The sequence below is a fragment of the Panthera onca genome, chromosome B3, assembly GCF_046562875.1.
Source record: "Panthera onca isolate mPanOnc1 chromosome B3, mPanOnc1 haplotype 2, whole genome shotgun sequence".
Taxonomy (NCBI): Eukaryota; Metazoa; Chordata; class Mammalia; order Carnivora; family Felidae; genus Panthera; species Panthera onca.
Genome location: NC_138344.1, coordinates 83,286,882 through 83,346,384, shown reverse-complemented (window position 1 = coordinate 83,346,384; position 59,503 = coordinate 83,286,882). Strand labels below are relative to the sequence as shown.

The window sequence follows — 59,503 nt, the reverse complement described above, 5'->3', positions numbered from 1 at the left end:
CCACTGGGTAGAGGCCAGGGATGCTAATATCCTACAGTGCACAGGACAGCCCCACACACAAAGAATCATCTGGCCCCAAAATACCAATAGTACCCAGACTGAGAAATCCTGCTTTAAATTACTCTATTTCAATTAGGAAATATTCCCAAATTAACTATACCCAACTCTGATTATGCCTTTGCTCTGCATTACCTTGAGTGTATAGAGTATTCCAATGGTCAACTAATCTTTGACAAAGCAGGAAAGAATACCCAACAGAAAAAAGACAGTCTCTTCAACAAATGGTGTTGGGATAACTAGATGGCAACATGCAGAAGAATGAAACTGGACCACTTTCTTACACCATACATGAAAATAAATTAAAAATGGATGAAAGAGGGGCTCCTAGGTGGTTCAGTTGGTTAAGCCTCTGACTCTTGGTTTCAGCTCAGGTCATGAGCTCATGGTTCGTGAGTTCAAAGCCCTACTTTGGGCTCTGTGCTGACAGTGTGGAGTCTCTTGGAATTCTGTCTCTCTCCTTCTTTCTCTGCCCCTTCACCACCTCTTCGTTCTCTCTCTGTCTCTCTCTCTCTCTCTCTTTCTTTCCCTTTACCCGCCCCCCCCGACAGAATAAATAAACTTTTTAAAAATGGGTGAGGGGCGCCTGGGTGGCTCAGTCGGTTAAGCATCCGACTTCGGCTCGGGTCATGATCTCGCGGTCTGTGGGTTTGAGCCCCACATCGGGCTCTGTGCTGACAGCTCAGAGCCTGGAGCCTACTTCGGATTCTGTGTCTCCCTCTCTCTCTGACCCTCCCCCGTTCTGCTGTCTCTTCCTGTCTCAAAAATAAATAAATATTTAAAAATAAAAATAAAAATAAAAATGGGTGAAAGACCTAAATGGGAGACAGGAAACCATTAAAATCCTAGAAGAGGGGGCGCCTGGGTGGCTCAGTCGGTTGGGCGTCCGACTTCGGCTCAGGTCACGATCTCGCGGTCCGTGAGTTCGAGCCCCACGTCGGGCTATGTGCTGACAGCTCAGAGCCTGGAGCCTGTTTCAGATTCTATGTCTCCCTCTTCCTATGACCCTCCCCTGTTCATGCTCTCTCTCTCTGTCTGTCTCAAAAATAAATAAATGTTAAAAAAAAAAAAAAAAATTAAAAAAAAAATTCCTAGAAGAGAACCCAGGCAGCAACCTCTTTGACCTCAGTCACAGCAACATTTTTCTAGCTATGTCTCCTCAGGCAAGGGAAATAAAAGCAAAAATAAACTATTGGGACTACACCAAAATAAAAACTTTCTGCACAGCAAAGGAAATAATCAATGAAACTAAGACAACTTACTGAATGGGAGGAGATATTTGCAAATGACATATCTGATATCCAAAATATATAAAGAACTAATACAATTCAATACAAAAAAAAAAAAATAACCAATTAAAAATGGACAGTGTTGCCTGGGTGGCTCAGTTAGTTGAGCAGCTGACTCTTAGTTTTGGCTCAGGTCATGGTCTCGGGGTTCAAGCCCCACATCAGGCTCTGTGCTGGCAGTGTGGAGCCTGCTTAGGATTCTCTTCCTCTCTCTCTCTTTCTCTCCCTCTCTCAAAAATAAATAAATAAAAGAAAAAAACTAAAACTAGAACTACCCTACAACCCAGCAATTGCACTACTAGGTATTTATCCAAAAGATACAGGAGTGCTGACTTAAAGGAGCACATGCACCCAATATTTATAGCAGCACTATCAACAATAGCCAAAGTATGGAAAGAGCCCAAATTTCCATCAATTTATGAATGGATAAAGAAGATGTGGTATATTTATGTACAATGGAATATTACTCAGCCACCAAAAAGAATGAAATCTTGCCATTTGTAATGACGTGGGCAGAGCTAAGGTGTATTATGCTAAGCAAAATAAGTCAGAGAAAGACAAATACCATATGGTCTCACTCATATGTGGAAATTAAGAAACAAAACAAATGAACTTATGAGAAGGAGAAAAAAATAAAAAGAGAGGGAAACAAACCATAAGAGACTCTAAACAACAGAAAACAAACTGAGGGTTGATGGAGGGAGGTGGGTGGGGGATGGGCTAGATGGGTGATGGGTATTAAGGACGGCACTTGTGATGAGCATTGAGTGTTACATGTAAGTGATGAATCACTAAATTCTACTCCTGAAACCAATATTGCACTGTATGTTAACTAACTAGAATTTAAATAAAAATTTAAAAAGAAAAAAAAAAGAATGTATAGAGTGTTCTACATTAACTCGGATAGAGGATAAGAATCATAGAGTCTCAAGATCAGATAGGATCTTGATTAGATAGTCTAATCACTTCAACTTTGTTTCGCAAACATGTTATACGTGAAAAACTTGTCTTTCGTCAACTAGATTATAGGAAGTTCCATTAAATCCTTTTATGTTCATGCATTCTGCAACATTTATTGAGCACCTACTCTGTGCCAAGCACGATCCTAGGCACTGGGGATACAGTGATAAGTAGACATTATTTCTACCCCTGTGGATCTTAAGTTTAGTGTGATCAACACTTTTTTTTAGTGTTTTATTTTTGAGAGAAAGAGAGAGACAGAGACAGTGCATGAGCGGGGGAGGGGCAGAGAGAGAGTGAGATACAGAATCGGAAGCAGGCTCCAGGCTCTGAGCTGTTAGCACAGAGCCTGACGCAAGGCTCGAACTCACAAACCATGAGATCATGACCTGAGCCGAAGTCAGAGGCTTAACCAACTGAGCCACCCAGGCTCCCCTGAAATTTTTTAAAATCATGTAACTTCCACTGTAATAAGTGCTCTCACAGGAAAAACATAGTTTCCCTGGTAACAGAGGCACCTAACCTGATCTGGTGCATCCGACGAATCTCTGAGGATGAGTCTTTTAAGCATATATTAGGCATTCAGTTAGTATTTGTTACATAAATAAAGGGAAAGCCTGCAGGGTAAATAGAAAGTACCCAGCTAAAGTGTGCTGAGGCAGGAGGGAGACACCAGGGAAGCTGAGTAGCCATGATGGGTTTGAGATGCCTATGAGACCCCAAGGTAGAGAAGCCATATAGGCCATTAGATGCATGTATTGGAGCCCAGCGACCCAGGAAAGTCAAAAAGGGATGGAAGAACCAATAAGAAACGGACAAGGAAAGGCCAGAGACACAGGCAGAAAACCAAGAAAGGGTGTCATAGAATAAAACTTTTCAAGAAGACAGCCAACTTGCAAGACTGACCAGGAGGCCCATCCTCTCACTCATCACGTCTCCTCAGCACTAGCAAGTGAAGAGCCTAAACTGATTATACAGGCATCCTACAGGATGAACAAACTACTATTTTCACATTTTGAATTATCATAAAATCTTCCTTTCTGATGAATTTTCTACCTTACAGTTAACCACATTGATCTGAATATCAATCAGAGTAAGATTTTGTGGGTGTTTTCATTTATGACACTCAAATTTATAACACTCCTTTAAAAAGATAAAGTCTAGGGGTGTCTGGGTGGCTCAGTTGGTTGAGCAGCCAACTTGGGCTCAAGTCATAATCCCACGGTTCATGGGTCTGAGCCCTGCATTGGGCTCTATGCTAACAGTTCAGAGCCTGGAGCCTGCTAAGGATTCTTTGTCTCCCTCTCTCTCTGCCCTCCCCTGCTCATGCTCTGTCTCTCTCTGTCACAAAAATAAACACTAAATAAATGAATAAATAAATAAATAAATAAATAAATAAATAAAATAAAGTCTACCTAATTTTAGATTCCTTTTAGCTCTTACTGTCACAATGTTCTCCCAGTTTAGGGTATAAATGAGAAAGAGTCTGAGGCTAGCATCTCAGTGGCTTAATAAAAGATGCATGTGGTAACATGCAGTTAGCTCTTGATTATTTTTGCCAGTGAGGGGTAGAAATGCGCAAATAAAATTAATGGAATCTAAAACCCCAAGTTCAATCTTTTTTTTCCAATTAAATACTTCACATTTTAAAAATTGCTAAATAGGGGCGCCTGGGTGGCTTGGTCGGTTAAGTATCCAACTTCAGCTCAGGTCATGATCTCATGGTCCGTGAGTTCGAGCCCCGTGTTGGGCTCTGTGCTGACTGCTCAGAGCCTGGAGCCTATTTCAGATTCTGTGTCTCCCTCTCTCTCTGCCCCTCCCCTGTTCATGCTCTGTCTCTCTCTGTCTCAAAAATAAATAAACATTAAAAAAAAATTATAAATAGCCATAAACCTTATAGTAATCTCATTCTGTTTCTGTTCACCCTGATCTGGAAGGGATGAAGCTGCTGAAAAGCCATTTAGATGGGGAAAAAATAATAAGGTGTGCAGATAACCTAGAAATTGAGAAATCAACTCCTCAATAACGTTAACTATAGCAATCTCTTACTGTATAACATGAAATCCCAAAAAAGTGGTTCCGTCTCTAATTCTTTTAGAATTGAATTCATTGTGGGGCGCTTGGGTGGCTCAGGTGGTTAAGCGTCCAACTTTGGCTCAGGTCATGATCTCGCGGTCTGTGGGTTCAAGCCCCACGTCGGGCTCTGTGCTGACAGCTCAGAGCCTGGAGCCTGTTTCGGATTCTGTGTCTCCCTCTCTCTGACCCTCCCCTGTTCATGCTCTGTCTCTCTCTGTCTCAAATATAAATAAACATTTAAAAAAAAAAAAAAAGAATTGAATTCATTGAGTATTTACCCAATATAAGACATGCTAGAATTATTAGGTGAGTAGACAGTGTCTTACCCCAAAGGGTCTTAGACTCCACCAGTGAGACAACAAGCTAAAAGGCTGATGGCAATAGGTCTAACAGAACCACGAGCAAAATGGTAGAATCACAGAGGAGGAAGTAAGTCATGCCAACATGAATGGCAAACAGGAAAGTAGATCAGAGAAGACTTCATGGAAGATAATGGGAGGTAAGAGAAAAGCACTGGAGTAAAGGAAGAGCAGGAGCAGGACTCTGTGAGCATGAAGTAAAACTAGCAACTAATTTGGCTGAAACATGCAGATGCGTGAAGTAAACGGTGGAAGAGTGGTTAGGAAAATCTGTTAGTCAAAACATGGAAGGTCTTGAAAATCTTGAGTATGGACTGCAAGTTTCACAAAAATGGGGAAGCTTTCTGAGAACTGACATGCCAAGATTGGCTCGAGTTAGAAATAAAAGTGTGGCAACAATATAAATCATGCAATTAGGACAAGAGAGATGGAAACAGGAAAAGCCCCATTAGGAAGTTATATGAAATCTCGTGTTCCAAGAAATACTGGTGTTCTCAAAAGAAAGAGTGGGGGTCCTTCTTGGAGAGTTATCGTGCATGTCAGCATATTAGGTGCTCTTTGTTCAACCCAATGGGTCCCAAACTTAGTAGACCAAAGTATCTCTGTTGTTATGATGGTGGTTGTGATAGAACATCTATTAATACTGGGCAAAACACTAAGGTTACATGGGGTATAATCTGGACAATGCAATTCAGGTAGTAGACGGTGAGACTGTGAACTAGGATATTGCAATATAAGATATAGTGATCAGTCCTATATTTGCTATTTAAATCTTGAAATATCTCCAACATGATGATTTCCTTAGTTCAGTCACTTTTCTTTATATCCTGTACATAGGAAAATTCAAAACTGAGAATTTGGGGTCTCATCAGGAATTGGAAATATTGGGCTCTGTGAGAGAGGTGAGAATGAGATGAGAGGCTGGGGACAAGAGTATTGGTTGAAAGGCTGTATAAGGAGCTATTTGACATCAGGCCTCATCACCACCCTGGAAAGCCAAACGACCTTCCTTTTCCTGAAACCCTGCAGCACACAGTAATTTTACTCTCTGGAGACATTGAAGCAGAGAGGCTCTAGGCTTGTAATACTAGGTGCAGCACATAGTACGGGTACCAACTGAAAACAGAGGTATTCTACTTCTGATCTTAAATAGTAGACTTTTTCTTTTTAATTTTTTTAATGCTTATTTATTTTTTAGAGAGAGAAAGAGACAGAGACAGAGCATGAACTGGGGAGGGGCAGAGAGGGAGACACAGAATCCAAAGCAGGCTCCAGGCTCTGAGCTGTCAGCACAGAGCCCGACGTGAGGTTTGAACTCAGGAACCGCGAGATCATGGCCTGAGCTGAAGTTGGGCACTTGACTCACTGAGCCACCCAGGCGCCCCCTAAATAGTAGACTTTTAAGTCTCTCAAGTATAGTAAAATTCACCAGTCTGCACGGATCATCCAATTAGCTTAGCGCCTCATCCTTCAGTGTCATGGAAGAGTCATGGATCACTGGACCTTATGTGGGAAGCTTCCTACACAAAAGACAGACACCCAAACGAATCAACAAAAAGAAAGAACTCAAAGGATAAGAAAACTTCGAACTGTTATCTCCAGAGTCCTAAAAGATATAACATTCATAAATCAAGAAAAAGATGTTATAAAAATAACAATCAGGAAAAAAAAGGGATCTATGTAATAAATGAATAAATAAAGCCCAAAATAAAAAACAAGATGAGTATACTAGAAGATTAAGTTGAGAAAATCTCCCAGAAAAAACAAAATGACAAAGAGATAGACGATACCTGTCGTAGCTGGAATAAAGACAAACAGATGAACAAGTTTATATCCATTAGTTGTCTTTTTTTTTTAAGTTTATTTATTGTATTTATTTTGAGAGAGAGAGAGAGAGAGAGAGAGAGAGAGAAAACACAGTGGGGTAGGGGCAGAGAGAGAAGGAGAGAGAATTCCAAGCAGGTTCCATGCTGTCAGCACAGAGCCTGATGAGGGGTTCGAACTCACAAACCATGAGATCATGACCTGAGCCGATATGAAGAGTCAGACATTTAACCAAGTGAGCCACCAGGTGCCCTTATCCGTTCATTTTCTTAAGAAAACCTAAGAAAATAAGAATAAGTCCAAAAGGTCCTACATCTGACAAGAGATCTTAAAAGAGAACAGAGCCTAGTCTAAAGGAAATTACAAAGAAATAAAGAAAACACTTCTACAACTGAAGATCCAGATTGAATGGATCATCTGCGTGACATATACTATGAGGCAAACAAACAAACAAACAAAACTCAGCTAAGGACACATCACTGACATTTCAGAGCATCATGGAAAAAAGAGAAGAGAGGTGGAATGAAACATAGGCCCTGTCCTGGGTTAAGTATCCCCAGAAGCACATCTCCAATCTGAGTACAGTTTATTTGGAGGATGATCGCAAAGAAACCTTAGTAGAGAAGTAGTGAGACAGAAAGAGAAAAGGAGCTTTAATGTGGACAACTAGGGCTCAGTCCCACAAGACATCTTTTGGACACAGGGTAGAACACACTTCAGAGCTGTCCCACCCAAAGGGCAGTACCCCCCAGCTCCTTTAATTGTTGGTTGAAGGCACTAAAACTGCCCAGCACTTCATCATGCAGAGGGCATGGCCTTTGCAGGCTTCTTGGGGCTAGAGAAAGCCCCCGGGCAAAGCTTCCTGGGCATGTACAGTAAGAAGCATGTAGCACACAGGAAAAGAGGATCAGGAAGGGGTTACAAATGGGCAGAAACAGTACTTGCTTCTGTCATGTGCAAAGAAAAGAAATCAAAATGACATCTGAATTCTGATAGCAACCCCGGATGTTAGAATACAGACAACAATGTCTTTAAAATTCTTAGTGCAATTACTTCTCATCAAGGTTCTTAACTGGCCAAACTTTCAATTAAATTTGACAAAAGAATACAGTACGTTTTTACATATTAGGTCCCATATACCCTTTCTCAGGTATTGAAGGATATGCTCTGGCAAAAGATGAAGGATTAAGCCAACAATGAGTAAGACATAGAATCCCAGAAGCAAGATTCAACAAAGGTGAGAAATAAAGAGAATTCCCCATATTATGGCAAAAGGGAAGTCCCAGAATGGTAACTGTAAGGCAGAGCTACAGAGGATTGAGTAAGATCAAGGATTTCAGGAGGGTGGTTTCTAGGAAAACATGGAAGGGACAGATTAACTGACAGGTTTGACCACATGGAATGATTCATGGAAAAGCAGTTAAAGACGTGGGAAGACGTGCTTAAATGTTCAAGAAAATTAAGCAAATAAAGAAAGTAAAGGCAATTTTTAACTCCAGGAAAAAACAAAATGTAGAAAAAAGGAAGTGTAACCATCTTACACAGCTTAGTTCAGCCATAATAGTACAATCACTTAATACTGATTTTAAAAAGAAAGCCTGTGCAGGGGCGCCTGGGTGGCTCAGTCAGTTGAGCGTCCGACTTCGGCTCAGATCATGATCTCACAGCTTGTGGGTTCAAGGCCCGTGTCAGGCTCTGTGCTGACAGCTCAGAGCCTGGAGCCTGCTTTGGATTCTGTCTCTCCCTCTCTCTCTGACCCTCCCCCCACTCACACTCTGTCTCTGTCTCTCAAAAATAAATAAACATTAAACATTTTTTTAAAAAAACAACCCTGTGCTGGGGCGCCTGGATGGCGCAGTCGGTTAAGCGTCCGACTTCAGCCAGGTCACGATCTCGCGGTCCGTGAGTTCGAGCCCCGCATCAGGCTCTGGGCTGATGGCTCGGAGCCTGGAGCCTGTTTCCGATTCTGTGTCTCCCTCTCTCTCTGCCCCTCCCCCGTTCATGCTCTGTCTCTCTCTGTCCCAAAAATAAATAAAAAACGATGAAAAAATTTAAAAAAAAAAAAAAAACAACCCTGTGCTATATTCATACTGAGAGGAGACTCAGGGTATGAGAGAGCTCTAGGTCTTTGTTGACCAAATAGAAAGTAAACACTATCATCTAAAGTTGATGAATCAAGAATCCATAGTATAAGCATATTATTTAGATAGGAGAAGTAAATACCAGAAAAAACAACTAAATTGGAAGGAGATGCCTCTGGGTAGCAGCATTGTAGCTAGAGGTGGGAAACACTGGTTTGTGTGTATGTTAATACTATTCTTAAACCAGTTTATATATTAACTTGATAAAAATTTAAGTTCCAAAAATTCCAAAAAATTTTTTAAATTCTAAGATTTGCAATGATAAAGGGCAAAATTTTATATATTATCTAAGGACAAAGATCATTCTTTTACTCAAGACACATTGGCAAAGGACGCTTTTTGTGCAAGTCTAGATCATCTGTATAAATCTCTCTTGAGATCTCCAGGCAAAAGCTAATAAAGGCGCAAGGTATATTTTGACAGACTCTAATCCTCCCTATGAATTATTTATCATGTCGTTATGTAACAGAAAACTGCCTTGGCAATGGGTGTATTATGGTTATATTGTGGATGCACATGGTTAATAAGCAGAGACCACTACATTTGATTTGATAAAATATTTCTGAACCAAAAGCTTAACACTTAAAAGCTGAAGTTACTTTATAAAGCTGCTTACTACATTAAAAAGAGAAAGAAGATCACTCTGGTCCTAGTACCTAGAGTCCTGCAAAAGCTGGCATTTCTGCATGTGCATAAGAACCCTGCGTTAAGCACACCCTATCTGGCAATTTAAAAATCCAAGAAGAGGGCTCCTGGGTGCCTCAGTGGGTTAAATGTCTGACTCTTGGTTTCATCTCAGGTCGTGTTCTCATGGTTCCTGGGATCAAGCCCCACATCAGGCTCTATGCTGACAGCACAAAGCCTGCTTGGGATTCTCTCTCTCCCTCTCTCTCTGTCCCTCCCCCACTCATGTGATCTCACTCACTCTCTCTCAAAATAAAAAAATTCTATAGAAAAAAAAAAAGAGGGGCACCTGGTTGGCTCAGTCAGTTAAGCAACCAACCTCCACTCCACTCAGGTCAGGATCTCATGGTCCTAGAGTTCAAGCCCTATATCTGGCTTTCTGCTGTCAGTGCAGAGCCTGCTTCAAAACCTGTCTCCCTCTCTCTGTCTCTCTCAAAAATAAACAAACATTTAAAAAAAATTTTTTTAAAGAAAAACCCAAGAAGAAGTGATTCTGTTGAGGGCCTTTTAAGTGACTCATGTTAGGGGTGACTGGCTGACTCAATCAGAAGAGCATGTGGCGGTGCCTGGGTGGCTCAATCGGTTAAGCATCTGACTTCAGCTCAGGTCATGATCTCACCATTCATGAGTTTGAGCCCCACGGTGGGGCTCTGTGCTGACAGCTCAGAGCCTAGAGCCTGCTTTGTATTCTGTGTCTCCCTTTATCTCCATCCTTCCCCCACTCACATTCTGTCTCTCTCTCTCAAAATTAACATGAAAAAATTAAAAAAAAAAAAAAAAGCACATAAGTTTCAGGCCCATGTTGGGTGTAGGGATTACCGAAAAAAAATAAACTTAAAAAAAAGTGATTGGGGCACCTGGATGTCAATCAGTTAGGCGTGTAAGCAGCACACTCTTTGACTTCAGCTCAGGTCATGATCTCACGGTGGTGAGATGGAGCCCCGCATCAGGCTCCACACTGGGCAAGAAGCCTGCTTAAGGTTCTCTCTCCCTCTCCCTCTGTCCCTCCTGTACATGCGTTCTCTCTATCTCTCAAAAAAAAAAAAAAATTAAGAAAAAAAGTGATTCATGTTGACTACTCCTACAACACAGATTACACACCCAGTAAAGGTAGCTCAAGAAGCTAAGAATTCATCTGAATATGATACCGCTTCTTTTAAACTCTCTGAGTTGGAAACTCCATGACTATTGCTTACCCATTTGCATTTTATGTAAGGATGTTCCAGGAAAGCATCATTGCCCTTTCCCAGGGCAGCTTATGCTAGGAGGGAGGGTTGGTGTCTCACCTCCAACAATGTTTTTAAAGGCTGGGCCAGAGATTCCGCAAGAAGCTCAGAACATGACTTAAGGCTCTGCACGAAGACTCTGAATTACCTGATTTTGACACATATGCAAATGACACCCCCAACCCCCTCCTTCACTGATTAAGCAACACGGGGAGTTAAAAGCACTTGGGATTCTGGGGACACACTGCTCAGGAGAGAGGTAGCACCTGCTACCTCCACCCTGGAGATGTTAAAGAATAACAGATTGGTAAAAACTGGAGGTGAGCGATCCTGATGACTCTGTGAGTTCACTAGCCAGCCATTGAGCACCAGGAACTAGCAGCACCAAGGGAATCTTTGAAAGGCTCAGGGCTCAGGAAGCTCACAGCCCAGACACTTAACAGGTGATTAGATGCAATTCCTTACTACCTCGGAGGGAAGCAGCTCCATCAGCCACAGGCCTCACTAACACCTGCCTTCATTAGACCACCCCCCCCCCCCATCTCCTGTCCACAGATCCTGCTTTATTATGATGAGTGCATTGAAAAGGCCAAAATTCAGCAGGACTGTGAAAATGAAAAATCTGCCTTGCCATTGCCCAGGCTAGGATAACAGTTACAGATGAAGACGGCCACATAATAAAGAGAAAAGGATCTCTCCCAATGACACATGATAGCAGTAAAGTATCAAAACCCCCTTCTTTGCCTGACTTCTCCTTTCTACCTCACTGAAAGCTTTTGTTCTCTTCAGAGGTTAGATTATCAGAGTCATAGATTATCAGAAATTTTGCTATTTAAAATTATATCAGTAAGAAGGAAACATTCCATTCCTAGACACACAAAAGCAGTCGGTTTACAATCTAGGTGCAAAGCTTCAGAAAAGAGGTTGTAGGCACAGCATTCCACATCTAAACTCTATAGTTTCCAAGGAAACAAAACTCCACTTAACAGTTTAGACCTAACATGGATCTCTTCACATGAGCCTGTTTTGCACCAAGCCTGTCAAAATACTGCTTTATTTAAATTTCCTCCCTTCCCCCAAATCTTCTGTTAACTCTTATCTTTTGTTTGGTCCTTTGGTGTGTAACCTCCCCCATTGCAATGAGTTAATAAACCTGACTTTGTCAGATTATAGGTCTGTAGGTGGGCTAGGACAGCACCAAATCTATGAGAACCTTGTTGATCTCCAAAATGCCATCATAACACTCTAGACAGCATAGTTTTTGGGGTATGACTATACAGCTATGGCAAGGGGATAATTAGCAAATTTATACCTGAGGTTTAATTTCTCAATAAACACAGTCATTTGGTAGCTTGAAATGTAATCCTGTACTTGAATTACAATGATTGAAACCTGAAAACAATATTTTAAGAACCTTAAAAAAGTATTTAAAAAGTAAGATATGTGGAAAATTTGCATGCAGAGATAAAAATTTCCTAAAGAAGAGTTTGGTCAAAGAGTTAACGACCTCAGAGGGCTGAATTCCTGGCCAACTCATATAATCCCAGAAGATTCAGCTCAAATACATTCTCTGCAGAGTTGTCCCTAGTCCTTCCTTTTTTGTACTCTGGTGGCACCTGGTGTTACACTAGTGCCATGGCACCCACCACACAATACCGTCATTGTTGGATGACCTGCTTCCCCCACTCATCTCAATTGGTTGACAGCAGGCCCTTGTCACTGCTCTGCAAATTCCTAGCACCAGGCAGAATCCCTGGCACATAAGAGGAGCTCAATGTTGAATTGACAAACCAACCAAAGAAAGGGAGATTGGAAGAAAGAAAAACTGTTGAACTTCAAGTTCAGAAAAGGCAGTTGTAACGGTCCACGGGATTGAAAATGACCTGAATGCATTGTGACTAGAAGGAAAAGATAGATGAATATGGGCATTTTGAGGGTGAGAAGAAGAAAAGAATTGTTAACTAAGAGGAAGTGTGAAACAAAGAAAAGAAATGTTTAAGATTTTAAACCTATACAGCTAGGAGGTGGATACCACACCTGGCATAAAGGGATCCTAGGGTAGCCAATTTTTTCAGCCTTAGATAAGCAGATTTTGTGAGTCCTTGAAAATCCAACATGCTTTTGCACATGCAGAATTAGAGTCAAAGCTCAAAATAGACTTGGGAGTCACTGGCAGTGAGGCTGAAACTTTTTTAAAAAGTGGATGAATTCTCTAAGGAAGAGACTATGCATTGAGTGGCTGAAGGACTGAAACCTCGAGAACCCAAAGATCTCAAGGAAAGGAAGAAGAAAAAGGATAGCAAAGAAAAGTATGTTCATGGAGGAACAGGGCTGTGCACGTGGACACTAATGGAGATGAGAAGCGGAAAACCCAAGAGAATCACTTGAAAAACTATTAGAACTTAAAGTTCAGAAAGGCAGCAGGTTACAGAATATAGCAAGCATTTGCTTATAACAATCAATGGCTTTCCTCCAACTACAACCTGTTAGAAAATATAATGGACAAAAGATCCCATTTGCAGTAGCAAAAAAATATAACAGCTAGGGATAAACTTTGAAAATGTGTAGTACTTTTATGAACCTATAAAAACTGAAAGACAGATTTTAACAGTGAGAAAACTTAGGGGCACCTGGGTGGCTCAGTCAGTTAAGCCTCTGACTCTCGATTCCAGCTCAGGTCATGATCTCCCAGTTTATGAGATCAAGCCCTGCATGGGGCTCTGCGCTGACAGCACAGAGCCTGCCTGGGATTCTTTCTCTCCCTCTCTCTCTCTCTCTGCTCTCAAAATAAATAAATAAACTGCTCCCACAGTTGTTCTGTCTCTCTAAATAAATAAATAAACATTTAAAAAATAAAAAAATAAAATGTTCTGCCTCAGTCCTTGGATCTGTGATAAGGCCGTTGTAATTTTTCTCCCCCTTAGCTCAAAATATTTCCACCCCCTGTGCAGATGAATCACCTGTAAGTATTCATCAATGATCTCCATAATCTTGCTGTGACCAAATCCACACTGCAGATCCTCACTCCACAAGCTCTCTCAAAACCTTTGAATACAACAGACCCTTAACCCTGGCTAAGAAATGGGGTCAAGAGAGAAAAAACAACCAGGCCATGTTTGGCACTGATAAGCCAAAAGCCAGAATTCCACATGAGGCGTGTGTTTGGGGCTACGGTTGTTCTAGCTCTAGAAGTAGAAGCAACACATCCCACCTGACCAAAAGCAGAGGAAAGATAGTAGCAGATGTCTGCATGGGTGAATGCTTGAATGTTCTTGGGCTTCCTTTTTCCTTGACATGTTTTTAAATTTTATGTTTTTCATCATGATAAGTATACTCTTTAATTCCCACCACCTATTTCCATCATATCCACACCAACCTCCCCTCTGGTAACCATCAACTTTTTCTCTATAGTTAAGAGTCTGTTTCTCAGTTTGTCTCTTATTTTTATTCCTTTGCTCATTTGTTTTCTTAAACTCCATGTATGAGTGAGATCATATGGAATTTGACTTACTCTGACTTATTTCAATTAGCAGTATACTCTCTAGCTCCATCCATGTTGTTGCAATTGGCAAGGTTTCTTTCTTTTCTTTTTTATGGCTGAATAATATTCCATTGTGTCTATATATACCACCTCCTCTCTATCCATTCATCTATATATGGACCATTTGGGCCGCTTCCATAGTTTGGCTATTGTAAATTAATGCTGCCATAAACACAGGGGTGCACTTATCCCTTTGAATTAATGTTTTTGGGAGCACCTGGGTGGCTCAGTCAGTTGAGCATCCGATTCTTGTTTTTGGCTCGGGTCATGATCCCAGGGTCATGGGATCAAGCCCTGAGTTGGGCTCCACGCTGAGCATGGAGTCTGCTTAAGATTCTCCCTCTCTCTTTCTCTCTCTCTCTCCCTCTGCCCCTCTCCCCCTTGCATTCTCTCTCTATAAAAGAAAATAAAGTGAAAGAAAACTAAATGAAATGAAATGAAATGAAATGAAATGAAATGAAATGAAAGAAAATGAAACAAAATAAAATAGAATTAGTGATTAGCGTTTCTGTATTTGAGGAGCAAATACCCAGTAGTGTGATTGCTGGATCAAAGGCTAATTCTATTTTTAACTTTTTGAGGAAAACCCATACTGTTTTCCAGGGTGGCTGCACCAATTTAAATTCCCACAAACAGTGCCTGAGTGTTCCTGTTTCTCAACATCTTCACCAACACTTGTTGTTTTCTTGAGTTTTTTATTTTAGCCATTCTGACATGTAAAGTAATAACTCGTAGTTTTGATTTGAATTTCCCTGATGATGAATGATGTTGAGCATCTTCTCATGCATCTGTTGGCCATCTGTATGTCTTCTTCGGAGAAATATCAGTTCATGTCTTCTGCCCACTTTTAATTGGATTTTTTTTGGGGGGGAGGGGTATTGAGTTATACCAGTTCTTTATACTTGTTGGATACAAACCCTTTATTGGATATGCCATTTGCAAATATATTCTCCCATTCAATAAGTTGCCTTTTATTTTGTTGATTGTTTCTTTTGCTTTGCAGAAACTTTTTATTTTGATGTAGTCCCAAGAGTTTATTTTTGCTTCTATTTCTGTTGCCTTAGGAGACATATCCAGAAAAATGTTGCTATGGCCAATGTCAGAGAGATTACTGCCTGTGCCCTCTTCAAGGACTTTTATGGCTTCAGACTTCACCTTTAGGTCTTTAATCCATTTTGAATTTCGTATAGAGTGAAAGAAAGTGGACCAGTTTCATTCTTTTGTGGGTGGCTGTCCAGTTTTCCCAACACCATTTGTTGAAGAGACTTTTTCCTATTGCATGTTCATTCCTCCTTTGTCAAAGATGAATTGGGGCACCTGGGTGGTGCAGTCGGTTGAGCGTCCGACTTCAGCTCAGGTCACAATCTCGCGGTCCGTGAGTTCCAGCCCCGCGTCAGGCTCTGGGCTGATGGCTCAGAGCCTGGAGCCTGCTTCCGATTCTGTGTCTCCTTCTCTCTCTGCCCCTCCCCCCTTCATGCTCTGTCTCTCTCTGTCTCAAAAATAAATAAACGTCAAAAAAAAATTAAAAAAAAAAAAAGATGAATTGGCCATACAATTATGGGTTTATTTCTGGATTTTCTATTCTGTTACATTGATCTATGTGTCTATTTTTATGCCAGTATCACACTGTTTTAATTACCACCACTTTGTAATATAACTTGAAATCTGGAATTGCGACGCCTCCAGTTTTGTTTTTCTTTTTTAAATTTTTTCTTTTTTGAGATTGCTTTGGCTGCTCAAGGTCTTTTGTGGTTCCAAAGAAATTTTAGGATCAATTATTCTAGTTCTGTGAAAAATGCTCTTGCTATTTTGATAGGCATTGCATTAAATATGTACATTGTTTTGGGTAGTATAGACATTTTAACAATACCTGTTCTAACCCATGAGCACAGAATGTCTTTCCATTTCTTTATCTTGAATTTCTTTCATCAGAGTTTTATAATTTTTAGAGTACAGGTCTTTCACTTCTTTGGTTAAGTTTATTCCAGATATTTTATTGTTTTTGGCACAATTGTAAATGGGATTGTTTTCTTAGTTTCACTTTCTACTGCTTCATTTTTACATTAAAGGAGTAAAACAGATTTCTGTATACTGATTTTGTATCCTGTGACTTTACTCAATGCACTTATCAGTTCTAGTAGTTTTCTGGTGGCATCTTTAGGGTTTTCTATATATAGTATCATGTCATCTGCATATAGTGAGAGTCTTACTTCTTCATTACCAATTTTGTTATGGCAGTCCTAACCAATTAATACACTGATCTAAATGAAAAGTATTCTCTGCCTAGAGTTGCTTTCATATGAAGAAAAATTTTCCTGTGCTTCCCTAAGTCTCATTAACTAACACCTATTAAGTGACAGTAAAATCTGTCATCCTATTAACAATTATTGAAATTGCTTAATTTTCTCAGAATGGAATGTTTGTAAACTGCTGCCAAACTTGAATCCCCTTAATGATCCACAGGAAGAGCCAAACAAAACCAGTTTATGTCCTTGGCACTGCAGGCACAGCACCCAAAGCCTACATACAAGCTTTTCCAGAAAAGAAAATGCACAGGAAAATGTCTGAGTCCAGGCAGGGAAAGGGCAGGTACTGATTCTAAATAAAATAAAGCTATGAAATTAAGATGTGTAGTTAAATTCACATATAAACTTCATTAATCTTTTTAAAGTTTATTTTTGAGAAAGAGAGGCAGAGAGAGAATCGTAAGCAGGCTCCGTGCTGTCAGCAGAGAGCCCGATGTGAGGCTCCATCCCACAAACCATGAGATCAAGACCTGAGCAGAAATCAAGAGCCAGATGCTCAACCAACTGAGCCACCCAGGCACGCCATTAATTTTTAAATCCAAAACATACAGATTTCAATATGTTTTAAAGTAACTCATACATTAGATTTTTGCATTTCTTAGGAATTCCCATGTAGGGGCACCTGCGTAGTTCAGTCGGTTAAGCATCCGGGGCATCTGGGTGGCTTAGTCAGTTAAGCATCTGACTTCAGCTTAGGTCATGATCTCATGCTTCATGAGTTCGAGTCCCACATTGGGCTCTGTGCTGGCAATGTGGAGCCTGCTTGGGATTCTCTCTCTCTCCCTCTTTCTCTGCCCTTCCCCCACTTGTGCACACGCTCTATCTCTCAAATTTAAAAAATAAAGAATTCCCATGTATGTACAATAATTTTTAAAACTCATATCAAATCATGAGTCAATATAGTCCAATAATTTAAAAAAATAAATAATCCATTCAAAAGGTTTTACAAGAAAAATATTCAACATTGGTTATGAATGCATCTTACTACCAGATATAACACAGGGTATGGTCTCCCTCTTCTCCCTCCACTCCCTGCCTGTCTCCTTCAGGCTTTCTGAACTAAGCCTGAGGTGGTATTCCTGCAAAGAGGGCTGGGGGTTGAGAGGGCAAAGTTTCTAAGGATTAGGAGGTTGAGGAGCTAAGAAGCAAGCACAAACAGTCTGCATGGATGTCCATGGAAACAGACCAAACACAGACACATCCTTGACCCTTTGAAACATAAGTGACAGATTTAACAAGCAACAGATTTAATGTTCTGTGTATTTCCACATAGAGAAGCATGAAGACACATTTAGAAGTAGGTAGCTTCTGGGAGGTAAGAACAACTCCTAGCTTGTAACCAGCAAGAAAACAGCAACCTCAGTCCTGTAAGATGAGGTGAATTCTGCCAGTAACTTAAGGGAGATTTGAGGTAGAATGTTCCCCAGTCAAGTCTCCAGACAAGAATGCAACCTGGCCAACAATTTGATTACAACCTTCTGAGACTGAGTAATGGACACTGAACTGTACTTACATTCCTGACTCACAAATATTATGGGGTGATATATATGCCATTTTATGCCACTAAGCTTGTGGTCATTTGTTACACAACAATAAAAATTAATACAGTGAGGGGCACCTGGGTGGCTCAGTTCGTTAAGAGTCTGACTCCTGATTTCATTTGCCTCGGGGCATGGTCTCATGGTTCATGAGTTCGAACCCCGTGTGGGGTTCTGTGCTGTCAGCACAGGGACACCTTGGGATTCTCCCTCCCTCTCTCTCTGCCCCTCCCCACCTTCAAAGTAAATAAACATTAAAAAACAAAACAAAACAAAAAACCCTAATACAGTGAGCCAAGCTGATCAGGAAAAAGAACAATTAGTTTCAGTGGGATCCCCAAACCAGAGCTCCAGGCCCATATATTTATTTATGCCTCATTTAAATATTAATTTATGCTTCATTTAAAAAGGGAATTGGGTTTGGGGGGCGAGTGCCTGGGTGGCTCAGTTGGTTAAGTGCCGACTTCGGCTCAGGTCATGATCTCCTCGTTCACAGGTTCAAGTCCCAGGTCCAGCTCTGTGCTGACAGCTCAGAGCCTGGAGCCTGCTTCAGATTCTGTTTCCCTCTCTCTCTGCCCCTGCCCCATTACCGCTGTCTCTCTCAAAAATGAATACACATTTAAAAAATTTTTCAAAAAGGGAATCGGTGGGGCTCAATGGGTTAAGCCTCTGATGTCAGCTGAGGTCGTGATCTCACACTTCGTGGGTTGGAACCCTGTATCGGTCTCTGTGCTGACAGCTTGGAGCCTGCTTCGGATTCTGTGTCTCCCTCTCTCTCTCTCTCTCTCTGCCCCTCCCCTACTTGTGCTCTCTCCCTCAAAAATAAATAAGCATTAGATAGATAGATAGATAAGGGAATTGGGGCAGATTAAGGCTACAAGTGGTTCTTTAAAGGCTCATGTCTAGTTCTTTAATTTTTTTTGTAATGTTTATTTATTTTTGAGAGAGAGCCCAAGCAGGGTAGGGACAGAGAGAGCCAGAGAATCCAAAGCAGGCTCTGCGCTATTAGCTCACAAACCCCAATGTGGGGCTCAAACCCAGGAACTAGGAGATCATGACCTGTGCCGAATTCAGATGTTCAACTGACTGAGCCACCCAGGCATACCTAAAGGCTCACATGTAGCTCTTTAACAGAGATAAGAGAAAAACATTTACAATTACAAAATGTGAAAAGGCTATGCTGAAACACATGTTGAATAATCTGAACGCAATCACACGGTAGATACCATCCTAAGAAAACAAAAGAACAGAGAGTATACTCAAAGCTGTGCGTTAAGAGTACCTGGGTGGTTCAGTCAGTTAAGCAACCAACTTCGGCTCAGGTCATGATCTCGCAGTTGGTGGGATCAAACCCTGTGTTGGGCTCACTGCTGTCAGCACAGAGCCCACTTCAGATTCTCTGTCTCCCTCTCTCTCTGCACCTCCCTCACTTGTGCTCTCTCTCACAAAAATAAATAAAGCATTAAAATAAAATTTAAAAGCTACACATTAAAAACTGAAGCACAAAAATTGTCACAGCCCTCTCTGCTTCAAGCCAGAACAGTGCTCACCACCAATTTCCTTAAGTGATACTTCAAGGTATCTTTTTTAAATAAAGAGACATAGAGAATAGCTGTACAGTTTTATAATTTTATAACATAATATTCAAATATATTATACTCTATTCTTAGATCACTTTAAGTATTCTTGTTGCAACATATTCATGGTTACCCTGGGCATTACAATTGCCATCTTAAATTTCTAACAAACTAGCTCAAACTTAGCTTCAATAATACACAAAAGTCTGCTTTACACAGTTCTGTCTCTCCCCTTTGTTGTTGCCAAAAACTGCATCTTTATATATTGTGATTTCCTGCCTCATTTTTTGTCACTGAGTCGCATTCTGGGTAGCACCTTTTAAATATCTGCCCCAGGTGATCTTTATGTATAAGACCACTGAGAACCTTGCAGTGGAGATGAAGGTACAATGGAACAGTAGTTGTGGGATGTGGGAAGAAAGCAGGGTCTGCAATGACAGCAAGTAGGAAAAAGATCTTGCAAAGCTATAATATGGCAAAAACAAGGTTAAATTAGACTAGTAGTATTATTCTGTAACAGATCATCTGGCAATATGCTTAAACATTTAAAAGTATGTATACATCATATATATATATATATATCATACATATATGTATACATACATATGTATACATCATATATATATATATATCATACATATATGTATACATACATATGTATACATCATATATGTATGATATATATATCTCCAATCAGATATCCAGCCAGATAGACATCGGCATATTATAAAAATTATAAAATATGCTATTTAGACATTGGAAATCCCTAGGAACAAATTCTTTATCATTTTTCTGCCTCCACCCAATTCATATGAACATCATACGGTCACTGGTTCCAGTTCTCCTGTGCTCCTTAGAAAGCACAGAAGGCAAGGCAGTGGGAAGGACATGTTCTCCCTTCTGGAGATGTGTCATTCTGAGGGAATATGTAGAGGTCCCCCTCAAGCTCTGCTGAGCCCTGACCTCTGTGGGGAATCACTGCTCTAATGCAATCTTTTCATCTTACAGATGAGAAAACTGGAACTCAGAGGAAAATACTTGCCCAAGATTAGTGTGACAGCCTGAATTAAAATGTATTTCCTAAAGTACCTGGCTGACTCAGTCAGTACAGTAAGTAATCCCTGATCTGAGGGTTGTGAGTTCAAGCCCCATGTTGGGTGTGGAGATTACTTAAAAATAAAATCTTTTACATACATACATACATACATACATACATACATACATACAATGTATTTCCTGGGGCCCCTGGCTGGCTCACAATCAGTAGAGCATGAGACTTTTGATCTTGGGGTAGTGGGTTCAAGCCCCACTAGGGCAGAGATTATTTTTAAAAAAATTTTTTTAAATACCTATTTTCTGACTTCATTCCACTCTACCATATCTCTACTAGAATAACAGGAGGATCCTGAGTTTCCTAATGTTTTTGGAACAAGTCCAATCGTTCTTTTCAAAAGCACAGATGCCTACAATGCAATTTCCTCCAACCTGTCACTAATGATTTTTATATTAATAGCAAAAAAGAAAAAACAGTATCTTGGCTGCTGGCCACAGAAATTCCAGAACAAATAGTGGGCATAAGAGGCAGCAACTGTATTTTTAAGTCCAAGGGTGGAGGGTGAGCTTGCTCTTCCTCATCATAATTTTTTTTTATTTTTTTTAAATGTTTATTTTCGAGACAGAGAGAGAGAGAGACAGAGCACGAATGGGGGAGGAGCAGAAACAGAGAGGGAGACACGGAATCTGAAACAGACTCCAGGCTCTGAGCTGTCAGCACAGAGCTCGAACTCAGGAACGATGAAATCATGACCAGAGCCGAAGTCAGATGCTTAACTGACTGAGCCACCCAGGCGACCCATCACCATAAATTTCTACTTACTATGTTAATTCACTAAGGTTAGATTACTGTTAACTATACAATCCTTTTAGGAAAAGACCTATATTAATTACTGAAAGCACCTGGCAATATTACCCCATGTAACAGTTGCTAAATAATGTCACTTCATACTATGATAGAAGGTAAATATACTTTTTAGCAAAAACAATACAGACAGAAGTGGGGGTGGGGGGAATAGTGTCTAGTTTAATCACACCAAGGGTACATCCAAAATAAAAAATAACACTCTGAAACATTACTTATAACTCCAGAGCATTTTAATTCTAAAGAGTTTTAATATGTAAAAAAAGTCCCCATGGTTTCCAAATGCCCATCAAAAAGGAAATGAATAATTAGTCCCATCAAAACTGGGGGAAAATTTTTTTTAAAGGAGGTGGAAGGATGCAGGTTGACAATCATTCTCTTTCAAAAAGACAAACACTGCTTCCTCAAATAACCGCTCAGAATGTCAATGGAGAGGAATTAGCAGGGAAAGTAAGTGTCCATATTTGCGTTGTATATTGTATTGGGCAATTAAATGCCAACTTAGCTATTTAAGAATGACTCGCTAAAACGTTGAAAAAATGAAAGACTTCATCCTTGTCATAGACTGCCACTTCAGTGGAACATTCGGTGCACATGACGGGGTGATAGATTTCTTCCACTTCTGCCTCTACCTGCTCTGGAGCATCTTCACGATTAGACCTCATCTTCTTATGGCCTCGCCTTTTCTTCCTGTTCTCTGGGGTTTTGTATCTTAGAACCTCCTCTTTGTTGACAGAACAATTCATCACAAACATTGCTCTATACTGAGTTTTGTATGATTCATGCCTAAGAGGAAAAACAAACGGAGAATTGCGATTTATGTCCTATTTTAATAGGTTATCTATTTAGATAAAAAAAAAAGTTTTTAACTCAAGTATAGTTGATACAGTGTATATTAGTTTCAGATGTACTACACAGTGATTCAACAGGTTTACACCCTATGTATGCTCACCATGAGTGTAGCTACCATGTCACCATACAATGCTATTACAATATCATTTTTATTCCCTATGCTGTACCTTTTTATCCCCATGACTTACTCACTCCGTACCTGGAAGCCTGTATCTCCCACTCTCCTTCACTCATTTTGGCCATCCCCCACCACCCTCTCCTCTGGCAACCATCAGTTTGTTCTCTGTAATTATGGGTCAGTTTCTGCTTTTTGTCTGTTAATTCATTTATTGTTTTTTAGATTTTACATATAGGTGAAATCATACAGTATCTGTCTTTCTTTGACTTATTTCTCTTAGCATAATACCCTTTAGATCCATCCATGTTGTTACAAATGGCAAGATCTCATTCTTCTTATGGCTGAATATTCCACTGTGTATATTAGCATATTGTCTTTATCTATCAATCAAGGGACACTTGGGTTGTTTCATATCTTGGCTAATATAAATAATACTACAATACACACAAGAGTACATGTACCTTTTCAAATTAGTTTTCATTTTCTTTGGATAAAAACCAAGAAGTGGAATTAGTGGATCATAAGTTATTGCTATTTTTAATTTTTTGAGGAATCTCTATACTGTTTTCCACAGCAGCTGCACCAATTACATTCCCACCAACAGTGCACAAGAGTTCTTTTTCTCCACATCCTCACGAACACTTGTTATATCTTGTCTTTTTGATTCTAGCCATTCTGACAAGTGTATGAATACCTCATTGTGGTTCTGATTTGCATTTCCATGATGATTAATGATGTCGAGCATCTTTTCATGTGTCTGTTTGACATCTATAGGTCTACTTTGGAAAAATGTCTAGTCAGATACTCTGCCCATTTTTTAATTGGATTATTGGTTTTTTTGGTATTAAGTTGTATTAGTTCTTTATATATTTTGGATATTAATCCCTTATCAAATGGATCGTTTGCAAATATCCTCTCCCATTCAGTGGGTTTATTTTGTTGATGGATTCCTTCACTGCACAAAAGATTTTTATTTTGGTGTAGTTTACTCTTGCTTTTATCTTCCTTGCCTTAGAAGACCATCTAGAAAAATGTTGTTATAGCCGATGTCACACTACTGCCTATGTTTTCTTCTAGCCGTTTTATGCTTTCAGGTCTCACATTTAGGTCCTTCATCCATTCTGAGTTGATTTTTGTGTATGATGTAAGAAAGTGGTTCAGTTTCATTCTCGCATGTAGCTATCCAGTTTTCCTAGCACCATTTATTGAAGAGACTATCTTTTCCCCCAGTGTATATTCTTGCATCTCCAATTAGTTAAACTTTGAGAAGACCAAAAACTTACTGAAATACAACCAAAGTACAAACAGAACAAAATGGGAAATTTAAAGAAATGTTAAGGGTTATTTAAGAATAGGAAAAAACTGGGGCGCCTGGGTGGCTCAGTCAGTTAAGCATCTGACTCTTGATTTCAGCTCAGGTCATGACCTCACAGTTCGTGGGAGTAAGCCCCACATCGGACTCTGCACTGAAAGCACGGAACCTGCTTGGGATTCTCTCTCTCCCCCTCTCTTTGCCCCTCCCTCACTCATACTCTCTCTCTTCCTGAAAATAAACATTAAAAAAAAAAAAAAAAAAAGAGTAGGAAAAATGTGTTAATAGATAATAAAGAATGAATATATCCTCTCTTCTATTGCTTTAAAAGTAACTTTTATCTCCAAAAATAATTTCATTTGCTCTTCAAACTTAGAAAGACAAGAAAAGTTATTGGAAACTTGAGAGCTAATGTTTTGACTGTCTTTTCACATTGTGGCCTGAGACTGCCCTCCTCTCATGACAACTGATGCCATTCTTGTCACCATTTTAGTAAAAGCTACAGTTTTAAAAGCTTAAAGAGCTTCTAGGGGCGCCTGGATGGCTCAGTCAGTTAAGCGTCCAACTTCAGCTCAAGGCACGATCCTGAGGTTCATGGGTTTGAGCCCCATGTCAGGCTCTGTGCTGACAGCTCAGATGCTATGTCTCCCTCTCTCTCTGTCCCTCCCCTGCTCATTCTCTTCCTCCTCTCTCAAAAATAGATAATAAACATTTAAAAAATGAGAAATAAAAATAAAGAATTTGACGAAATTCAACACCAATTCATGGTAAAAATACCCAATAAACTAAAAATAGAAGGAACTTCAATACAATAAAGGTCATATATGAAAATTCCACAGCTAACATCATATTCAAAAATGAAAATTTTTCCTCTAAGATCAAGAACAAGACTAAAAATATCTGCTTTCACCATTTCTATCCAACATAGTACTTGAAGTTCTAATCAGAGCAATTAGCTAAGAAAAAGAAATAAAAGGCATCCACACTGGAAACAAATAATTCACAGATGACATGATCTTGTATGTAGAAAATTCTGAGCATTACACAAAAAAACTATTAGAGCTAATAAACTACTTCAGCAAAGTTTCAGGGTACAAAATCAACACACAAAAATCTGTTCATTTCTATACATGAGCGATGAACAATCCAGAAAGGAAAACAGAATAGAGGTTACCACAGGCTGGGGTAGGAAGGGGTAGAGAATGGGGAATTTTGTCTAATGGGTACAAGGTTTCTGTTTGCAATGACAAAAAAGTTTCTAAAATGGACTGTGGTGATAGCTGCACAATATTGTGAATGTAGTTCATGTCACTGAATTGTACACTTAAAATGGTTAAAATGGGGTACAAGAGTACCCACTCTCACCAGTCCTAGTCGACATAGTACTACAAGTCCTAGCCAGAGCAATCAGGCAACAAAAATGAAATAAAAGGAATCCAAATAGGGAAGAAGTAAAACTGTCTCAGTTTGTAGATGATATAATCTTATACGCATAAAATTTTAAAGACTCCACCAAAAAAAATATTAAAATATTGTTAAAATAAATATAAAATTCAATGAAGTTTCAGGACACAAAACCAATTACAGGGGCGCCAGGGTGGCTAAGCGTCTGAATCTTGATTCTGGCTCAGGTCATGATCTCATGGGTTCAGGAGATAGAGCCCTGCATCGGGCTTTGCACTGACAGCACAACGCCTGCTTGGGATTCTCTGTCTCCCTCTCTCTCTGCCCCTCCCCCACAGCTGCTCTCAAAACTTCAAAAAAAATTTTTTAAAAAGGGGGGGCCCAGGTGGCTCAGTCAGTTAAGCATCCCCCTTCAGCTCAGGTCAAGATATCACAGTCTGTGAGTTCAAGCCCCATGTCAGGCTCTGTGCTGACAGCTCAGAGCCTGGAGTCCGCTTCGGATTCTGTCTCCCTCAGTCTCTGCCCATCCCCTGCTCATGCTCTGTCTCTCTCAAAAATAAATAAATGTTTAAAAAAAGATTAAAAATAAAAATTACAAAAATCTGCTCTCTATACATTAAAAGTAAACTATCTGAAAAAGAAATTAAGAAAACAATCCCATTCATGATGGCATCCAAAATAATAAAACACTTGGGAATAAATTTAACCAAGGAGGTGAGAGATTTATACACAGAAAACTGTTAAGACATTCATGAAAGAAAACGAAGAAAATACACGTAAATGGAAAGATAACCCATGTGCACGCATCAAAAGAATTACTATTGTTGGGGCACCTGGGTGCTCAGTGGTTTAAGTGTCAGACTTCAGCTCAGGTCATGATCTCACAGTCCATGAGTCTGAGCCCATCAGGCTCTCTGCTGTCAGTGCAAGAGAGCTTGCTTTGGACTCTCAGTCCCCCACCCCACTCTCTGCCCCTCCCCTACTTCCCCAGTGGTGTTCTCTCTTTCTCTCTCTCTCAAAAATAAATAAACATTAAAAAAAATTTTTTTTTAATTTTTTAAAGAATTACTGGGTCACCTGGGTGGCTCAGTAATTTGAGCATCTGACTTTGGCTCAGGTCATGATCTCGCAGTCCGTGAGTGCAAGCCCCATGTTGGGCTCTGTGCTGTCAGCTCAGAGCTTGGAAACTACTTCAGATTCTATGTCTCCCTCTCTCTCTGCCCCTCCCCCACTTGCATTCTGTCTCTCCCTGTCTCTCAAAAATACAGAAATGTTAAAAAAAAAAAAAGAATTACTATTGTTAAAATGTCCATACTACCCAAAGCTTTCTAGAGTCAATAGAAATAGAAAAAAATCTTATATAGAAAAAAACCTCAAATTTGTGTGGAATCACAAAAAACTCCAAATAGCCAAAGCAACCTTGAGAAAGAACAACAAAGCTGTAAGTATCACACTTCCTCATTTTAAACTGTACTACAAAGCTTTGATCATCAGGGGTGTCTGGGTGGCTCAGTCAGTTAAGCGGTTAAGCCTCTGACTTCAGCTCAGGTCATGATCTCACAATTCATGAGTTCAAGCCGTGCGTCGGGTTCTGTGCTGACAGCTCGGAGCCTGGAGCCTGCTTTGGATTCTGTGTCTCCCTCTCTCTCCTCTGCCCACACTCTCTGTATTCATTTAAATGAATAAACATTTAAAAATTTTTAAAAAAACAAAAACAACAAAGCTATGATAATCAAAATAATATGGGACTAGCATAAAAACAGACTCACAGACTCACAGAACAGAGAACCCAGAAGTAAACTCATGCATACACGGTCAACTAATATTTGACAAGGGAGCCAAAAATATTCAATGCTGGGAAGATAATATCTTCAATGAATGGTTTTGGAAAAATTGGACAGTCATTTGCAAAATAATGAAACTGGACTACTGTCTTACTCCACTCACAAAAATTAATTCGAAATAGATTAAAGACTTAAATTTAAGACATGAAGTGTAAAACTACTCAAACATAGGGAAAAAGCTCAACATGAGTCTTAGCAATAACTTTTTGGATAAGCACAAGCAACAAAAGCAAAAATAAACAAGTTGCGGGAGCTTAGGTGGCTCAATCAGTTAAGCATCCAACTTTTAATTTCAGCTCAGGTCACAATCTCATGGTTGTGAAATGGAGCCACACATCAGGCTCTGTGCTGGAGGTGGAGCCTGCTTGGGATTGTTTCTCCCCCTCTCTCTGCCCTTCCCCCACTCATAGTATCGAAATAAGTAAACTTTTTTTTTTTAAGTTAAAAAAATTAAATAATGTAAGTGGGACTATATCAAACTAAAAAGCTTCAGCACAGCAAAGAAACAATCAACAAAAGGAAAAGGCAATCTATGGAATGGGAGAAAATATTTGCAAATCATGTATCTGATAAGGGGTTAACAGGTTAACATTCAAGGAACTCCTACAACTCATTAGCAGAAAATAAACAATCCAATTAGAAAATGGGCAAAGGAGGGGCGCCTGGGTGGCTCAGTCGGTTAAGCGTCCGACTTCAGCTCAGGTCACGATCTCACGCTCCGTGAGTTCGAGCCCCGCGTCGGACTCTGGGCTGATGGCTCGGAGCCTGGAGCCTGCTTCTGATTCTGTGTCTCCCTCTCTCTCTCTCTGCCCCTCCCCTGTTCATGCTCTGTCTCTCTCTGTCTCAAAAATAAATAAACGTTAAAAAAAAATTTAAAAAAAAAAAAAAAATGGGCAAAGGACCTGAATATTTTTCCAAAAAAAGATATACAAATGGCTAATAGGTACATGAAAAGGTGTTCACCATCCTTAATCATCAGGGAAATGCAAATCAAAACTACAGAGAGATGTCACTTTCTACCTGTTAGAATGGCTATTATCAAAAAGACAAGGGATAACAAAAGTGAAACCTTGTGCACTATTGGTGGGAATTTAAATTGGTACAGCCACTATGAAAACAATATGGAGACTCTTCAAAATACTAAAAATATAACTACCGTATGATCCAGCAATCCCACTTCTGGGTATATATCTGAAGGAAATGACATCACTATCTCAAAGAGGTATATGTACCCCTACCTCAGCCAGGTGATAAAGGTCAACATTACCAGTCATAAATCTGTTGATTTTTGGTTGATAGTCTGCGCCCTTGATATAATGTAATGAAAACAACACTTTAGCTCTATGGTCTTCTCTCCAAAACCTACTGCAACAGAATTCTTAACAGCCAAAACATGAAACAAACTAAGTGTCCATGCATAGGTGAATGGATAAAGAAAACATGGTGTATAGATACAATGGAGGAGGAGGAGGAGGAGGAGGAGGAGGAGGAGGAGGAGGAGGAGGAGGAGGAGGATCCTGCCATTTGTGAAAACATGGATGAACCGTGAGAGCATTATACTAAATATGTTAGACAGAGACAGAAAAATCCTGAATGATTTCACTTATATGTGGAATCCAAAAAAAAAAAAAAACAACAAAAAACCTGAACTCCTAAACACAGAGTGTAGATTTGTGGTTGGTGGGGGAAGGGTGGATGGGTGAAGACAGTCAAATGGTACAAACTTCCAGTTATAAGATGGAGAAGGTCTGGGGATATAATATTGTTTAAATAGTTACCAACATTGTACTACATCCTTGAAAGTTGCTAAGAGAGATCTTAAAAGTTCTCAATATATACACACGCAAAAGGTATTAAATTTTTAAATGATCTAGTTGACAATAAACTAAATATACAAATGATGGACTCTTTAATAAAAAAATTTTGATGGTTAAAATGGGACATCTTATATGTATTTTATCACAATTTTTTTAAAAAGAGTGTATTTGAGGGGTGCCTGGGTGGCTCAGTAGGTTGAGCATCCACCTTTGGCTCAGGTCATGATCTCACAGTCTGTCAGTTGGAGCCCTGCATCGGGCTCACTGCTCTCAGTGCACAGCCCGCTTTGGATCCTCTGTCCCCCTCTCTGTCTGCTCCTCCCCCACTCGTTCTTGTTCTCTCTCTCTCTCTCTAAAATAAATAAAACATTTTTAAAAATGTGTATTTGAGAGATTATGTCATTCCACAACATACATGCAGTTTCACTGAATCTGTGTCAGTAATGGTTAAGTGTTTTATTAAAAAACTACTTATAATAAAACTACATATAACCAAAAGTATTTGCATAAAGATTAGTCATATAGCAGCAAGGATATAAGAGGACAGAACTTTATTAGAATTCCTAAGTATATACCTCAAAAGTCTATTTCTGATTTAAACAAAAGATCACCAAGTTGTTTTCATTGTGTGCATGTGTATGTACGTGTGTGTGTGTGTGTGTGTTGTTACCCTTTATCCATTACCTTTGGCAATCAAGGCATAGTGTGGTCATGCAGGCAGGGCAGTTCAGGACAGCATCACTATTTGGAACAGGCTGTTGTTGTTGATGTGGCCTCTGTATTCCAAAACCATGGTAGCTAGAACAGAAAAAGAAAGGGGGGCAAGGGGTGCACATTAAAGCCAGATCTTGATTTCTTTTTCTTTTTTATTTTAAGGAGGCCCCACTCCCTCCTTTTAAGGGGCTCAAACTCACAATTCCAAGATTAAGAGCCACATGCTCTATGGATTGAGCCAGCCAGACACCCCCAGTAGCATGATTTCTAATGCCACTCTCCAATAAAAGAAACTAGTACTCCTCTGAAAAATAACTGATTCTAGGAATGAGGCATACAAGATGAACCTGGAGCATCCTGTAGTACCAGAAAGTAAGGAAGGAAGTGCTCAAAAACAACGAGGTAGGTATGTCAAGGGGGCACAGAAGTCAACTGAAAAGAGTTCCCAGTGGACAAAGCTGAAACAATGAGAACAACAAAATAATGTAGTATTGGATTATAACCTGAAGTATAAGTAAATACCCATGAGTCCATACTGATATAAATGACTGAACAAATTGAAGGAACAATGAAGGAACAAAGGAAGGAAGGAAGGAAGGAAGGAAGGAAGGAAGGAAGGGACAAATCTCCCATAAAGAAGAATAATTAATGAAGATACTCTCCCCTTAAGGAAGCGGAGCATAACTCCCCACTCCACAAGTTTGGGCTGCACATAGTGACTTCCTTCCAAAGAGTACAATATGGAAAGGAGGGGCAGAGGGTAACTTTACAGTTGAGAAACCTGACAAACACTTCCATACCATGGCAATCAAGGTCAATATTAGGTCACTATTAATAACTGATCACAAAATGATGAAAATTGCACTTTATCTCTATGGTCTTCCTCCCCCAAATTCATAATCCCAGTCTAATCATGAGAAAAACATCAAACAAATTCCAATAGAATGGCCTCCTACAATGTATCTGTCCAGCATTCCTGAAAAATGTTAAGGTCATCAAAACCAAGAAAAAGTGTGAAAACTGTCAGAGCCAAGAAGAGCCTAAAGGGACATGACAATTAAAAGTAACATGGCACGCTCGCTTTGGCAGCACATATACTAAAAAACTAACATAGCATCCTGGATGGGCTCTTGGAACAGAAAATGGACAGAAGGTAAAAACTAAGGAAATGTGAATAAACTATGTTTATAATAATGTATAAATACCAGTTCATTAATTGTGACAAATGTACCATATTAATGTAACATGTTAACAGGTGAAACTGTGTGTGTGTGTGTGTTGTTGTGGGAAGGTATATGGGAACCATGTTATTATTGGCTCAATTTTTCTGTAAATCTAAAACTCTTCTAAAAGCATAAAGTCTATTAATTTGAAAAACCTAGTAAAGCTACATTTAAAAAACAAGCATGTAAGCTCTAAGTGCCTAAGGATTTTGGTCTGTTTTGTTCCTTGCTGTATTTCAAGAATACAAAACAGTGTCTAGTACATAAGTGTCCAATAAATATTCGCTGACTGCAAAATTACAGCACGAATCTACCTATGAAAGTAAAGTATGAAAGTATATATTCTTAAAAGGGACTTATGGTAAACTCCTAAAACCTCAACAACAGAAAATAAATCATGTGGCATTACTTTCTAAATCCTTTAAATGTCTCTGGGGAAAAATACTGAAAACATGTAGTACATACTTTAAAACTGTTGTTAAATACCTCCAATGCTTAACAGATTTCAAAACCCAAACCCAAGAAAGTAACTTATTCATTCAATAGCTACTTAATGAGAGCCCATTTTACAAAGTGCAAGATGCCTGGGATAAAGCAGTGAACAGACAGGCATGATTACTGCCCTTGTGATACTTAAAAAGTAGTGAGTTCATTATTTTAAGTTGGTTTCTGTGGTCTCAAAAGGCAACTACTGCTTGATGCAGGAATGTGAGTAAGTCAATAAAATGTTATTTCTTCTCAAGATTATATAACAAAAGGGGTGCCTGGCTGGGTCATGAGTTCAAGCCCGACATTGGGAGTAGAGTTTACTTTAAAAAAATTGTTTTTTAAAGATTATATAATAAAGATACATTCCATCTTACCTCACTGACAAATTCTTTTACCAGAATCAAGAGCTACACTATAATTTCCTTAACTATCTCAATACTCATAGCACTTAAAATGTTTATTTTACACTGGGGATATTCATGGGGCAGGGGCGCTTGGGTGGCTCAGTCAGTTGAACATCTGACTTTGGCTCAGGTCATGATCTCACAGTTCATGAGTTCGAGCCCCACATCAGGCTTTGCATTGACAATGCAGAGCCTGCTTCAGATGATCTTTCAAAAATAAACAAACATTAAAATACACACATACACACACACACACACACACACACACACACAAATATATTCATTAGGGGTGCCAAGGTGGCTCAGTTGGTTAAGCATCCAACTTCAGCTCAGGTCATGATCTCACAATTTTTGAGCTTGAGCCCCACATCAGGCTCTCTGCTGTCAGCCACAGAGCCCGCTTCGGATCCTCTGAGCCCTGCCCTCTGCTGCTCCCCCATGTGCACCCACACACTCTCTCTCTCTCAAAAATAAATCATCTGAATGAAATTTGCTGGTAATTTTCAAAGTAAACAATTCAGCAGTGTTTTTCTCAAAAATTTTAATGTATGTCCATATGAACATATACACATACAGTGAAAATGTGAATGTTGTAAATACCACCTTCTAATCATTTTTCTCTGAAGATTCTAAATATTAAAGGTAAGTTCTTACCCTCTTCTCTGTGCATCAACCCAGGCCTGATCTCTGTTATCTTTCTCAGGATCATACAGTAATTCATCATTTGTTGGAATCCTGTGTCGTTTCTTCTTTTTCTTCTTGGTCACCTGTGCTAATTTTGAAAATGTTAAGGATATGGCTAGGTATGTCTAAATTACACACCTTTTTAAGACAGAATGTAGAATTCCCACCTACCTTTTTTTTCTACTTATATTTTCCTAAAAAAAAAATTTTTAACTATTCCTCCAAATAAAGTTCTTATCCAATTAACAAAGCATCAGGACACCTGGGTAGCTCAGTCACTTAAGCATCCGGCTCTTGATTTCAGCTGAGGTCATGGTCTTACTATTCGTGGGTTCAAGCACAGGATCAGACTAGGATTCTATCCCTCCCTCCCCCTCTGCACCTCCCCTGTGTGAACGTCAAAATAAATAAATAAACTTAAAAAAAACCAAGGGATTAAAATGAAGGTGACAGAAGAGGCAAGAATTGTTTCTTCACTAAAAACTGTTGTTATCTCAAAAACCAAATTCAAATAATGAGGATTCAGAGTCTCAGAAAGGTCAAAGGGAGCCAAGATTAGAAAATTTTGATGTATAAAGTCTCAACAAGTTCCTATCTATAAAATGGTAGTGAAATCAAAATAAAATATTTCAAAAATGAATGAAAAAACACTATGATAATCCACATACACTAGACTTTTAAAATGTACTTAGGTCAATACTTAGGTAATAATACATACAAACATAAAATTGTTTCTTCACCATATAAATGTGTTGTCTGTGTATTCCAGTGTAACTACTGATATAATTAAATTAGTTGTAGTCCTTATTATGTTTACCTTTGCTCAGATTTTATACAAAATCAATTCTAAAGAACAGAGGCTGATTAAAAAAAAGCAAGAAGTCAGAAAAAATTCTGCAAAATATATTTATAAGTTTCTAAATTTCCTATAAAAATATAGAAACTATTTGCAGGTGTGAAACCAAATATTGCTGCATTAAGGAACCTTAAGGAAGAGTGTGGCCAAGAGCCCTGAGTCAGGACACCCCGTCCTTCTCCCTGGGCACACCCATGCAGTACCCTTGCCGGTCCCAAGGCCTCATATGTGCATTCCCATCTGTTTTTATTCATCATTCCTGCTTTTGTTTTCACATCAATGGCCTACCATTTCTTAGAAGACAAAACTCAGAGGGAAATCCTAAAATCCAATAATTGTTAGGTAAATGTTTTTTCCATAAAATATAACGGCTAAACCTGGTAAACATGCTACTTACCTGTTTTGTCTTCATCCTCAGAATCAGAATCAAAATATATATCATCGTAGTACTTTGTCAGAGCTGTTCCAACTTTTCCAGTTCCTGAAGAAGACCCTAGTTACGCAAGGGAAGTTTAAAGACTAAACCATACATAACTGACAAGAAAAAAAACTCAGTATATTCTTCCATCACCTCAAAGCAGTATCAACTCATTCCCAATCTCATTTGGATGGAAAAATACTTTCACATCAATGACTTACTGAATGTTTGTGCCCTGTGCAATTACAGAGAACTGTAATTGTTAATTATAGAAATGGATCAAGTGTTCCAAATCATGAGAAAATTATTCTCTCACCCTTCCCACAAATCTAATTCAATAAAATAGCCTATTTCCAGATTGCCACCATATAGCTCTCTAACTTTCAGCCATGCAGTACACGTGAAGAATAGGGAATAAACATCTTGTTGTAAGGGACTTCAGGGGAAAGAGGATAAGAGCCCTAAAGAGCGGCAGAGGGAATGACACAAGAACACATTCCTTCTCTCCTCACTTGTGCCTAGTGCCATGACTCATACTGTATTCATGTCATATGCTTGTGTCCCTAATTCTTCCTCTTAATTAACATCTGCTTTTGCTTTTATTATTATTATATATGCTTTCAGTTCCTAACAGTTAATACATAGCATATACTATGGAAACCAAAGCTAAGGCACAAATCAGTTTTTGGATCAAGTACACTTTACATAAAGACAAAGTACCAAATGAAGTATGTTTCACTACTTACTAAAATGACACAATTTGTGGTGACATATTCAATGTGCCACTATCAATGCTATATAACTCGAAAAATACCTCTCTAAGCTTGTGTGTCTTTTTCTTTTTTTCTTTTTTATCCTGGGGTAAAAATAAAGGAGGGAGTTCTGAGTGGCTCAGTTAGTTGAGCATCTGACTCTTGATTTCGGCTCAGATCTTATTTATTTTGAGAGAGAGAGAGAGAGAGAGAGAGAAGGAGAGAGTGAGTGAGCGCATGCGTAGGAGTGGGGCAGAGAAAGAGAGGGAAAAAGGAGAATCACAAGCAGGCTCCAAGCTGTCAGCGCAGAGCCCAACCTGGGGCTTGACGTCATGAACCATGAGATCATGACCTGAACCAAAATCAAATTGGAACACTCAACCAACTGCGCCGCCCAGGCATGCCACAAATAAACTCTAAAAAAAAAATTACAAAAGGAAATCATGCAAGTAAACAATACTAAACAGTGTCATTTCAACGACACAGGAAAATTCTTCACTAGTCATCAAAGAAACTATGCTCAGGTTGCCAAATACATTTATTCATTCACTCGGTAAATATTTAATGAGCACATACTCAAAGTGCTGGGATGCAACAGGGCACAAATGAGGTTCCTGCCTTGTAAAGCTTAGAAAAATATCTATATGAGGGGCACATGGGTAGCTCGGTCAGTTGGATGGCTGACTTCGACTCAGGTCACAATCTCACGGTTTTTGAGTTCAAGCCCTGCATCAGGCTCTGGGCTGACAGCTCAGAACCTAGAGTCTGCTTCGGATTCTGTGTGTCACTCTCTCTCTCTGCCCCTCCCTGACTCACACTCTGTCTCTCTCAATACTGAATAAATGTTTAAAAATATGTATATATATCTATATGAAAATCTAAAAGTTTACCTGTTTCCAGAGAGGATAACTTGTCCTCCATTGTTTTTATGGTGGAATTTAATTCAGCTTCCATTTCTTTTTCAAATTCATCTTCACTAGATGATTCACTTTCTCCAGTAAGACATTCTCTGATGAGTTTTCGTTTTTGGTCAGGAGTTCCATGTAAAAGCACATCCACTTCATCTTCAGAACTAGTATACGTTTAAATCATAAGGCACATGAATACTAAAAAATTAAAATAACTTATAACTCCCATCATCTCCTTACCCAACAGTTTTAAGTTTTACAAGGTTGCCTTTATCTATTATATTACAGACAGCTATTCTCATTTAAAGATCAACCCTTTCTGCATATTTCTAAATATATTTTTAATGTCTGCATAACATTTCATCTTACAGATGCTGTACATTTATTTCTAACTCTTTGCTATTATGCTACAATGAATATCTCTGTAGAGTATATGTAATTTTCTGTTGATTTCCTTAGGATAAATGTCTAGAATTAGACATACAAGCATCTTTCTGACTTCTTGAATTATCACACTGTTATTTCCAAAAGTTTTGTATCAATTCATACTTCCATCAGCAATGAAAATTTTACTGTTTTTTAAAGATTTTTAAAACTCTAAGTACTTAAATAAAACTTAGTATATATAACCAATATATAGCTAATATAACCACACAAAATGTTAACAGATAAAAGGCACAATGCTACAGAGAACTATTAAGAGAAAGTTATATTACAATTGCTCCTGAGCAATTATTGCCAATATACTTGGCCTTTTGCATCTGTCCCCATTACCAACAGTATGACAGTGGGGCACCTGGGTGGTTCAGTCATTAAGCAGCCAACTCTTGATTTCGGCTCAGGTCATGATCTCACAATTTGTGAGTTTGAGCCCTGCATCCAGCTCTGCACTCACCGTGCAGAGTCTGCTTTAGATTCTCTTTCTCCCTCTCTCTGCCCCTCCTCTGCTCTTTCTCTCTCTCAAAATAAATAAGCTTAAAAAAATTTTTTTAAATAAATAACAGTATGACAGAATTAAACCAGATATCAAAAAGAATGAAATGTTATCAAAATGAGTGAAATGCCTAAGATATTTTTAATATAATCAACAATTCATAAATAATGTTCAATTATTTGTGGTCTGATGAATAGTTGCAGACTACCCCTGGTTTTTGTTTCTCTATTTTCTTCTTCTACAACAATGCTTTTGAGCCTCCAGCAGAAGGTAAATCAGAAAACTGCAGTTCACACCAATCAAGTCTGCTAGTGATAGAGGCCTTAGCCAGGTTCTACTCTCAAGAGAATTCCCCATCTAACAACATTCCTCATCCTGACCAGCATGCTCCCTTTCTCCAGTACCACTATATTCATTTGGGTTCTCTTAACTCTGCCTGTCCCACCATATCCTAAGGATCTCCAGGCCTCCAAACTCTTCCATTTCAGTACACTCTTAATCCTGTTGCCAGAAAGTTATTCCTAAAGAACTCTCATCATACCACTAGCCAATTCCCAAAGAAATCATCCATGGCCAAACTTCTGAGCACAGCATTCAAAAAAGCCTTTCCCATTTGGTTTCAACTTATCTTTTCAACGTTACCTCTCACCCACCAGTGGTCTCCAACGGGGAGCATTTTGTTCTCCAGAGAACATATGGCATAGCTAGAGACATTTTTGATTGCCACAAATTGGGGCAGGGGGTGGAGGAGGGGCTACTGGCTTCTAGTGGGTAGAGGTCAGGGATGCTGCTAAACATCCTATAATGCACAGAATAACCCCCTCAATAGAGAATTATCTGATCAAAGATGTCAATTCTACTGACGCTGAGAAACTCTGATTTTCCCTATATTCAAGTGTTTCCAAAGGGCAAAATGCAGATTATCTTAAGGAGTACCAAGACAGACCACTAAATAACTTTGAAGCCATTGCTGGTGGGAATGTAAAATGATAAAGCTTCTATGGAAAACAGCTTGACAGTTTCTTATAAAACTAAACATGCAACCACCATACAATCCAGCAATCACACTCCTGGGCATTTATCCCAGAAAACTGAAAACTAACATTCACACAAAAACCTCTACATGAGTGTTTACAGATACTTTATTCACAAGAGTCAAAACTAGAAACAATTAGACATCCTTCAATAAGGGAATGGTTAAGGGGTGCCTGGGTGGTTGAGCCAGTTGAGCAACTGACTCTTGATTTCAGCTCAGGTCATGATCCCAGGGTCATGGGATAGAGGCCTATGTCGGGCTCTGTGCTGAGTGTGGAGTCTGCTTAAGATTCTCTCTCTCTCTCTCTCTCTCTCTCTCTCTCCCTCTGCCCCCTGCCCCACTCACACTATCTAAAATTAAAAAATATTTTTAAAAATTTTTAAATACGGGAATAGGTAAAACAAATGTAAAATAGTACTCGGCAATAAAAAAGGAATGACTTACTGACACCTGCAATAATGTGGATGAACCTCCAGGTATTACGCTGAATGACAAAAACCAATCCCAAAAGGTTACATACTGCATGATTCTGTTTACATAATATTCTTGAAAAGGACAAAATTATAGAAGTGGAAAATAGATTGGTAGTTACCAGCAGTTAAGTAGTGCATGGGAGAGAGGGGACAGGAAGTGAGCAATGAGGGATCCTTGTGGTAATGGAAATGTTCTATATCTTGACCCCATTAATGTCGATATCCCAGGTGTGATATTACAGCAAAGTTTTATCAAATATGTTAACATTGAGGGAAACTGGGTGGAGAAGACACAGAATCCCTCTGTATTATTTTTTGTTTAACTTTTCTTATAGCATAATTTACTGTCACAAGTACATGCATTTAAATATACAATTAGGATGCCTGGGTGTCTCAGTTAAGCGTCCAACTTGGTTTCAGCACAGGTCATGATCTCATGGTTGGTAAGATCAAACCCCAGTTCGGGCCCTGCACTGGCATCTCAGAGCCTGCTTGGGTTCTGTTCTGTCTCTCTGCCTCCCTGCCACTCTCCCCCTCTCTCTCATTCTCTCTCTCTCAAAATAAATAAATATTTTTTTAAAAGAAATTTAACTCAAAAAAATCTAATGTTTGTTTATTTGAGAAAGAGAGAAAGTAGGGAAGGGGCAGAGAATGAGAGAATTCCAAGCAGGCTCCATGCTGTCACTGGCAGGGCCCAACTCAGGGCTTGATCTCACCAACCATGAGATCATGACCTGAGCCGAAATTAAGACCCGGACACTCAGCCAAGTGAGCCACCCACGCACCCCAACCTAAGGAAAAGTATTAAATGAATAGTAACACGGGGAAATATAGAGACAGTAACGGCTAAATAACTCAAGTCCAGGAAACCCTGCAATATTCCAATCAAACTGAATTACTAATTGAGGCCTACTAATTCATATACCTCCTTTCACAGACCAGACCCATTAACTGACACTCTTTCTCTCAGGAAACCTTGGAATCCATCCTTACTCCCCACAAGAGAAATCTTCACAGCAGTCTAATCTCCCAAGCCTTCAACCCCTCCCAGGATAACACGAGGAAACATTATAATTGAAGAGAGGTCAGTTTCACAAAAAGCTTAGTTGAACAGAATGTTTTAGATTTATTAATAGGATCTGCTGCCAGCTTTAAAAAGTGGATAAATTTTCCTGGAACTCTCTTGCCAACATAACTGCAAGCTTCCCCCAGGTAGGATTAATCCCTCCTTTCTGGAAATTCCCACAGAATTTGATTTGTGACTATCTCAGGCCACTGTTTTCTACAATACTCTTCTGAGATACATACTTCTTTTCAAGATATTTATCTTCCGAGATACGTGTCTGATTTCCCCTACTATAGTGCAAGCCTGTAGAAAACCGTAGCCCAGAGAAAGCACAGATAGGCGTTCAAAAAGGGAGGCTGAATAGTCCCTTATTTCTGTTTATGGCAGTTTCGTCTTCAAGATTGTCAGTTCACAGTAAGTCCCATAAGCCTCACAACATACTTAAGATATAGTTATTATATTGCCTTTTTCTGTTTATTTATTTTGGAGACAGCGGGGGTGGGGGTGGGGGGGTTCTTAATCAGGCTGCACGCCCAGCGCTGTGCCCAACATAGGGGGATCTCACGACTCTAGAGATTATGACCTGAGGGGAAATCAAGAGTCCCAGGCTTAACTGACTGGGCCAACCGGGAGCCCCTATTATAGTTCCTTTTTATAGATGAGCAAAAGGAGGATAACTTGCCTTCAGTCATACTGTTAGCAAGCTGCAGAGGCAGGATTCGATTCCAAGGTTTTTGAAGACTTACTCCAGAATATCTCTGTTCCCCGCGCGAGTGTCGCTCTTCCCCCCCCCCCCCACCTCACCAGAACCCCTCTCGGCGTCGCACAGGCAACAGCGAGGCGCAAAAGGCGCCCAACTGCTGGCCCGAGGGTCCCCAAAGGCCTGGTAGTCGCAGCGAATACAGAAGGCTAAAGCCTGGCCTCGGCCCGAAGCCTCGGGGGCCGGGACGGGACAGGGACCCACCTGCTCAAAGCTGGCTCCTCATCGCTAGGCTCTTCAACTGCGTAGGGGTCATAGTCATCCTGGACCCGGTTCATGGTGGCCTGTACCCTCTGGCACCAGCTGCAAGCGGCCGCTCGGTACTTGTTTACTCCACAGGCCGCTCCGCTAAAAGGTCTGGTACCCACTTCCGCCCGCACTTCCGTGCCCTCCCTGCGCGCCTGCGCAGATCATCCTAGCAAGAGGGCGGGGAGAAAGGATCAGCCCTAGCATCCACCACAGCGGTGCGCTGCTTTCGCTTACCTGAAAAGAGCTACCTTATTACTGAAAATAGTAATTAGGACCGTCATAAGTAGCAGTCTCTGAGACGAGCACTCTAAGTACAGTGTCTCACATCGTGACATAAAGGAGCAGAAATCTAGACGCTGAGGAACAGGCAGCACATAACAAAAGCTCTTTAGGATCCTCAGTAATTTCTGAGAGTGTAAAGGAGTCCTTAGACCAAAAAGTTTGAGAACTCCGATATAAAGACAATTCAGTTGATACCTGGAAAAAAGAACCTCCGTTTTGGAGGACTGTTACAGGCTGTAACAGAGGGGAGGAAATAAAAGTCTCTGGCTTGGTAACTTCTATTTTGTGTCATTCTTTTGGGAGGATTAAGAGTTATTTTTATTTTCATTTTATTATATCTTTGGTACTTGCAGATTTCTTCCAATGAAGCAGTTATTTATAGTTGCCTGCTCAGTAATTAAGAACTATAAAGCTTAAGTGTGGAAAGCTTGAATTCTTTCCTAGATTTGTTACTGATTTGCTCTAGAGGCTTACAAAAGTCACATAATTAATGGGTCTTATGCTGGTTCCCTTGTTTATAAAATGACATTAAGGATAAAATAACTCCTACTTTTACTCCTATGTTAACAGAAACTTTGTCTCAGTCCGTCCTCTCCCTGTCCCTCCATCAGGAGTTGCACTTAACTCCCTCTACACACCCAAAGTCACATAGCACATCCTGTGGGGCTCCACCATTATGCTGTCTGCCTTCCTATGGGAACCCCATACTCCACCAGCTGGGCTGGGCCCCTTCTAGGAAGAAAAACTTTGTAAATATGAAATGGTTTGTACTAGTGTTAGTTATAAAGAATACCCTTAAGTTTAGATTCGACTATTTAAAATGGAATCCTATTAGGGGCGCCGGCTGGCTCAGTCTGTGGAGCATGTGACTCTTAATCTCGGGGTCAGGAGTTCAAGCCCCCTGTTGGGCCTGTAAGGGTTAAATTGTAGTGTAGGGCTAACCTGTAGTTTGAGAGATAACAGCTTTGTGCTAACACTGAAGGTTAAGAGATAACAGCCTTGCTTTACTCTTATAAATTACGCTTCATACTCTTGTAAATTAGGCTTCAACAATTAAGGAAACAAAAGTTCAAAGAAAAGAGCATCAGAGGCAGGGTCAAGGAGATGCACTGGTTGCAACTTAACGGCAGAAAGTCTAAAATAATCACCCCATCCGGGAACTGTTTCGAACTCATCTGGGAACTATTTCTTTGTTCTGTTCCCAGGTGATGATAAAACGATGTGATCAGCTATAAAAACTCTGTACCCCGGCTGTTCGAGGCCGCACTCTGATCAAAAGTGTTGGTCCCGATCGGTCGACCTTGCCTTTCATTGCAATAAACTTTGTTGTGACTGTCACTGGTGCCCATAATATTCTGTTTCAGGAGTCGTGTGGATGCAACAGGGCCTAGTGCTTACTTAAAAAAATAAAAATTGGGGCACCTGGGTGGCTCAGGTGGTTAAGCATCCAACTTTGGCTCAGGTCATGATCTCGAGGTTTTTGAGTTCAAGTCCCACGTTGGCCTCTGTGCAGACAGCTTGGAGCCTGCCTCAGATTCTGTGTGTGTGTGTCTCTCTCTCTGCCCCTCCTCCACTCTCTCTGTCTCCTCTCAAAAATAAAATTTAAAACTGTTTAATAAATAAAACTCTATATATAAACTTCTGATACAGTAGACTCTAGAACTTTTTTTTTTTATGATTTTGGTATATTCATTCCGGTAAAATGCCTACAAAACATAAAGTAAAACCCCCAAATAACAGTTTATGTAGCTAAAGGATGCCTAATTTGGTCTATGTAAGTCTCTTAAGGGTGAGTGAGTTATAAAACCAGGATATGCTTTATATTAAGGCAACTCAAATTTCCTTTTGTTTTCTTTTTTAATGCTTATTTATTTTTGAGAGTTGGGGATAGTGGCAGAGAGAGAGGGTGACAGAGAATCCCAGCAGGCCCCACACTGTCAGCACAGAGACACACACTGGGCTCGAACCCACCAACCACAAGATCATAACCTCACCTGAAATCAAGAATCAGTCACTCAACCAACTGAGCCACCCAGGGAACCCAAATTTCCTTTTGGAAGTCTATGTATGTGCAAGACTAAAACTCTTACTATCCAAAACATGTTTAACAGAAACATCTGAAAAAACACTGAAAACTTAGTGGCTCAGATATTCCAAATTTAGTGTTGATTTGTGCATCAGTATATATTATACAGAAAATTCCCATATGATCAGTGGTGATTTGAACACCAGCTTTTCACTCCTTATCAAATTATAAATAGGCTTTGGGGCACCTGGCTGACTTTGTGTATAGAACATGCAACTCTTGATTTCAGGGTCATGAGTTCAAGCCCCACATTGGGTGTAGAGATTACTTAAAAAATAAAGTCTTCGTCCGACTTCAGCCAGGTCACGATCTCACGGTCCGTGAGTTCGAGCCCCGCGTCAGGCTCTGGGCTGATGGCTCAGAGCCTGGAGCCTGTTTCCGATTCTGTGTCTCCCTCTCTCTCTGTCCCTCCCCCGTTCATGCTCTGTCTCTCTCTGTCCCACAAATAAATTAAAAAAAAAAAAAAAAAAAAAAAAAAAAAAACGTTGAAAAAAATAAAGTCTTTATGGGGTGCCTGGCTGGCTCAGTCGGTTAAGCGTCTGACTTCAGCTCAGGTCATGAACTCAAGGTTTGTGAGTTCAAGCCCCAAGTGCAGCTCTGAGCTCACAGCTCAGAGCCTGTTTCAGATTCTGTGTCTCCCACTTTCTTTTCCTCCCCCACACAAACTCACTCTCTCTCTCTCACTCACAAAAAAATTATTAAGATTTTTTTAAATTTTTTCAATAAAATAAAATAAAATACAATCTTTAGAGGTATCTGGGTGGCTCAGTTGGGTAAAAGTCCACTCTTGGCTTTAGCTCAAGTCATGATCTCACCATTCAAGAGTTCAAGCCCCGCATGATCCTGCGGAGCCTCCTTGGGATTCTCTCTTCCTCCTCTCTCTCTGCCCCACCCCCTCTCACTCTCTGTCTCTCTAAAAATAAATAAATAAGGTTAAATTTTTTTTTAATTTTTAAATATTTATTTATTTTTGAGAGAGAGAGATAGAGCACAAGTAGGGGAGGAGCAGAGAGAGAGAGAGAGAGACACAGAATCCAAAGCAGGCTCCAGGCTCTGAGCAGCCAGCACAGACCCTGATGCGGGGCTCAAACTCACAGACCGCGAGATCATGACCTGAACCAAATTCAGCCACTCAACCAACTGAGCCACCCAGGCTCCCCCCCCTTTTTTTGAAATTTTTATTTATTTTTGAGAGCGAGAGACAGAGCATGAGTGGGGGAGGAGAGAGAGAGTGAGACACAGAATCTGAAGCAGGCTCCAGGCTCTGAGCTGTCAGCACAGACCCGACGCAAGGCTCGAACTCAGGAACTATGAGATCAGGCCCTGAGCCCAAGTCGGAAGGTTAACCAACTGACCCACCCAGGACCCCTAAAAATATTTTTTTAAATAAATACATAAAATCTTTACAAAACAAAATAAAACCACAGCGTGATACCACTTCACACCACCAGGTGGCTTTAATCAAAAAGATAAGTGTTGCCAAGGATGTGGAGAAATTGGGACACTCGTACAGCGTCTGCAGAAATGTAAAATGGTGCAGCCACTTTGGAAAACAGTCTGGCAGTTTCTCAAAAGGTTGAACATAGAATTACCAAGTGACCCAGCAATTCCACCCCTAAGTAATGAGATAGAAAGAGAAAGGAAGACATGTTCCCACACAGACTTATACACAAATGTTCATAACAGCATTATTCATAATAGGCAGAGTGTGGAAACAAATGTCTCTCCCCTGGTGAACGGACACATCCATGTGGTGTGTCTGTCCTTACGGCGAAATATTATTTAACAGTCAAGAGGAATGAAGTACTGATTCAGTTATAACATGAATGAACTCGAAACTTTATGCTGTGTGAAGAAAGCCAGACAGAAAAAGCCACATATTACGTGATTCCATTTTTGTTTTCATGGCACACCCAGAATAGGCAAATCTATAGAGACAGAAAGCAGATCAGCGGTTGTCTAGGGTTGGGGGGGGGAGGGGTTGGGGGGTGGCAAGGAGGAAATGAAGAATGACTGCTGATGGATGTGGGGTTTCTTTTTGATCGACAAAAATGCTCCAAAATTGATGGTGGTGATGGTTATACAACTCTGCCAGCACACCAAAAACCTGTGAATTGTGCACTTGGAACGAGTTGTCTGTGTGTGAATTACATCTCCGTAAAGCTGTTATAAAGGCCATTTGGAGGGTGACTGGCATGTGATCTTCATGGCGTAAGCGTTAGCTCTGATGATGATGGGGGCAGTGGGGTGGTGGTGGTTGCCCGTAACTGTTCGAAACACGCAGTGTGTCTTACTGTGAAGCATTCTGTTGTATAGGATCTCCTCTATCGAAGATCTAGGTCACTAGTGGATTATGAAAATGCTAATAAAGCACTGGATAAAGCAAGAGCGAAAAATAAAGATGTTCTTCAGGCTGAGACATCCCAACAATTATGTTGTCAGAAATTTGAAAAAATATCTGAATCTGCAAAACAAGGTACTGTTATATTAACCTTTAATTATACGGTATACCTTCAACTATTATGTGAATTAAATAGTTAATCCTAATTTCTTTTGTTCACAGAACTTATAGATTTTAAGACGAGAAGAGTTGCCGCATTCAGAAAAAATTTAGTGGAACTGGCAGAGTTAGAACTGAAGCATGCAAAGGTTAGTGTCATAGTCAAGGTTTAATATTTTACGTGACTTATAATTTAGAAATGAGTCAGTCTTGGGACACCTGGGTCCTCACGATTGGTGAGTTTCAAGTCCCACGTTAGGCTGTGCGGCCCCCTTTCAGATCCTCTGTCCCCCCTCTGTGCCCTTCCCCCGCAAAAGTAAAAAAATACACATTAAAAAGAAGAGGGAGGGAGGGAGGGAGAGAGAGAGAGAGAGAAAGAAAGAAAGAAAGAAAGAAAAGAAAGAAAAGAAAGAAATGAATGAATGAATGAATGAATGAATTATGGGGTGCCTGGCCGGCTCATTCGGTGGAGCATGTGACTCTTGATCTCCTGGATGTGAGTTTGAGCCCCACGTTGGGTGTTGGGTGTAGAGATTACTTAAAAAAAAAGAAAGAGGGGAAGGCAGGGAGGAAGGAAGGAGTCAGTTATGGAATTGATAATAATCCTTTAATGACAGTTTCTTTCTGGAGGGATATTGGAAGAACCATTCCTGGATTAGAATGAATTATAATTGGAATGCTAATTTTTGAAGATCATTTTAGTACTTCAGAATAATTTAATGTTAGTAAATAAATGTCCTTCGCCCAGGGTTTTTTATAGTGTTTGTTTCCTCCAGATTCAGCCCTTTCTTGTAGTTAAGATAAAGCTTGGCCCAAGCCTTCTAATAAGGTTAGAACTAGAGAATCTTAGAATTGCCAGCGAACTTAAAGATCATCTAATTCAAGCAAGAATAATACGTACAATTTCTCTAAGCGGTCAGCTCTGCAAGACCCTAGTACCTAATATGGAAACCAGTATCATTTTTGACTGCTTAAAAAAGATAAATCTATCTTTAATAAAAACTTCTTTAAAAATTCAATATTTGCTGGCTTCAATCAGAAGGACTGAAAGTAAAAATATATTCAAAATTCCCCAAATTATAAGTATTAAAGAAATTTAAATAAACTTGTTAGTGTTTTGTTTTGTTTTGTTAATATATTTATAGTATTTACACTTTGAAAGTCATTAAAAAGCTTGAGACTCTACTAAGACGTTCGGGACACTCCATAACGCACAGAAAGCTGCTTGTGTGTCACTTTGACAAATTGGTCAGAGTTTTGTCATGTGAAATAAGAAAGATAAATTTGACGGATGCCTGGGTGGCTCTGTCGTTTGAGGATCCGACTCTTGGTTTTGGTCAGGTCATGGTCTGTCTCACAGTTTGTCAGCTGGAGGAGCCCTGCGTCCAACTCTGCGTGGAGTCTGCTTGGGGTTCTCTCTCTCTCCCTGCCCCTCCCCGCTCGTGCGCTCGCTCGCTCGCGCTCTCTGTCTCTCTCAAACTCTCAAAATAAATGGGTTGGCTTTAAAAAAAGAAAGAAAAATGAATTTAATTTCTCCCACAGAAACATTTGGATATATTACCCTCAAATATTTGAATATATTCTCTCCTACAAGCTAGACATCTTTGAGCTAAATATATTTTATCCCATACATTTCAATAAGCTTTTTATATTATTACACTAGGTCATTGCTGTTTTCAAATATTGCATGCAGGGGCCCCTTGGTGGCTCAGTTGGGTAGGCCTCTGTCTTTGGCTCAGGTCACGATCTCACGATCTCACAGTTCGTGAGTTCGAGCCCGACGTCGGGCTCTGTGCTGACAGCTCAGAGCCTGGAATTGCTTCGGATTCTGTGTCTCCCTCTTTTCTCTCTCTGCCCCTCCCCTGCTCATGCTCTGTCTCTCTCCGTCTCTATGTCTCTCTCTCTCTCTCTCTTTCTCAAAAAAAAAAAAGTAAATAAACATTAAAATTTTTTTTTTCAATATTGCACCCAGAAATGGAAACACCTTTCCATACGTGGACTTATTATTGTATACGTTTCTTCTTACGGCAGTTTTAGAGGCATAAGGGTTTTTTGTGTTTTTTCTTTTTTTTTCTTTTTCTTTTTGCTTTTCGTATAAGGGTTTGTTTTTTTGTTTTTTGGTTCTTTTGTGTTTTGTTTTTTTTTTTAGCACCATCTTACACCAGCTTGATTTGGCTTATAATCACACATCTTCTCCTCCTTCTCCTCCTCCTTCTTGGTCTGTTTTCGAGCCTCCAACCTATAGTTGTGTGTTTAATTCTTTGTAGTAATAGTTTTCATTTTTGTGGTAAAAAACACATAAATGTACCGTCTTACCCACTTTTAAAGTGTACGGTTCAGCCTTGTTAAGTATATTCACATCGTCGTGCAACAGGTCTCTAGAACTGTTTCGTGTACGGAGCATTTAATTTTTAAAATGAAGTTGCAGGCCACAGTTATGTCTGTCAAATTGTAGCTTGCTAGTTTCAGCCCAGCGTGAGATCTTTTGGAAACTTCGATTTGATCATATAGTAGTTGACTAGGAGAGTGGTTATTACTCCCAAGTGATGGACATTTGTAGTTTGTATGAACTTCCCTTTTATGTCGTCATCTAAGTTTTACTTTAAAAGATTGATCGGGACCAAAGGAGTCAACATTGGTTCATCTAATTGGATAAGTGCACGGTACCCAAAAAGGCTGAATTTTTAGTTCCCTCCCTTTCTTTCTATACTAATTGATATTAAGTTATTAATGAGTATTCTTTGGTGATGGTTATTTGGGTAGCTAGGAATTCACCTATTTATACTATCATCAAGCGTTTCCCTTTTATCTGTGATGGATACAAGAAGCATCCAATTCCTCATTACAATGAAGCTATATATTACGGATTTCCTGGTCTAATCACCCTCTCAAAAGAAAATACTTCGATAAGGTTGGCACGATTTATTGTTACTGCACCCGTGTTGGTTTCTAATGTTCACCATGTTTGTTCTTTGTAAGGAGGTTATAAAATCTATTCAGGATTTTGTTAATAGGTTTAAGGAAGGATTAGCAAATTACAGTCTGCCTGTTTTTGTGTAGCCTGTGAGCCAAGAATGGCGTTGGTTTTTTGAGAGGGAGAGAGAGATAGAGCACGAGCAGGGAAGGGGCAGAGAGAGACAGGGAGAGAGAGAGGGAGAGAGGGAGAGAGGGAGAGAGGGAGAGAGAGAGAGAGAGAGAGAGAGAGAGAAAACGAACACCAAGCAGGCTTCTCACTGTCAGCGTGAAGCCCGATGTAGGGCTTGAACTCCCTAACCGCCAGACCATGACCTGAGCCGAAACCCAAGAGTCAGACACCTACCCGAAAGAGCCACCCAGGTGTCCCGGAGAGAGAGTATGTTAAGCAGGCTCCACGCCCAGTGCAGAATCCCAGGCGGGGCTGATCTCACGACCAACCGTGAGATCATGACCTGAGCCGAAATCGAGAGTCGGACGACGCTTGACCGACTGAGCCACCCAGGTGCCCCTCAGTGGTTCTTTAAAAAAAGGCGAAAGAATATTTCATGACACGTGATAATTACGTGAAATTTAGATTTCATCTGTAAGTGAAGTTTTACTGGAATACAGCCAAGCTCGTTCCTTTGTGCCCTGTCTGTGGTTGCTTTCATACTACAGCAAAACAGAGACCACATGTCTCTCAAAGTCTAAAATGTTTACTATGTGTTTACTAAGCCCTTTACAGAGAGTTTGCTGACCCTTACTATATACATGGTTGTCAGCCTCTGGTTTCCAGATTTCTGTGCTTTTCAGGTCCTTTCTGAAATGTGTTCTCTGATGGGTCTTCTACTCCAGTGGCTCTCTCGACTAGAGGCAGTTTTGCCTCCCGGGAGACATTTAGCAATTTCTGGAGACGTGTCTGGTAGTCACAACGGAGGATGGGTGGGTTTACGACCGGTATGTAGGGCGCAGAGGGCAGGAATGCTGCTAAACTTTTGACAGGGCACAGGAGAGCCCCCATTGGAAAGGATTCCACAGCCCCAAATACGTCAAGTGTGCCGAGACTGAGGGACACTGAGACTGGATGGCTCAGTCGGTGGAGCGTGCAACTCGTGTTCTCAGGGTTGTAGGTCCGAGCCCCACGTCGGGTGTAGAGATGACTTTAAAAATAAAATCGTTCAGGGGCGCCTGGGTGGCTCAGTCAGTCAAGCATCCGCCTCTTGACCTACCTAAGAAAATGATAATAAATTTTAAAAATAATGATAAAATAAACTTTTTTTTTAAATGGGGGGTAGGGTGGGTGGTGCCTGGCTGGCTCGGTCGGAAGAACGTGTGACTCTCGATCTCGGAGTTGCCAGTTCAAGCCCCACGTTGGGTGTAGAGAGATTACTTTAATAAACAAAACTTGGGGCGCCTGGGTGGCTCAGTCAGTTAAGCGTCTGACTCTTGGTTTCCGCTCATGTCATGATCTCACGGGTTTGTGAGTTCGAGCCCCGTGTCCAGCTCTGCACTGATAACCGTGGAGCGTGCTTGGGATTCTCTTCTCTCTCTCTCTCTCTCTCTCTCTCTCTCTCTCTCTCTCTGTGTGTCTCTCTCTCTCTCAAAAATAAAATAAAATAAACATTTAAAAAAATAATAAAGCTTAAAAAAAACAAAAAAAAACACCGAGGTTGAGAAACCCTGCCCTCTTGTCTGAGGTTTCTTGATGATTTTGCAAATCTGAACAAAGTCCCATTTTGGTCCCAGAATCCATATAAGTTATCCCAAAGAGATTAGACATTGGTTAAATTTACATCCAGATGGTTTAAAACCACTTAGGATTTCATTCATTATAACCGGGATATGTCTTGCCATGTATTGGAACCTGGTTATAACAGAAAATTAGGTCATTTGGTCACTTTTGTGTCCTTGAAGATAGTCTCAGATACTTTATTAATGAAGCACAGAATGTATGATAAAGGCAGCGGACCAAAAAAAAGGTGATGCTACTGCTGCCTATGAGGGCGTGGAGTCCTCGTGCCTGGTGGGTAAGTGTGGACCAGGGTACACCCTTCTGCAGGGCTTTGGCAGTGTGTCAAGTGCAGGATGTGTATCCTTGGACTTAGTCCCACTGGAGGGATATACCTTTAAGAAGATCATGTCAGAAATACAGACAGGCTCAGAATCATCTGTCACAGTTCCATCGTTATACTGGCACAATATTGACAGTTACTGGGGCACTTGAAATTCTTAAATGTTTATTGTCACCCAATTTCAGGCGCTCAGTAAAGTTGCAAGAAAAGTACAAAGAATCCCTGGATAGTTGTCACTAGAGTCCTCAAATGTGCATATTGTCATGTTCGCTCTGTCCTCCCCTCCCCCTCTTCCTCCCTCCCTCTTTACTTTTCCTCTTTACACAGTACACACACACACCACACCCCTACCCTTATACATACCTGTTTTTGTCTTAAACCATTCAGGTTGCAGATAGGAAGTCTCTTGGCTCTTAAACACTTCAGTGTCGATTTCCTAACACCAAATAATTCTCTTGAATACTTGGAGCAATTACAAAGATCAGGAAATTACTATGGATACAGTACTATTATCTAATCCACAGACTTTTATGCCACCAGTTGTCTAATAATGAATAATGTCTTTAGTGGCAAAAGGATACTCAAGATAATACATGACATTCGGCGCACAGGTCTTTTTATTTATTTTTTAAGTTTATGTATTTATTTTGAGAGAGCGAGCGAGAGAGAGCACGAGCGCACACGTGGGAGAAGGGGAGAGGCAGAGCGAGCGAGCGAGCGAGCGAGCGAGAGAGAGAGAGAAAATCCCAAGGCAGGCTCCGGCGCTGTCAGGGTGGGGTGGGGGAGGGCTCCAACTCAGGAAACCGAGACTGTGAGATTGTGACCTGAGCAGAAACCGAGAGTCGGACACTTAACCGACAGAGCCACCCAGGCGTGACTTTTCGTTTTTATTGGGATGAGCTCTACACCCGCTGTAGGGCTTGAATTCAAGACCCCCAGGATCGAGAGAGTCGAGAGTCGCGCACTCTACCAACTGGGCCAGCCAGGTGCCCTCCCCGCCCCGCACCCCCGGCACGTGTTGTTTTAGACTTCCTGAACCTGGAAAGTTCCTGAGTCTTTGTATTTCATAACATTGGACACTGAAAAGCACAGGTCTGTAAAATGTCCCTCGCTTTGGGTTCGTCTAGTTATTGAGTTTAGATTCCCCACCTGTGGCAGGAATCGCCCAGAAGTGGTGCTCGGACCTTCTCGTTGCTGCATCCTTTCAGGAGGTACATGCTGTTGATGAGTTGCCTCGCTGGCAATGTCTGACTTTGATCATTTGGTTCAAGTGATGATGTCTGCAGGTTTCTCAGTGGCCAAGTTACTACACTTTGAAATGAAGAAGTATTCTGTGGGGAGATACTTGGGACTGTGTAAATACCCCATCGCTTACCCAGCACTGTCCCATAGAATTTTGTGTGATGATGGAAGTATTCTGTCATCAGCACTGTCTGGTACGGTAGCCACTAAGTAGCCACACGTGGCCGTCAAACGCTTACACTTGAAATGTGGGTGGTGCAACTGAGAAACTGAGTTTTTATTTAACTTTAATTAACAGAAATTTAAATTTTCCATCGCCCTACGTACCTAATGGCTACGGTATTGGCATTTCAGCCTTATGCTCAAAGCCACCGTTCATGACTTTTGCCTCAGTCGATTATTGTGGTGGCTGCCAGACGGTCACTTTTCTAATCGCATCGTTTTAGTTGGCTTTCTACTTACTGGAAGGAAGAGGTTTTCCTTTACCCCATGTATTTATTGGTGTAATCCATATATGCTTACATTTGTCCGGACACGTGTCTAAATGTGGATGCCAGCGCCCATGCTTTACAAATGGGTACGTAGGTCTGTCTGAATGTTACAGATTGCCGTTGTACGGGAACTTACGGCTATGTGTATAAAAACTGGTATCACTCACTACTTTAGTCGTGAAAGCATATGTTATAATTTAATATACCTCTACTCTAATACACAGATTTTAACGGCTAGAGGAAAGTGATAAGAACCGGTCTTGCAAAACGTCCGGTAGTTTGACTTGGACACACAGGGCATGTTTCATCCCTCATTAGAATCATGCCGAGTAATTCAAAACCATAATACTGATCTAGACGGAAATGTCCTGAAGAAATCTGGTGTGTGGAAAACATTGTACGTGAAACAAATGATACGGTTTTATGTCTTTAAACCCGTACGTGTGTGGATAGTGAGTAGCTGTTTCCGGAGTTCTGTTGTCTTAATAAAGGTGGCGTTAGTTACGGGATTCCCAGCGCTGTTATATTTTCACTGCAACTCTTCCAGGCTGTCTGCACTTCATGATTTATTTTCCCTTCCTTTTTAGGGTAACCTACAGTTGCTGCAGAACTGCTTGGCAGTGTTAAATGGAGACACATAAGCCACACTCCGCCTTTGGTTAAAAAGGGCTGCCTTCCTTCAGATTTTATTTTTGTTTTCTTAATGAGATTAGGCATTTACTGCTCACTGGAAACAAAAGAAACAGCTGACCAAGTGCATCTACTCTCCTTTTTTTCTGAGAAGCGATGGAGCGGTGCCGTCCACGGGTTTTGCGGGTCCGTCCGTCTGTGTGGTGGAACGCTGCCCTCCTGCAGCTCCCCGTGTGCTCCCTGGGACGGTTGTCCATCACCGTGCGCTCCTCCTCTTCCGAAGCCCAGCGTTCAGTCCTTTTTTTAAGTAGCCTCTGTAACCGTCTTTATTTTCTGAATAGCGTTCCTTACGGCTGCCAATCTTATTTCCCTTTAAGTAATTTCTGATGTTTAACCCTTTCAAAGATGCATTGTTCAGACAAGATAAAGGTTGCCATTACCTTTTGTTTTCTCTTGGTGTTTTTGTTATGTTTTGTTTTGTTTTTTTAAAAACATTGTATGCCACCTTAGTTCATCCATGTATCCTGGTAAAAGCATCTTAATCAGACTTATTTTTAATTAATGAACATTTCTTAGAAGTTTTGGGACAGACTTTATGTAATCTTTATAAGTATGATTTCTGATGAAAAGCAACTGCATTAGTATGTTTGCCTTAAACTTGTAGACTAAACCGACTATTGTCAAATAAACCGTGGTAACAGTGATAGTTTTTAACTCTGTGGTCATTGTATCACTCTAAAATTTGGAGTAGCTATAATCAATCTACTCCTTCGTTATGCTTTACAGTGCAGGTCTTTTCTCTTTTTTCTCTGAAAATGGCATGTTGAACCAGGTTCACCAATCCCCTTATGAAAGAATGAACTGCTTCTCTGTGTGCTCTCAGCCTTTCCTAGAAGATGGAATTGGGCAGAGGCAGGTTCGAAACAGCTGTTTCTAAAATACAGGAGGCAGCAGAATGGTCCGTCTGTGATGGTTTCCTGAATTCCATCCCTAGCCGGGCCAGTTAACCCTGCGACACGCCATCGAGCCACTTGATAGTTCTACTAGTGTACAGATTGGTATGGAGAGAGAAAGAGTGCTGTAAGGAACAGCCCTGGGGGGGGGGGGGGGGGGGGGGGGGGGAGTTGGAATATTTGGAATGGAAGGCTCCAAAAAGGATACTAGTTACCATACAAATATGATTGGCCTTTTTAATGTGAATTATCGCCGCGTCATTTCTAATTTAAAATTCGATTGTGTGGTTTGGTTTTTTTCACTGTCTAACTTTTCTTCCAGTTGGAAACCACAGGTATTTGGGTTGGTCACCTTGTAGGTGGGTTCCTCGTTTACATTTTCCCCACCCCTGGTCTAGGTCTTCTGAGTAGTCACCATCATCCCAGCCTTGCTCTCCAGCATGTTCTCTTGCCTTACTGGTGTGCTGGTTCACATTTCTCTCTTTCACTGGCGTTGTTCCCTGGTTATTCCCTGATGTCGTTTGTACTACCCCCCCGGTTGCCTGAGAAATCTGTGTGTTTGGTCCTCCTGTGTGTCCCCTTCACTGGTGAGAAGACACCCACGCGATGCTCACCAGTGGGTGAACGGGACAGAGAGCCCTGGCTTCCGGACTCGGGTGCAGTCCCTTCGCCGGCTGCCCTTGTGGCCTAGGCAGGTTTGGTTCGCTTGACCTCTGTCTGCCTCAGTTTCTCTACTACAAAGGACATACTGACCTACCTACCTCACAGGGGTGTTGTGAGGATTAATAAACATTGGTACAGTGCTTTGAAAATGTGAAGGTGCTGTGTAAATGCTAAGAAACAGCAAGTACGGGGCAAAAGGCAGTAATACAGTGTTGCACCTATCCATCAGCTAATCTGCTTGTTTGTACCAAGGGGGCCTTATTCCGGGCAAGGGTAGGAGAGTGGTAGGTACATCCCTTGGTCCCTGGTTTACATGTTTACGGTGTCTGTTGGGGTGGGGGTAGAGTGGAAGCAGCAAGTTACATATTAGTGCGGGGCAGGGTGCTTAACAAAAACACACATAAATGAGCTGGCCGCACTATCCAAGGACCCTGTCACAAAACACACAAAGAAGGTGAAGAGTGTAGGTTACTCCCTCAAGGGCATACTTTAGGAAAGATGCTACTTTGTACCTCCAGAACAATGGAAGTATTCCACAGCTCAGCTGCTGGTTCCCCGGAAAACAAAACCAAACCAAAAACTGGTTTCAATATTCTCATGGTGTGGCATTTACGAAACATTTAGGGACCATCTTGTGCCTGGGGGACACAAAGGAGAAAGAGGAAGACGCCCAGTAACAGAGACAAAGCCCTGCACTGGGTAGTAGTACAGGGTTTCTCCCACAGGTGTCTTTACTGCACGCTCTGAGAGGAAGAGAGTGACGGGAGCAGTAGGAATGAACGACCCAGGAGAAATGAAGGTGGCGGGGTTGGTGGCAGTGAAGGTGGACGATGGTAAAGAAAGGAAATTGCAAAAGAAAGCGGGGGTTCCCGGGCCGCTAAGGCCCGTGAGGCTTAAAGACTGGGCGAGGTTCTCCTCTGCCCCTAGTTTGGGAAAGCGCCTACAACACAGATTCCGTGGTGAACTACTACAGAAGCTGAGCTCAAACAGACCTTTTTGAAGGGAGGCACTACGCACAACTTAACAAAGCAGGGTGGTGGATTTCAAGGAGACACTGCGGGGGGGGGGGGGGGGGGGGGGAAGGGGGGGAACGAGGTGTCGCAGAACTTACAAAGAAAAGAAAGTAACCACGAACCCAAGATGTACTTCTGCGCCGTCTCCGGGGCCCCCGCAAACTCGCACGAGCCCGCGTATCACCACGTCCTCAGACGACCGGAAAAGCCTTCTCCGCGCTGCCGCAGCACACGGGATACAAGCGGCGAAAACGAGACAAAGAAAAAAAAAAGCAAAGTAAAAGCCGAAAAACGCGCGCCTACTTCCTGTCAGGCTTGTTTTGGGCGTCCTAGGACCCCTTACCACGAGAAATAACGCAGCGACAACAGCGCCGTCGTGGCGAAGCTTGAGTTCTTCCCTTCAGACCACGAAAAGTCAGGGGAAAGCGCGAACGCAGTCCCCCACTACCACAAATTATGCAGTCGAGTTTCCCACATTTGGGGAAATCGCAGGGGTCAGCACATCCGGAGTGCAATGGATAAGCCTCGCCCTGGGAAAACCACCTTCGTGATCATGGTATCTCCCCTGCCAGGTAAGTATGAGTTGCCCGACCCGCCTCGACCCACACCCTCGCGCTCGCCACGCTTCTTACACACGGTCACTTGCCCCACGCGGCTTCCGCGCCCCGGTTGCCCGCAGCACCCCCTCAGCTCCAACCTCTCCCGGCCGCAAAACAACGGCGGGCGCCTTGCCTAACCCCCACGCGGGACGTGCGCGCCCAGGCGGTCCGGGACCGGCAGCCTCTGCGCGCTTGTTCATCTACATACGCCACGCCTTGTCGCGCGCTTCCCAGCGTCGCGGCTCCAGCTCTGGGACAACGGATGTGCTAGTGTCCCGGCAGACCGCCGGTGCCTGGAGCGAAGGATGGGGGGAGGGCGGCGAGGAGTCGGGACCCGGAGGGGAGACCCGAGAAGACGGGGTCCCGCGGCGTCCAGAAGTTGCAGGCCCCACCGAGGCGGTGGGTTAAGTCTCCCCTTCCTTGCAACGAAAATTACATGCAATACGCAACAGAGAATCAACTCAACCTTAAATACTAAGAGTTTTGTCACCAATTTAACATGAAATTGTCTTAATCCTCAGTATGACCTTTCGGGTTACGTAGTAACCTAATCTTGCGACAACGAAAGGAAAATTTGAACAGAGGGCGTCAGTCAGGACAAGGCGTCCATTCTCTAGAGTAGATGTGTGGGCTGGGGAGGGGCGTCGAATGGTCTCCGAAAATCAAATGAACGGAAATATCACGTTTTCATCCTGTGGGGTTCGGCTGCCTCTTTCAGCCTGCCCGGATTTGTCTTTTCCTCTTCTGTACAAGAAGATTCTTTCCGGAGATCGAGTGGAGGTAAAGGTAAATATCCTCTTCAGATAGGGGCAAAATGATTGAAGTGTTGTGTGTTCCTGGGTGATCGGGTCCCTGGAGCAAAGCAAGGCAAGAGACAGGACTAGAGATTATTGGGTCAGCAAAGACTGCTCTGAGGTTCTAGCAGCATCAAGATCCGAGTTAACGTGTTGTACATCCTTTTACTTTACTTTTCTTTTCTTTTGTTTTTTAATTTATTTTGAGAGAGAGCGGGAGGACGCGCGAGAGCAGGGGAGAGGGAGAATCCCAAGCAGGCTCCGTGCTGTCAGCGGGGGGGGGGGGGGGGGGGGGGGGGGGGGGGGGGGAGCCCCGAGCCCCACGCGCACCGAACCCCCTCTCCGCCCCCTCCCCGCCCCCAACCGTGAGATCATGACCAAGGCTCGTTCTCTTAAGGGACTGAGCACCCAGGTGGCCCACGTTTTTGATTGTTAGTTATTTCAGGAAGTTTCCTTTCTTAGGGTGTATTACTCCTCAGAACAAACAAATGGTTCTCTTCCCTAACCCCAGGAAAATTATCAAAACCAAGAAATGAACATTGATACAATCTTACTACTCTACAGACGTTATTCCCTCTTCCATCAATTGTCCCAATAATGTCCTTTATAGCAAAGGAAAATTCAAAATCATGTGTTGCATTCAGTTGTCATGTCTCTTTATCTGAAATAGTTCCCAGGTAGTTCTTTGCATTTCATTATGCAGGCCTTTTTGAAGACTACAGGCCAGTCATTTTGGAGACTGTCCTTCAGTTTTTGAGTTGTCCTGGCTTCCCTCGCAAGTACATTCAGGAATGCATTTTTGACACGAAGGCTACGTAAATGATACCGTGTCTGTTATGGGTGGGTTTGTGTCCCTCCAAAAAAATATGTTGAAGTCCTAAGTCCTGGTACCTAGGACTGTGACCTTCTTTGGAAATCTGATCTTTGCAGATACAGTCGAGTGAAGGTGAGGTCACTAGAGCGGGCCCTGATCCAATGTGACCGTTTTCCTTACGCGAGGAAGACGGCAATGTGAAGAGACTCGCTGACAGAACACCATGCGATGGCAGAAGCAGAGTGTAGTGATGTAGCCACAAGCGAGCCAAGGATTGGCTTGTCACCACCGGAAGCTGGGGAGTAACGAGGGACGATTCCACTCAGAGCCTCAGAGAGAGTATGGCCCTGCTGGCACCTTGCTTTTGGACCTCTAGCTTCCAGAACTGTGAGAGAATACACTTCTGTTTTTTTTAAGCCACCCAGTTGGTGGTATTTTATTATGACAGACCTAGCAAATGTATACAGGCCTCCTCTGGGCACCACGTTTGGAGGCACGTGAAGGCAGTTTGTTCTATTACTGGTGGGGTTAACATCGACTACTTAGTTAAGGAGGTGTATCGGTTACCCGTCTCTGTGTAACAAATTGCCGTAAAACTTAGTGATTGGAAATAATGACCGTTTCACTTGCTCACAATTCTGTGGATCAGCGATTCTGGCTGGGTTCCACTGGGCAGTTCTGCCGGTCTCAAGTGGGATCGCTGGAGCCGCAGCGGCCAGCCTGCAGGTCACCTGGGGCCTAGTCGGTCTAGGGGACTTCGGCAGACACGGTTCACGTTCACTCCGGCGATTTCATCCTCCAACGGGCTAACCCAGGCTTCTTCTCATGGTGGCCTCAGGACAGGCAAGTGAGAGCCAGTCTTAATGAGCAAGTGATTTTCAACCTTCTGCTCGCATCCCATTTACTAATGTCCCATTAGCCAAAGCAAGTCACATAGCGAAGGCCAAAGTCAGTAGGCTGGGGTGTTGCAGAAGCACCTGGGTACTGGAGCCAGCACTGCAACTGTCGGCCACTGGAGGTGTTCATCAAGTTTTCCCTTTGTAATTATTAAGTGATTTGTATGGAGATAATTTGAGGATATGTGAATATCCTGTTTAACACAACAGTTTTTAGCATCCACTGGTGGCTCTTGCGTTATGATTGCCAAATGTCCATTTTCTAATTCCATCATTCATTCTTCAGTTATCAGCTGGCATCGTAAGGTAGGACTTTCCCTCCTTCCCTATGTGCTAACGATACGAACTCATGGTTGTTATTTTGTTCAGTTGTTTGTAACCCAAAACTGTTTTGAAATTTATTTTGATGTTCTAATGTTCTCAGATCGGGCCTATAAAAACCCCTTCAGGGTGCCTACTGTGTCCTTTGGACATGTCCATAACATATTTGGAGCATTTCCGTGTCTTCTGGCACAAGATGTTCCAGGGCCATTATGTATCTGTCTTGGCTCGTGAAAATTATCTATTTCTCCAAAGAGGCCTGGTTCTTTTTAGTGGGGAGTGGTTTTAGAAAACAAGATCAAGGGGCGCCTGCGTGGCGCAGTCCGTTGGGCGGCCGACTTTGGCTCAGGTCGTGATCTCACGGGTTCGGTTGGTGAGTTCGGCCCGCTTTGGATCCTAGGCCCCCTCTCTCTGCCCCTCCCCCGCTCACGCATTGTCTCAAAAACAAATAAACGTTAAACAAATAAACGTTAAGAGAAGGAGGAGGAGGAGGAGGAGGAGGAGGAGGAGGAGACAGAAAGAAAAGAAAAAAAGAAAAAAGAAAAAGAAAGGAAGCAAGATCAAGGCGGTAGTTATGTCTAATGCTACTGTCTTTGCCTCTAGGCCCCTTCAGTGGATAGAGGTAGAGAATACGTGTATTTCCTAACACCTATCTACAGATGTAGATTAAAAGCAATGAGCCCAGGGACAGCTAGGTGGGTGGTTCAGTTGGTTAAGCATCCGTCTCTAGATTTTGGCTCAGGTCATAACCTTGGGGTCATGATATTGAGCCCTGCCTCCGGCTCCCTGCTAGGTGTGGAACCTGCTTAAGATTCTCTCTGCCTCTGTCTCTGCCCCTCTCCCCCCTCTCAAAATAAATTAATAAACTTAAAGAAAATTCTCTCTCCCTCTCTCTATGCCCTCTCCCCCACTCGCTCCTTCTCTCCCTTAAAAAAAAAAAAAAATTAAAAAAATAAATAATGAGCCCACACCAGTACCTTAAATTCCAACTCTCAATTTTATGCAAGTGGGTCCTCCTTGCCCTCCACCATTCCATATTTGTTTGTTTGCTTGCTTTAATTTTTTTTTTTTTTTAATTTTTTTTAACGTTTATTTATTTTTGAGACAGAGAGAGACAGAGCATGAACAGGGGAGGGGCAGAGAGAGAGGGAGACACAGAATCAGAAGCAGGCTCCAGGCTCTGAGCCATCAGCCCAGAGCCCGACGCGGGGCTCGAACTCACGGACCGTGAGATCGTGACCTGAGCTGAAGTTGGACGCTTAACCGACTGAGCCACCCAGGCGCCCCTTGCTTTAATTTTTTTAACATTTATTTATTTTTGAGAGAGAGAGAGAGACCGATCACAAGCAGGGGAGGGACAGAGAGAGAGAGAGAGAGGGAGAC

General features: G+C 41.4%; 1 protein-coding gene, 1 long non-coding RNA gene and 1 other non-coding gene across 4 annotated transcripts; 1 reads left to right on the top strand and 2 right to left on the bottom strand.

Moving 5' to 3' along the window:
* Positions 1 to 21,711: 21,711 nt before the first annotated feature.
* EAPP (E2F associated phosphoprotein) lies at positions 21,712 to 39,940 on the bottom strand. The gene is made up of 6 exons (XM_060619480.2): positions 39,765 to 39,940; positions 35,274 to 35,455; positions 33,611 to 33,706; positions 32,328 to 32,445; positions 29,528 to 29,641; positions 21,712 to 22,282 (listed from the first exon to the last, which is right to left on the bottom strand). Exons 1-6 carry the CDS (start codon positions 39,836 to 39,838, stop codon positions 22,006 to 22,008), a joined length of 861 nt encoding a protein of 286 aa, XP_060475463.1. The 5' UTR covers positions 39,839 to 39,940; the 3' UTR covers positions 21,712 to 22,005.
* A 4,235-nt stretch (positions 39,941 to 44,175) lies between these two features.
* Positions 44,176 to 52,771, top strand: LOC132676074 (uncharacterized). Of its 2 annotated transcripts, XR_013556156.2 has the most exons (4): positions 44,176 to 44,388; positions 44,494 to 44,653; positions 44,741 to 44,826; positions 52,025 to 52,771. It is a non-coding gene; the product is annotated as an uncharacterized LOC132676074 (long non-coding RNA). The 2 variants fall into 2 exon arrangements; XR_009608943.2 differs by lacking the exon at positions 44,176 to 44,388 and having other exon boundaries at positions 44,438 to 44,653.
* Positions 52,772 to 55,112: 2,341 nt separating this feature from the next.
* On the bottom strand, positions 55,113 to 55,276 carry LOC144616757 (U1 spliceosomal RNA). The gene has a single exon (XR_013556507.1). It is a non-coding gene; the product is annotated as a U1 spliceosomal RNA (small nuclear RNA).
* Between the last annotated feature and the right edge of the window lie 4,227 nt (positions 55,277 to 59,503).

Excerpts from the sequence above, each read along its gene's own strand:
- EAPP (XM_060619480.2), bottom strand. The coding sequence starts at position 39,838 with ATGAACCGGGTCCAGGATGACTATGACCCCTACGCAGTTGAAGAGCCT. Across the intron at positions 33,707-35,273 it reads GTTATCCTCTCTGGAAACAG|GGTCTTCTTCAGGAACTGGA; the intron begins GTAAACTTTTAG and ends TTGCGTAACTAG. Across the intron at positions 22,283-29,527 it reads CTATGCCTTGATTGCCAAAG|GCATGAATCATACAAAACTC; the intron begins GTAATGGATAAA and ends TTTTCCTCTTAG.